The 72,089-nt window shown below is 36.9% G+C and overlaps 2 protein-coding genes across 2 annotated transcripts; both read right to left on the reverse strand.

Moving 5' to 3' along the window:
• Window positions 1-11,632: 11,632 nt before the first annotated feature.
• On the reverse strand, window positions 11,633-18,936 carry LOC110927376 (2-(3-amino-3-carboxypropyl)histidine synthase subunit 2). Its single transcript, XM_022171053.2, has 10 exons — window positions 18,783-18,936; window positions 17,406-17,608; window positions 16,015-16,123; window positions 15,577-15,874; window positions 15,412-15,481; window positions 14,222-14,289; window positions 13,913-14,028; window positions 13,674-13,780; window positions 13,272-13,417; window positions 11,633-12,148 (listed from the first exon to the last, which is right to left on the reverse strand). Exons 1-10 carry the CDS (start codon window positions 18,861-18,863, stop codon window positions 11,901-11,903), a joined length of 1,446 nt encoding a protein of 481 aa, XP_022026745.1. The 5' UTR covers window positions 18,864-18,936; the 3' UTR covers window positions 11,633-11,900.
• Window positions 18,937-21,327: 2,391 nt separating this feature from the next.
• On the reverse strand, window positions 21,328-22,929 carry LOC110927377 (E3 ubiquitin-protein ligase PUB23). The gene has a single exon (XM_022171054.2). The coding sequence runs from the start codon at window positions 22,709-22,711 to the stop codon at window positions 21,431-21,433; it is 1,281 nt and encodes a 426-aa protein (XP_022026746.1). The 5' UTR covers window positions 22,712-22,929; the 3' UTR covers window positions 21,328-21,430.
• Between the last annotated feature and the right edge of the window lie 49,160 nt (window positions 22,930-72,089).

Here is a 72,089-nt window from a genome sequence, read left to right on the forward strand (position 1 = left end):
GACCTCGTATCCTGAAACTCGAGCAATGCCCTATATTAATGTTTAAGGAATTTTATATTAGGTTGTCTTGTATAATTTTCAAGTGAGACGTTAAAGTTCTGCAAAGATTGTCTTACGCTCTAAGGTACGGATTCCGTTTCTTTTACATCATAGTATAATTTTATTTTTCGTTACTCGTTGGTACGGATTCTGTTTGTTCTCGTCGTACTACAATTTCCAATTCCTTCTACGGGTACAAATTGTCAAGTCTGATATCGTAACGTAATTTTATTACTCTTAGTATGGATCCTTATCTTTGTTTTAGAGTCTGATTGTCATGGTTTGATACCGATATTCGTTTGATATGTGATACGTTATCTGAGTCAGTATTGTATCTGTCTACTTTTTGTTAGTGTGTTGTAGCATGCCATACCTCAGACTTGTATCATGGTCGCATATTCCTGTTAATGTTATTTTCAGTTGCCTGTAAATTATTTATAAGGCCTTAGTATTTGTACTCTGTCACCCAAGCATGTCTGGCTTGTCGTTTGGGCGTCAACGACATGGCACTTACCGTGACAGTGCGTAATCAAAGTTCACGGCGTCTTTAGCTTGTGCTTGTGTAGGACCTTGGCCACTAGAGGCGTATAGATCGATCTTAGCTCTGAGTTTGAGTTTGTTTGTCTGGAGATGGAATAATGGGTGAACGCCACACTCACCATCTCATAGGTGCATGGACTAGCTAGCTGTGTACCAGCCTGTTTCTGTTTCTGGCTCTGGGTGCTTCTGTGTTACACGACTTATTTTGTTAATATATAGTTGTCGTGTAACTTAGTATATGTTTCTTTGTGTGAATATGTTAAGTATCTGTTTTGATATGTCTGGTATGTTTGTACGTATCTGGTTATGTTTCCGATTGTGTATTGGGTTAATCATGCTTTTGATTGTGTTCAGTATCCGACTCTGTTATGTATTAGCTATGTTTGATTTGACTCAGTATATGTACCGGTTTGTATCAGATTTGTCTCGATCAGTATCAGTCTCAGTTTGGATTTAGATTCCGGGTTATACGTTTAGTTTGTGTCCGACAATATCTGTATTCGGTATTTGATTCGGTGTCTATCGATATTTTTCGTTGAATCTATATTTGTTCCGTGTCCATTTTTCCGATCGGTATAAGAGATTTCGTAAGGATTAAATTATTCTACATATAAAATCAAGTTATCTAGATTATTTTGGTTATTAAATATAAATCTCCAAAGCTATACAAATAGTAATTTTAAATAAATAATAACTTATGAAATTTGATTAATTAATAGATATGGTTTTGAATCTAAACGTTTATTTTAAATACAATAGCTTCAATAGTCCTTTCTTTTAAAGATTATATTGTTTTTAATGGTATTTAAAATATCTAGGCTTACGTTTTTGGTTTTGTTTCTGTATTGGCTTTCCATGTCAGTTTACGTAACTTTTATAAGTATTTCATTTGAAATCCAGTTTATTATTATATTTCTAAATTATAACTTTTCAAAGTTAGAAAATTAGTTCTTTTTGTCTAATGTTGATTTGCTATAAAATGTGATAAACTATTTTATTTTGATAAAATTCAAATGCTCAATATAAGAAAATACTTTTGCCAAGTATCTTGTTTAAAAAAATAACAACATTATTAAACGTTGTTTAAAATGTTCGATAGTTATTATTTCTTGGATTTGTATAAACATTTCATTTAAAAAGTACAAATGATAGGTTAGAAACTTTTCTGGTTATACGGATACTAGATTATTTAAACGATGTTTTCAATAAGTTTGTTTATACACGATAACATATTTTAGTCATCGTGGTCAACGATGTATCAGTCTTTTCAACGGTTTTGTGTTGGGTTCGGTATCAGTTATGTGTATGGCTGACTTTTGTTCCGTATTAATTTTCATTAAAGTTTCAGATCGGTTCGTGTATCAGTTTTTGTATAAGTCTTTTGTCTGCATCTGTTTTCAGTACTTGTGTCAGTAATCTTGTTTCAGTTAAGTCTTAGTCCTGTTATGTTTTGCTTCCGCTGATATGACTTTACTTGTACTGTTGATTTCTCCGTTACTGAGCAATATTTGGCTCAGCCGTATTTTTCTTTTTGTGTTTTTCCTGTTTATTTTACAGGTAATATGGGATGATCTGGGATTTCAATGAGGAGCATTAGGAGGTTGCTGGCCAAGATTGTTTATTTCAGTAATGTATAAATCTAATTAGGATCTTTTATTTAATGCTATGGATTGGTTTTTAGTTTTGATATCTGTAAGAGTGACACGTCAGCCCTAGGCGGGTTGGGGTGTTACACAAATATTCAAGACAAAGATACTGATGACACTGATATGACATCACGTCACTTTGTTCTTGGTGGATATATGGATGGCATGAAGGGATCAATACATTAGAGCAGGCATTGGTCTTCAACATGTCATCAAACAAGTATATATCCACCCACCATAAAGGATGCCACAAAAAATAAGCATCTTCTAAAGACGCCGTTATGTAGGAAAATAAGGATCTACATAAGACATTCAAAAAACGTGTTCAAAAACGCCAAAAAGATTAAAGTAGAAGAGGCTGATGACAGTGAAGATTTGAATGAGAAACTAAATTATAATTGTTAATTTTTTTTTTCATTTTCTATTGTTTGTTATGTAATTCTTTGTTGTTTATCATCTAATTCTCTGCTATTTAAAAAAAAAATTGAGTATAAAACGCCAAAAACTACAAACACCAAAACGGTTGATAGTTTGAAAACTGTGAGAATGAATGCTAGCAAAGAACAAGGTTGCTATATAAAACGCCAAAAAAACAAACAAAGTATTACTGGAAAAATCAACACTAATTGACAGATAAAAATTGAAAAGAAACAGTAAAATAAAGAGACGGTATCAATTATTACCAAAAACATTATAGTTATATAAATGACACTACATGGAAAATTGAAAATTATTTATCTTTTCAAAACGCCATAATTGTCTTTCACATTATAGGCCTGTATCCTAAATGGCAAAAACACTTGATATAATAAAATCAAGAAACTTACTGATGTTTTTTACATTAAAAGCCTGTCATCCTGATCTAAAAATCAATAAAAACGCCAAAACAATACTTAGACCATGCGTAGTGGTAATGCCCCTACCCTTGGGCGTTTTGCGCCATGTGGCAGCCCAGTCAGCAAGGGGCATTATTGGGCGTTTTTACAAAATGGGTGTAGTGGGGATGTGGGGCATTATGTTAAATGAGATGTAAAATAATTAAATAAAAAAAACCCTCAAAAAATCTTATTGGATAACAAAAAGGGAGATGGAAGATGATTGGAGAAGGAGATTGGGGCAAGGCGTTTTTAAAAGCACGCTGAATCAATTTTTTTCCAAAAAAAAAAGGCTAAAAACGCCCCATGTAATGGGTTACGGGCGTTTTTGGGCGTTATTTTTGATTTTTTTTTTAAAAAACGCCCCACTACACATGGTCTTAAAACGCCAAAATATTTACTATAATTCTGATCTAAAAACCAGTGTTTTAAAAACCGGTAAATATTGGCCGGTTATACCGGTATTACTGGTGCCGGATACAAATCCGGTATGAAACACCCCGGTAAATAAGTGAAACAGCATAAGATTCGTACCGGCGGTAAAATCCGGTATACCGGTTTGAACCGTAATACCGGTACCGGCCCATGGTTATTTTGGTTTGGATTTTTAGTATTCTAGAGTTTCATCAAATACATATACCATCGATCAACATTCAAAACCATCAACACTTACGGTTCATCACTTCATCCACAAGATTTAGCTCCATCTTCATATACGGGTAATACAATGTTATGTGAAAGATTGTATTTTGAAACTTGAAAAAGAAAGAGGGCATTATAATAGTTATATTATAATTTATTATGTAAGTGAAAAAAATTAAAACTGATAAGTTATGTCGATATAATTCATGTACGTATGTATCTCTATGAAATTATAGAGTTAACTAGTTCATTCGGTTGAACCACCCGGTACAACCCGGTTCTACCGGTTGAACCATTTTTAAGGCCATCCCGATATGGTTTAAAAACCGGTTTTTAAAACATTGCTAAAAACAATAAAAACGCCGCGTATTAATAAACACCAAAAAAATGGAAAGATGAAGGGACACGCGTTAATAAAAAACCGTTCTCACACTTTTGAGCGTTTTCTCCTGATCACGATTCTATATATATATATATATATATATATGTAGGGCCAGAATCATTTCAGAACCATAAATATTTACATAACTCGCAGAACTCCTAATAAACAATCTTTTTATTTATACATTTTTATGTTTAGGAGAATTTTATCATTTATTATGTGTATTTTTACGATTACATACATGTTAGAGTAATTTTATCATTTTTTATATGTAATTTTATAATTACACATATGTAAACTAGTTTTTTTACATATATGTAATTAGTTATGACACATATATATAATTTTGGCAATTAAACATATTTAAACTACTTTTAACATGTATGTAATCAAAGAAATACAGATAATAGATGATAAAAGAATCCTAAATACAAAAACTTAAATATAAAATGATTGTTTATTAGGAGTTCTGAAAGTTCTGTAGTTATTTAGAGTTCTGAAATAAACTCAACCCTATATATATATATATATAGTGGAGGGTTCAAATGAGAAGAAAAATTTTGTAAGAATAAAGAGAATAAGTTTTAAACCAATAGAAATGCCCCATTTAAATTCATTTAATATGTTTATTTAATGTTATTAATAAGGGCATATAGGTAAATTTCTAATTGTAATTAATTAGCTAACTAATTAAATTTGTAACTCGCTTTTAAATATACTTTTTCAAGATAAAATAATTTAGGGTGAAGGATAATTTTCGACATGTGTAGGATAAATTTTAGTATGTGTAAGATAAATTCTTAAATGTGTATGATAACTCTAGATATGTGTAGGGTAAATTTCGGTAAATGTAACATATATGTAGGATAAATTTTGAAATGTGTAGGATAAAATGTTTTTTGCTTTATTAATTAGAGATAACATAATTAATGGGAGGAGTTATAAACTATTTAATCTTTTACCATTATACCCTTTCTTCTTTTTCTTCTCACATTAAATTTCTTCTCAAATGAACCTTCCCCTATATATATATATATATATATATATATATATATATATATATATATATATATATATAGGTAAAGAGTAAAATACAAATGCGCTTATCGTACGATACGTACCGATCATCCCAGCCGTTCGATCAGGTGCAGATCTGGTGCGAATTCAATACATATCGCATGTGAAAAAATGGTTAGCATGGGGTAGTGTGAAAAATGGCATGGGGTGTGTAGATGGACAAAATCGCATGTGGAAGATTTGAATATCGCATGTGAAAAAATGGCATGGGGTAATGTGAAAAATGGCATGGGGTGTGTAGAATCGCATGTGGAAGATTGAATATCGCATGTGAAAAAATGGCTAGCATGGGGTAATGTAAAAAATAGCATGGGTTGTGTAGAATCGCATGTGGAAAATTGATATCGCATGTGAAAAAATGGCATGGGGTAATGTGAAAAATGGCATGGGTGTGTAGAATCGCATGTGGAAAATTGAATATCGCATGTGAAAAATGGCATGGGGTAATGTGAAAAATGGCATGGGGTGTGTAGAATCGCATGTGGAAAATTGAATATCGCATGTGAAAAAATGGCTAGCATGGGGTAATGTGAAAAATGGCATGGGGTGTGTAGAATCGCATGTGGAAAATTGAATATCGCATGTGAAAAATCTGTGTGTGTGTTACTGTTCATCTTCTTCGATTTTTGGTCGATCATTGTCAGTCTTCTTCCGTTTGACCCTTACAACTCCCAAATTAGTAGTTCTTATTATCGATATCGCACTAAAAGGAACGAAGGGAGGTTGGGGAAGAAGATTTTCAGGTTTTTGAATTTGATTTAGGGTTTGATTTTGAACTATAATCGGTCAATTACAGAGATTTATGACCTCGCAATGACGTTTAACCTTCCTGGTATGATTTAGATATATTAAGGGGTTGTTTGATAGCCTCTGAATGGTTATTAAGAGACTACCTCTTAATGGAACCATTAAGAATTTTACCAATGAGAAGGTAGAAGAATGTGACATGTGATGATTTACCATTCAGAGGTTACCTCTTAACCATTCAGACTTGAGGTTACCTCTTATTCATTCAGAGGTTTTAAATCATTAAGAGGTATCATCTGAATGGTCATTAAGAAGCTACCAAACAACCCCTAAAATGATTAATTTAATCATTTAAATTAGTTTCGCTCGTGTTTGATCGATTGAAGATCGTACGGCTGAGGGCATCGCGTACATAATGTATGATAAGAGGTATTGTACGTTAACCGGCCTATATATATATATATATATATATATATATATATATATATATATATATATATATATATATATATATATATATATATATATATAGGGAGCCGCTAAAATAGAAACCACCTCCAGTTGTAAGAACCGCGAGAACCACTTTCAACCAATCAGATTTTGCCACTCAAAAGGTTATTTTGGTCTTTTAACACTAAATGACATTTCCCCACCTCTCTCTTCATTTATTATTGTCAGGAGTTTCTCTCTCCACATTTTTAAAACTCCATGTCCTCTCTCTTAAACCACCTACCTTCCTTATCTCTTTCCTCTGTGTTTATTTTCTTATTTTCTTTTGAAACCACAAAGACATCATCTTCTCAAAACCTTACATCCTTTACATACCCACACATACGTAACCCAAACCAAACATACCCTCACACATACAAGTTGCCAGACCAAACTTTCACTCTCTCACTCTCTATGATCCACTTTGGCGACCGGATTTACCGGCAGAGCCGACGGCTGTCGGCGGTTCAGTTCCTCGGGCAAGACACCCCCTCCGACGATACGCCACACACCACCCCGTCCCCTATTTATTAACCGGCGAACACACAACACCGACACCACCTCGGTTCCTTCTTTTCCGGTGACGAAGAACAGAGAGAACAAAATCAAGAGTAGAACCAAGGAGAGACAGAGATAGCGACGGAGTTAGACGGCGGAGCCGCCTTTAGCGGCGACGACGACACGATCTGGTTCGGACCGACGAGTTTCACCGGTAAAATCTTGTTTTTCTGCATCTTTTGTTTTCTGAAAAATTATGTTGTGGTTGTTGATGATGATCGATGATGGTGGTGACGACGGCGGCTGTGTCGCCGCCGTCTGCGGCGGTGGGCGACGGGGACAGTGGAGGTGGTTCAATCATGTCAGACTTCTATCTTTGTTTTTGAACTATTTCTATGAATTACAAAATTTTTTTACAAGAAAAAATCTGATACGTGTTATAGTTCAGATCCGAATAGTCGACAAACAGTAAATCATTCATAAGCTCATAATCAGTACATCATTTTGGTCATACATGTAATTCAGATTTGAATCAGTTTGTTGTTTGATGATATCGAACTGATCCAGTGGTTTTAGTTGTAACTACAGTTTATTCCGGATCATCTCGGAGGTATACAAACTGTTTTTGATTGATTTTCGATCGAGTTCGAAGTGATTCTGTAAAAATTCGTACTTTTTTAGGTGTGATTTCGATGAATTCTGGATTGTTTCGGATCAAGTTTGAACAGTTTGTTGGTTTTAGATCATTTTCCAACTGATTTCGCACTATTTCGATCAAGTTTTGGTGTATCGTCAAACCGAGTCAGATTCAGAGTTGTTCGGGTCAAGCTTCGGCTCGGTCTCGGTTCGAGTCTTGCGGTTCGGTCTCGGTCAAAGCTGGCCAGCCGCGGTTTAGGGTGTGGTTCGACGGGTCAGATTGTGGTTCTTGACAATTTGGGCCAATTAGTCAAACCCGGTCAACTCGGTTCGATGTCGGGGCAAAACCAGACCCGGTCAACTCGGTTCGATGACGGCGATTATGTGGGTTTAGGGTTGTTTTGATAATTGATAATTGTGATTGGTTTATTGTTGTATTTTTGTAACGTAAACTTTTTTAACGCAAAACGTAAATTTAAAACATAAAACGTAAAAATTTTAACATAAAACTATAAAAATTTTACGTAAAACGTAAACTATATGTAAAAACATTTTAACGTAAAACGTAAACTTTTTAATGTAAAACGTAAACTTTTTTAACATAAAACGTAAAACGTAAAGCGTAAACTTTTTAACTTAAAACGTAAAATGTAAACTGTTTAACGCAAAACGTAAAACTTTTTTACGTAAAAACTTTTTAACGTAAAACGTAAATTTTTTTATGTAACCTGCAAAACGTAAACTTCTATGTAAAAACGTAAAAACGGGACATAAAAAGTTTAACGTAACACGTAAAAATTTTAAAAAGTTTAAAACGTAAAACGTAAAAAAAGTAAAACGTAAAACTTAAAACGTAAAAAATTGAGCTAAAAATTTTTTATCCCGTAAATCGTAATTTTTTTTGAAAAAAAAAACGGGCCGTAAAATACGGAACGTAAAAAACGGCGCGAAAAAACGGGGCTAAACGGTGCGTAAAAAGTTTAAAATTTTTAACGTAAAACGTATAAAGTGTACAAAAAGGGCGCATTAAAAAAAGTGAAAAAAACGGCGCGTTAAACCGGCGTGTAAAAAATTTGGCGCGTTAAAAAACCGTAAACCACCACCGTAAACTTGAAAAAAAGGGTGCGTAAAAAAGTTTTTGTAAAAAAAAAAGTTAAACCGTAAACCGTAAACTTTTTAACGTAAAAACGTAAAACATAAAAAGTTTTACGTAAAACGTAAAACGTAAAAAGTTTTACGTAAAACGTAAAAACTTTTACGTAAAACTTAAAACGTAAAAAGGGTGCGTAAAAACGGGACATGAAAACGGGACGTAAAAAAACCCGGTCGCAAAAATGGCGTGAAAAAAACGTGGCGTAAAAAAACGGCGCGTAAAACGGGCCGCATGAACGGCGCGTAAAAACGGGACGATAAAACTGCGTGTTAAAAAAACGGCGTTAAAAACGGCGCGTAAAAAACGGCGTTAAAAAAACGGCGCGTAAAAAATGGCGTTAAAAAAACGGCGCGTTAAAAAAAACGGCGTTAAAAAACGACGCGTAAAAAACGGCGCGTTAAAAAAACGGCGCGTTAAAAACGGCGTTAAAAAACGGCGCGTAAAAAACGGCGTTAAAAAACGGTGCGTAAAAAACGGCGTTAAAAACGGCGCGTAAAAAACGGCGGGTTAAAAAAACGGCGCGTAAAAAACGGCGTTAAAAACGGCGCGTTAAAAAAACGGCGTTAAAAAACGGCGCGTAAAAACGACGGTTGAAAAAACCTGGCGTGCAAAAACCGGCCCGCAAAAAAAATTGTCTTTGTTAAAAAAATTTGAATTTAAAAATGTTTTTACTAAAAAATCTTTTAAAATAATAAAAAGTAATATAATAAAACTAAAAAGTAATATAATAAAACAAAAAAGGAATAAAAAAATAATAAAGGCAAAAAGACAAAAAAGAGTTATTTTACTTAAATACCCTTTTGGATTAAAATAATAAAGACATAATAAGACAAAATCTATTTAATATTAATTTTTGTTACTTTTAATCTCATCCATTCATCTTGTTGATCCAAAGACTAGAAAGTGGTTCCCATTGTTTTTACAACTAGAGGTGGTTTTCATTTTAGCGATCCCCTATATATATATATATATATATATATATATATATATATATATATATATATATATATATATATATATATATATATATATATATATATATATATATATATATATATATATATATATATATATATAATAGAAGCTAATAAATAGTTATTTTAATATTATAATAGTATATATAGTTTTTTTTTAAATTTGTATTATTTTAATTTTAATATTATAATAATAATTATTTTCTTTACTTTTTAACTTAAATACTTTTTCATATTTTTCTTAACATTTTTTTTTATCACGGGTTAGGATAAGCTTGGTGTTAACCTATCGAACCGGTACTGGTATCGAAAATACTTGTACGGTCTTGCTCGGTATCGGTACATGAAGGTAAAACCGGCACCAGTTTGATACAGAAAACGGCAAAAGTCGGTACCAAATTGATATTGAGAATCTTTTAGTTCGATTCGGTACTGCTACACGGTACCATTTGCTCATCTCTGATCACGGGTACCGTACGAACAACGGTATCGTACAACTTTTTTTGTTGATTTTTTTTAACTTTTAATGATTTTTTTTAGCTTCAAGGGTAGGGATGAGCTTGGTGCCAACCGATACCGAATCAGTACTGGTACCGAAAATTACGAAGGTAAAACCAGTAGCGAACCGGTACCAGGAACGCCAAAAGTCGGTACCGAATTGGAACTTAAGATCTTTTGGTTCGAGAAATTCGATACCAATACCCAGTACCATATTTATCTCTGACCACGAGTCTCATACGAACAATATAATTGTTTCTAAAAAAAATACATTCTGGAAGCCGAGATTATTAAAAGAAAACACATCCAAAAACCATGTGTATTATTTCATATTTTAATCTTTAAACAAGATAAATTCTAAAGCTTTGTTTCCGTCAATTTTTCTTTGTCAGTTTAATTTTTTATATATCACGTTGTGAAAGGACCGTTAAATCAAACAAAAATAGATGTAAAAATATTGAACCAAAATTTATATCAAAATGTGAACAAAAAAAGTATTTCCACGCGTTATAGCAAAGATGTTGATGATACCCGAAATCTTATGTAAAAATGTCAAACACGGTGCGACGATACTATTAAATCGAACAAAAATTAGACGTAAATACGTTGAACCACGCACTCATGCGGCATGTTAACTCGTAGCTCCATCGAGTTTGAACAAATAATAATATTTAAATAAATTAATAGAGTATAGAGTTTATTAAAATTAAAAGTAAACCATAAGAGTTATTTGGTAGAGTTAAATGCAGTTTTAGTCCCTGTGGTTTGGCCCATTTTGCCAGTTTAGTTCAAAGGTTCCATTTTTCGCCTGTGGGTCCAAAAAGGTTTCACCGTTGCCATTTTAGTCCACTAGGTTAACTTCATCCATTTTTCTATCAACGAGAAGGTCAATTCGGTTATTTAATATGTAATTCTGTTAACTAGAAGGACAATTCGGCCATATAAAATGACCGAATTGGCCTTCTCGTTAACAGAAAAAATGGATAAAGTTAACCCAGTGGACTAAAATGGCAATGGTGAACTTTTTTGAACCCACGTGCTAAAAATAGAACCTTTGGACTAAACTGGCAAAATAGTCCAAACCACATAGACTAAAATGGCATTTGACTCTATTTGATATTTATACTAGTATTCTAAAGGAAAGATAATTACAGAGAAGAAAACATAAATATTTATATGACTTGTACACATAGCTATAAGACTTATACATAGATATAAAATAATTTAAAAAAATAGTGGATGCCCCATGGTATTCACCCATTGGCCTACAAAATTTGTCAACCAATCAGCAACCTAGTATATATAGAAAATCAAAATTAAAACTACCTTAAAAATAAGAAATATTAATTTGAAATACAAGGCAAAAAGATTTTCTAAATCAGTCAAAATATGAAATTATTTTTGCCTTTTTAAATCCCCCTCTTAAAAGATACCAGTGTTTGAAGTCTTCACTTTCCAAACCAAACACAATGTCATGAATGTTTAACTTCAATTCCAGTTCATACTTTACACACCCATTAGCTCTCTTAAGTTAAACGGGTCGACCACCAGGCTCGTGCTCCGCTCGTTTACAACCCTACTAACATGCTATGCATGAAGATTGAAAAGTGGATTACAACATATAGAGTTTCTTTTGGTTGATTAATATCAATGGCCACAAAGGTAAAAGCTATTAAATTTGGAAGAATTACAAACAACTAGAAGCTAGTGCTCACTTGTTTCATGGTTGTAACCGGACGCCTTACCGGATCTTCCAAGTATGAATGGCTCAGGTGCATTACTATTATTGTTGATGTCAAGACCTTGAAAAGCCCGTGATGCAAAAAAATCCACGCCCGATTTCGTGCTTCCCTTCTTGACCATGGTTTTATGATCCTTACCACGCTCTTGCAGCGCTGTCTGAGTCATTTTCATTAAAGCAAGAGGTCCATCTTCATCTTCTTTGTTGATATCTGGTGAAAAAAAATACATCTTAATACCCTTTTTAGGCTTCAAAATTAAAGTTGAAGACAGCAACGTCTAGTGAAAAGCGCGCTCTGTTGTATGCGCTACTGTTCCCCTCTATTAAAAATTTTAAAACAACACCTCGGGAGCGTTAACCCATTAGCTAACAGTTGGATAAAAATAACCCAAAAGCGACACATTTATAAGTAAATTGACAAACTTCAGAAAAGGTCAGTTACTTAGATCCATCAAAACCCGTCTAGATTAGAAGATCATTCCTTTCAACTAAATGTGTTTGCGGGTCAACGCAAAGCACAGCATGTTTTGACCCATATTAAAAGTGTATCCGTTTTGACCTCTTAGTCAACCTGCCAGACCCAACCATCTAGACACCTCTAGTTGTGACAATCTGTTGGCAGGCTATATGAATATATATTATGTCCCCTCTATATCATGTTTTGTCCCTCAATTTGGATTGCATTTCATCTCCAGTGAGTCAAACATGTAAAAAAATGAAGTTAGCTAAAATGAAAACGGGTCAAACATGTCAAAAAAAAATAAATCAAATGCCAAGCCTTCTAAATTGTTAACAAATCGAGATCACTATTTTACAAATATGGTTTTGCATACTGTGTTCAGACAAAGAGGTGATGACAGGTAGGGCCAACCGGAAACTAGAGCTGTATTAAAAACGACATGTTTTGATCCGTTACCCGAACCACACGTTATGCAACCTCTATGCAAAAGAGAAGTTCAAATGCAAACATTAATTGAGATATGAACACGCGTAAGCATAGTTGTCGATAGCGAATAGCGACAAGGCACCTATAGGCTACATAGCGAATAGCGACGGCTACTAGAAAAGAATCTTGAAAATTTTTATATGTATATTACATCAAAATACCCTTGTATATATGCTATTTTACATGTATATTTAACAAAAACCTACAAATCCAGCTATTTTATAGCTATATCTAATTGCTATTTACATAAAAAAAAACAATCGCTATCATCGCTATTTGTCGCTATGACCCATATAGCGAGACTACGTCGCATGGCTACATAGCGCACTATAGCCGCTATTAACAACTATGCGCGTAAGAAATGAAGATAAAAGATTAAATGAAATACCTTGCAAATCATGATCTTCAATGTATCCACCTTGAAGGAATGAAAATCTTGCTTCTTCTTCTTCTCCGGACTTTTCCACGCCCACAGGAGTTGAAGCAACCAGATCTTGAAATTGCATTACATACTTTCCGGTCCACTCGCTTCCCCTATAAAGATAAAAGGGCGATTGCTACAATAAAACCGATTTTGTTGAAGGTAAAACAAAATTACATACAAATAACACGTCTATGAAGATTTTATCGATTAGTATTGAGTGTGGCACCAATCAAACAAAAGCATTTGCCGGGGACAACAAAATCAGACAGATCGAAACAAATCCATCAGCCGGATTTATTAATCTTCATATTAACAGGTATAAAAAAAATATAAATATGAGTAAACTTTCCAATAGTTTAAGAGTACCTGTTGAATGCAAGAATAGCTTCAAAAGGAGTAATAACAGGAGCCAAGAATTCTTTGCTATCCAAAAGAGCGGTTTGTGAACAAGAGATGTAGATGAAGACATCACACTGCAGAATTAGAAACTAGTTATAAAACATGTGTTCGTGTCAAAGACATCAATCCAAACCTGGAGACTTAAAATCGTGTAGCCAAACATGACCATTTAACACATTTATTTATATAAAGATTGTCAACTTTACCTCCGGAAAATTAGCAAGTTTTGAAGGATTAGGTTTTCCCATCACAAACGTGTAGGCCTTCTTCCCAGCTTTTGTGACCATCTCTTTTATTTGATGGATCATACTTAGATACCCCGCTGTATTTAAAAACCAAACAAAATATCAAAAAATCATCACGTACGTTATTTCGAAGAACATAAAATTTTATAAAAATGACCAGCTTATGTTGTTGGAACATTTTCTGTATTGAAAGAAAGGAAAAAGGAAACACACAACAAAAAAAATATAAAACAAAAATCATAGCAAACGAATGCGCATATTGAACAATACCGACGCCAAGGGTTCCCACCAATATTCCCACAATGCCAGCATCCTTTGCTTTCTCAACTAGATAATATCTGCATAATAAACATTATAAAGATGATGACACATTGCTTGAAGATTAAAAAAAGAGAAAATTTACAAAGTAATTCCTTTGTTGGTGTGTCAAAAACAAATCACTTGTTTAGCCATGAGAAATACAACTAAAAGTCACATATACACAAGGTTTAAAAAGGCGGAAACAGGCCTCGAGGCATCTTCCCTTAGCCTCACTTGGCGTAAGCCTCGAGACAGGAAGGCGTAAGCCTCGAAACATTATTTAAAAAAAATAAAATTATATATCTCTCTCATAAAAACCACAAATTAATATAAAACAAACATCATGAATATTATAAAACCTAATTTAGTAATAAAACAAACATCATAAATAGTTCAACAAGCAAGGTTTAACATAAAACAAACATCATAAAAAAGTTAACAACCAAAATTAGTAGTGTTATGACATTTACATATCACAGAACCCGTTTTCCTCCGCATCATCATCATCACTGTTTTCATCAAGCATATTTAGATCGGCATAGTCATCCCCACTCGGGTTGGCTATTCTGTGTACTGTGTTAGCGATTAGGTTTGAAAAGATAACCTAATCGATGTTTTTTAAGTCCACCATTGGGTTGGCCCAATAAACACTAAACGAGTCTAAAAGTAAGTTCAGAAAACGTTTTTTTATTTTCAATTTTCACAAGGTCTAGTGAGGCTTAAGCCTCACCGCCTCCTACAGCCTCGGACGGCTGAGGCCTAGGTTTCAATTAACCCCCATGAGGCTAAGCCTTTTAGGTAATTTTTCATAGCCTCAGCCAAGGCGTAAGCCTCAAGGCGAGCCTCGGAAAGCCTTTTAAACCATACATATATACTTTTACTCGTGTATGTATTGTTATTGTTTGCATATAGATTCGAGTATGTATTATTATTCATGTAGATACGCGGCCAAATAGTTATTGTTTGCATATAGATTCGAGTATGTATTATTATTCACGTAGATACGCGACCAAATATTCGGGTATCTCGTATTCTCGTGGCTACGTGTGTGAGATTGTTTTGGCCATTAAACACACTCAGAAAAACTAGGTTTTCTCTACAAAATGACACAAGCACAAACCATTTATTGGAATATAAGATAAGATTTAGAAATAAAGTACCTACGCTTGAGAATTCTTCGTTGCTGAGAAGTGTCACTTAACAATACATTTTCCGTCGCATCATATCTAACTGAGACAATTACACGAAGAAGAAAAAAAGAAAAAAAATGAGTAACTTAAAACATTTCTATTATATTTTTTACATAAAAACAATGCAGTAAGTACCTATTTCACAGTCATTGAAGGTAAGTACAACATTTGCAAAAGCTGAATTGTCGGGCCCGATCCAAAACAATGAGTAGTCTTCCATACTGAGACCCTGTTCTAGACTCCAGCGCAAGCCCCCGATGCTATACGTTTTTTGTGATGCGTCATCACAATCTCCATTAACATCAGAAGTTTTTGTTGGTTTCATAGATTGGCTCATAACATCTGCAAAATGTAATTTATCGTGTGTTGTTTCAATAGTTGATGCTTCTATAATATCATGTATCGCATGCCCGTATTCCAATCCAAAGAGAACCTTCATTTATACAAAGAAAAGCGTATTAACAGATGTAAAGAGGTGTGTACAGACAAATCAGACACAATCATTTTCAACATAAATGGTAAGTTAAAATTGCATAAAAAATTAAAAAGAAAAAGTGGAATTACACAGCTTACCAATACAGGCTTCTTGCTGGACAATGCATAATTACAAAGGTGTTTGGCGCAGTTAGATGCGTTTATTGGAGCCTTCCCAAAAACAAAAAATGCAGGAAGTTTTGATGTCCTAAAATAAGAAAGAAAACATATTGAAATATGAAGAAATACGATTAACTCGATATAAGAGCAGATATTCCAAACATAGTCGTTACTAGTGAATAGCGAACGATAGTGACAAGATACCCATACGCTATGTAGCGATAGCCGATAGCAATGAAATAGTGGGGCCATTTTATGTTTAGCGATACACTAGAAGAAAACTTCAGAAATATTTTATATGTATATTTATCAAAATACGTTGTTTTTATATGTATTGCTATATTATAGTATATTATATCGCTATTTATATTGAAACAAAAAAAACCTATAATCCCGCTATGGAGGCACCAAAATCAGATTGCAATCTATTGCCGCATCACCACACTAAACGCTATAGCGGGCACCATGCTCACTATCAACAGCAGTGATTCTAAGACACTAGAGACAAATGGACAGGTCAAACAGATCATTTAACGAATCAGAACATACAGGACATTTACAATTGACATGAAACACTGTTGGTAGGCTAGAACCTTCAATGAACCATTCGGTGGGAAGTCTATTTATTTAATAAACGAATGAACATGAACAAAAATTTGTGTACAATTAACTACACGAACGAGCATGAACACACATCATGTTCATTTATGTTCATTCATTAAGTTCGTTAATGTTAGTTCATTAAACTTTATTAATGTTAATTCATTAAGTTCGTTAATGTTAGTTCATTTAACTTTATTAATGTTAATTCACTAAGGTTCGATCAAAGTTGAGTTAACCTCATGTTGAAACCATCAGCCTAATTCCAACCCATTTTAAAACCATCGGCCGAGTCTAACCCATACTCTTGTTTACTTTTAAAATGTCAAATATTGTTGAATTAACCGATGATAATCCGATGATATTTAGACTTTTATGGGGATATTGTTGTTTACTTATATTTGGTGTTCGTATATGGTTTATGTTCATTTAGAGTATTAATGAATGAACATAAACAAACAAGAACATGTTCATCAACCATTTTCTTAATGACCGAACACGAACAAGAAAATCTATATGTTTTAGTGTTCAAATATTATTTCAATAACCTCACTATAATAATAGAACGAATTAAGAGGTTTCGCATTAATTTTGTTCTTTGCATGAAGTTTAAACAGTTAACTTTGTAACTAATTTTTTGATTTTACCCGTTTTTACCTATGGAGATAATAAGAAACCCGAATCGACCCATTCATTCAATTCATAGATAAACGAGCCGGAATTGCCACATCTAACATATATCGTGTCCAAAACAAGAGTAAAAGACTTACGGGCTGAGACATGTATGTCCATAATGAATAACGCAGTCGGCATTGATGTGCAACGCACCAACCTCATCAACACAACAGCTACCGTATGTAGTATCAGCCATTACATACAACGCAATATTATTACCGCTTTCACCACATGATTGTAGCTCCTTACGTAGGGCCCACACGACCCCGATTGACTCCTTTAGTAGCTCATCCGGGAACTAAGTATTATAACATATAATACAGATGACATTAGCTTCTTCAAAAAGATTAGCTTTAATTTCGATGATCACATGACCAAAACATATATGACCAGACTGCTAAGACAAAACATAGAATCCAAACCATGCTTAGTTATAATCAACGATAACGCTGTCGCAGCATTGCAGCAAGAAATTTAGAGCTGCTAAACGGGTTGTGTTTTTGGGTTGGTGGGTCGAACCTGACACGACATGAACCTACAAACCATCATACACATGAATCTAAACACGACACAGTATTCGTGGCTCGTGGGATGTCACCAACACAACCCGTTTAACCCGAAAAAAAAATTGTTCTTTTGTTCGTATTAGAACTTTGAAATTTTAAATTTAGATAATAAGTTTAATTTTTTTAAACAATTATGTTTAAACATACCAATTTGTTTTTAAACACATAGTTATCAAAGGCGCATAAGCCTTGCCTGGGGCCTAGGCGCAAAAAAGCGAAGGCATAAGGAAAAATGAACATCAATGAAAAAAGATAAAAACAAAAATATATATTATATATTAGAATATTAGAATAATACTACTCTTCAAATATATTTTATAACGTTTAATATCATCTATTTAGTACCAAAAGTTCTAAAATAGTGAAGTTTAAATGTAATTCCAAAACTTGAAAGTTCTAACTTGGATCAAAAATCTGGATGAAAGCTTTTATTGTGGAGAAGATCAATAATTTTGCGTTAAATATATATAAAAAAAAAAAAAACAGAATAAATCGGTACCAAGTGCGGGCTTTCCATAACTATGATCAAACTAATAAATTTTGGCATAAAAAAATACTTTGATCGTTCAAGTTATTACATAAAACACACTGATGAGCAACCTACGAACACGTCTGGTTGACCCGAATACACCCCATTAGGCTAGGTTCGACCTGAAGCTGGCCCAAACCATCTAGACTGCACCCAAACCTGCAAATATTGACCCCCACCCCCCCACCCCAAAAAAAAAAAATGATAAAAAACAGCATTATCACTGAATTCAGCTCCATGCTAACATCATACGAAATATGTAACGAAATTTAACCTTATAAACAACATCAATAGCAGAGACACGAAAAGCTTCTTAATTTTGCCTGATTTTTAGGGTTACTTCAAAAGAGAAAACTGAACAGAACATAGATGTGTACCTGTAAAGCGACCCTTTTGAAGCCATGGGTGCGAATGAAGGTGACAACGCGCAAAACCTCGTATTTGGACTCGAATTCCATTGGAGACGAAGAAAGAACAGCAAAGGTGAACACAGGGTTTAACCCTCCCTGAGGTTCAGGATATGAGGCTAATTAATGGGCCAGGTTGAAGTTTTGTAATATTGGTCACAACTCCGGCCCAATTATAACATGTACCTTTTTATGAGTTCAATCCCATATGAGGCTAATTAATCATATCACAAGTCATAGGCCGTGTTTGGTAGCCTTTAATTAGAGTTTACTAATCAGTCGAAGGTAAAATGTGTTTGATTCACTTAAAAGACACATTTTAGTAGTTGGAGCCTCTAATGGGTAAGTTTTAAAAGGCAGTGAGGCATAAAGTGACCAAATAGCCCCTTAGTTATCAAGATGTTTAAAGCATGAGAGTTAATGACTATCATCAAGATATTAGGTTTAGTAGTTGGGATGTTTGATTCGATAATCTAAAGTTAATAGTTATTTTCCAACATTAAGTCGAAAATTGCATCTGAAATAACGATATTCAGAATTTTGATTACGCTTTTGGGATATCAAAGTCTACTATCTGATAATTTAAATATCTGACTTTTTGCACCCTAAGTATACTACGCAAGTAAACTAATGATATTCAAAATTTTGAATACGCTTCTGGGATATCAAAGTCTACTATCTGATAATTTTGATATCTGACTTTTTGCACCCTTAGTATACTACGCAAGTAAGCTAACGAGCCATTAACATAAATATTTTTTTCCGTAAAAACCATAATAAATCTCATTTAGTTTGGGAATTTGGTTTCATAAGTGTACTTAACTTTGTTAGTTTTATTAAAAGTATTATAAAACTAAATGTGTTTTGACTCTCATGGAGATCATGTATAAAGTTTTGATTATTATAAAGAAAGGGGTTTTTGGATGCTGAATCGAATAGGATTCTCTCATGTACAGAAAAAGAAATCAGATAATTAAGAGATCTTGCATGGGCGAGCCTTGCAAGATGATCTAATGTTCAAATCACCATACATGATGAAAAGATAATGGTTTTGTAATACCCTTTTTAGAGACGGTGAGTGTATTCTTAAATAGAGATCTCTCGTCTTTTAGAAGGCAATGATGTTTATTACCTATGCCGATGAGAGAAGGAGAACGTGTTTCCAAGGGCGAGGGCCGGGCTTAGTCGCCTTTTTTAGAGGGTGTTACCAAGGGTGGGGCTACAACACTGAGTGACTCTAGTATAATATTTTACTATTGGGTGGAGTTTTTCTTATTTTAATTGTGTTTATAGCGCAAAACATACATGTAATCAGTCAATTATCAATAAAATACAACCATTGCATTACAAATCAGAGGGCATTTACTAACGCAATCAGTGAAGATATCAATCGTTGATAATTTTTAAAGATATTAATTAAATTCAAGCGTGAGCAAAGGTTCACCGACGAATCAACGATGGATATTACCAATGGATCACATACACCATTTCAATGACGAATCAAAACCAAAATACTAACCAACAAAGTTTTCAATCCATCGGTAAAGTTTTTTGTCGATAAAAGTGTGTTTTCTCATAACATTAAAAAAATTGTGTCTCAAAAGCTATTGAATCATCTGTTCGGAATAATTGTTATCTCACCTACACAGCCCCCATATGTAAGCCTAGACAAGCATGTGGAAATTTAATGACAAGACAACCAAGAATTGTAACCATCCTCACAACCTCTAAGCTACTAATAACCTTTTTTTTTTTAAATTAAACTTTATTAAAACAAACCTCCGACCCAAACGGGCAAAAGGTCAACAAACAGACGTCCCTGATCCAAACGGACAAAAGACCAAATTACAACATATACAAGGGATATACACACTAGCCCTTCCAATTTAGGCTAAGCTACTAATAACTAACCCAAAGATTTCACTTTGGGGGAAGATAGTTTTGAACTTAATAAAGTCCACGCTTACTTTTCAAAGTCAACTATAATGACTCATGTATGCATCCAACATTCGTACCCGAGTGGTAAACATCACTAATCATTAAAGGAATTACTTTTGCTATAAGCCTATAATCTTGTAATGGCATCCAACTAGGCAAATCGGTAAAAAATCTGATCATTAATCTTAGAAAGAGATGTAACCCATTAACAAATAGCTTCGGTGTTTCAGTTATACGTGTATGTGTTCGGCTCATTCATATGGCCTTATTGGTAGGTTTTCAGTTTTGGACCCGATAAAATTGGCCCAAAATAATAAATTGGAGATAGAAACTTTCTTTTGGCTAATTAAAGCCTAAAGGCATTTGTTAACCACCTATTAATGAACAATAAATCTAATAACAAACACTTTGTGTGGATTGGTTTGGTTTGAAACTAGGCATAACCAAAACCAAGCCGTAATAATGTAAAAAACAAAATCAAACCATCAGTTATTAATTTGGGTCGGTTATTTAGGTGCGGTCATTCAGTCGATTTTTCTAACCCTTGAACACAAATTACAATGTGGGGCTAACTCGCTTGGTAAAGGAGTGAGTAACATTTTGCCATTAAAAAATAAATAAATAAAAATAAAAACAATATAATTTGTTAAAATATCAATAAGCAAACCTTTAATTACAAGTCATAATGAAGGATATGGTGAAAGCAAATGAGCAGGAACACAAGAAGCATCCTTCCAAACCCTAGAATGCAATGTCAAAATCTGCTTCACTCTCTCCTTTGTTCTCTCACTATAATCAATCTGAATCATCAAACAAAGCTTTGAAACAACACCCACTTCCACCATCTCTTGAAGAACACCATAACTTGCACAAAACCTACAAACCAAACACAATATCCTCACTGCCCTATCACTTGCCACATGAGAAACCCTCAAGATCTTCTTCGACACTGTCGCCAGCCCGGCCGCGTGCTCCACGAGCTTCGCCCGCCCCTCTGCGCACCGGCAAATCTGCTCCAACGCCACCAGCATCAGCTCACATCCCCGCCGGTCTGAGCTTTCGATTAGAAGGTCAATAAGTACCAAAACCATCCCTGATTCAGCCGCCTTTATTCGGTTTCTCCCCCATCGAATGATCTCCACGACAAGCTCCAATGCAGCTTTGATCGTTTGTTGCGAAACATTTTCTTTCAAGATTCGTACGGTTTGGTTGAAAAGTTCTGGTGTAATACTGGAGATTTGTGCAGGATCCGTCATCTTGATGACGGATCTTAACAGCGTTATTGCATGTGAACGAGATTGGACGTTTCCAAATCTCATTACATGCAGTAACGCATTTAAAAGGGCAAACCCTGAGGACGCCACACATGCGGGGTCCGCAGAGGTACTCTCAGGCCTACTTGGGCCTGATGCGCGCAACAAAGCGTTGGATAACACTGAATCCATACAATGAAGATGATGAAGCACAAATAGGGCTTCATCACACGCTTCAGTGACGGATCCAGTGTTATGTTCGCTTAATATCACCGTCGTCAAGAACTCGAATAGTTTCAAATCCTCCATGCACGTGTTACTCCAATCGCTCGCTTGTGCAATCGATCTCAATCTTCTCAAGCACTTGATCTGGTTTTGGGGGTGTCGTTTCGCATCGTTTACAAGCTTTATGATCTCGAACTTGTCCACCGGCTTCCTCGGTGTCGCCGGGATGAGATCAAACCCGTAATGCGAGTTAATCTTGCACCATGACTGGATTAACCGACGAAGGGTGTGGTTAGGGATGAGATCGGTACCGGATACGGGTTGTTTTGTAACCGGACAACTTGTTCTTTTGCATGTAAACAACCATCTTTGTATGCTTTCTCTGTCATATGTGATGCCAGTTGATATTGTGACTGGATCTTTCATTGGTTGCATTGAAATTGGGCATAGAAAATGTGATGGAACTTCAATTTCAACATCCATTTTTTGAAACCCTTTTCTGAGTTTAAATTATCTCAACTTTTGACACTTGATGGACAATGCAATTTGGCAACTTGGTTTTTATATTGAGAGAGAAAGGTGTGAGGCTGGATGAAAAGGAAAGTCAACACTGTTGTAATTAAGAGGAGAGAAGTCATAAGGGATAATTGCTATGAGGTCCTTGAACTTTACAACCAATTCAAGTTACAACCTAAATGTAATCATCCAAAATATACTTTTTTATATTTTCCTCAATAAAAAATAATCCACTTGTATGAGGCTTATATTAATAAATTACATTTTCGCGCAATTATTATAATAGCTTGAGATGATTTTTTAACATGTTCTTAAAAATTGGCAAATTAGTAGGGTGTTATTTTCAAAACCAATAATATATTGAAAAGTATAAAATCTGGCTAGGGTTTTGTGATATGTTTTACATAAATTGGCTAACTATGCATTTAAACTTCAGTATGTTTATTATTTAAGTTTTGAAACTATGGTATTTGTACTATTTTTTTCTAAATGCATCTATGAGGATGTTTGGGGTTACAATTTGAACTGATTATTTGATTATTACGTTTGTAAAACATAAATAATCTAAAAAAGTGTTTGGATAAAAAGTGATTATCTGCTTTCAAAACGCAGTTTTGGAAAAGCATGTACCTACATGCTTCCATGTACCTACATGCTTTTTCAAACCGCAGTTTTGAAAAGGCAAAATCTATTTTATAAACACACAAAATCTATTTTGAAAACGCAACACCAAACACCCCCTAAAACGGTGCAACTTGATCTTCAATTAGATAAAATGTCAACTCGATGGTAAGTTAAAATGTCAAATTTTATATAAACTTAAAGTCTGTTTAAATTTGAAGGACCTACAATGCAATTAGCATATAATGTGAATAAAGATAAAGAGGCATGGTCGCCCCATCCAAAGGTCGGTGTTGGAAAAAAAAAGTTTTACATAAATGGTCGGTCAACTTATCATTGAGTTGTAATTTAGTCCTTCTACAAAAGACAATTTCATTCCTGTCCATCAACTAAGAATGGGGACTCGTCAGTAGATCTGTAACTTGTCGGCGGATCAACGACGAGAACTCACTAACGGATTGACATCTAATCGTCTCCGATGAACCGTTGATGGATTTTCAGTCGATGATAGCTGTATTAACAAAGATGACTAAAAAATGTCATTGATGTTCTATGAAAAAATAACATATTCTAAAAAATATAACTATGAAAAATAATAACATATTTAAAATATACACAATATGTTTATACAATAAGAAACTAAGTATACGGAGGGGAATGTTTCATGTCTCGTTCATGATCCCACTACATCATCACAAGTTTTCTTATAAGAAAGTATTCTATAAACATAAGATCTCTTAGTGTTGCAACTGTCGGGATCACCAATTGTGACAAAGTAGCGATCGTGAGAGGTCCCAAAGACAAAGAGATTGCCCTTCATAAGGCCTTTAGCGTTCTACTCCCACGTATTTTTCAGCTAGCATATTTTGAGCACATAAGTGGAACCATTTTGGGGCACTCATAGACCCATGTATTAGTGCATTTGAAGTGTTCAACAAAACAATAGAGTTTAGGCGGTGTTTATATTAAAATTACAGTGCTAAGGTATCAATCAAATAACACGAAGCTTTGGAGAGTACTATAAATACAATTTTTCGACATATTAGGCGGTGGGTTCATTAGTTGCCCATTTCAACCCACAACAGCCGTAAAGCGTGGCAAGAAATCAAATTGAAAACCTTATCTTCAAAATATTTTGCTAATTACCCAATGTCTAATCCGCTAGAAATACGAACTCAATAATATGCCTGAATAGCATGACATGATATCTGACCTGAAATATAATATTTAGAAACCGTCGGTGAGGATCCGCATATTACCGACTAGTTAATTTTTTTTTAAATCTCTTAATGTATTACTGCATACGTCAGAGACCCATCAATAATCGCCTTTACGGTTTTAATTCATAAAAAGTGGGTAATTCATAAAAAGTGGGTACTTTAGCTAAATTACTTTAGTTGTTCATTTTAAACATTGATTAAAAAAACGTGAAAGATTGTTAAATCTTTTGTGTATCATTTTAGAATGAACTTTACCCAAGAAAAACTTTTAGGAGTAACAGAACAATAATAAAAAGACAAAAAATGGATGTTTAAAGAGAGTACAAGTACCATTTATGTAACTAAAAGTGAAGTACGACTTTGGTATATTAAAGAGGTGTGTGTGTTCATTAATGGATACACGAAGTTAAGTGATGGATACGACGAAGTATTGGATTTCGTGGGTGTCTCCAGTCGTCTCTGACTTTCTCGTTGTTCGAAGAAGATGGCCCAATCAATTGTGTCCATTATCATTCTATTTTAATACGCAATTTGGTGTTTGATGATTTAAATAATAATATTAAAATTGATTATAGCTCAAACGAGCGTTGCAAAGGCACTTTCGCGCAAAAAAGTAGGGATAACTTGGTATCCTATCGGTGACGAAAGTATCGATTATGTAAATTGTAAAAAATTTAGTATAGTATCGGTATCAAAAACCGATACCGTACCAAACTGAAAGTATCAATCCGACGATCTCCAAAAACAAAAAAAAAGTGGGTATCAAATTGGTACCGAAAATGGCAGGGGCGTAACTAATGTGTTAGCTGTTGGGGAATTTTCAGAAAACCGGATAATCAGAGAGACGTGTAATCACTCTCAGATCAAATTATTTCGGTGGTTCACCCGAATAATTTAATTGAATACAACTCTGATTTTCGAGAAATTGAACCAGGTTATGTTCGTGCGAAATTGTGTCTGAACCAGGAAAATATGATCAAAAACTGTCTACGAATTTTTGGGATTGGTGATGATTAACTGCCTAATGACAGTTATCTCAAATTTAAGACACAACTACTACTAAAACTGCCATTTTTTAATGTTTTGAAATTAATGGCATTTTCCAGAAAATAAATTTTCTGATACAATTTTAGTAAAGCAATTTAATTAAAATAATTTTTTTCCAGCTTGACACCAGCCAGGGGTTCTGCCCCTTGGACCCCCGCCAAGGGGGTGTTGCCCCCTTGGAACCCCGATAGAGTACGGGCTCCGTCCGTAACCTTCAAATTATAATAACTCACGATCACTACGGGTGTTTCCTAGGTGCTCCAGCTATTCGAGTACATTCTTGGTGTAAACCTGGAAGCTAAGAAGGAGGACGTGATCCATGTTATCGCCATTATGACGATCTGGAAGATCTGGCTTAGAAGAAACAAGAAGGTCTTTGGAAGGAGGAATCTGTCGGTCACCATGGTAGCGGAAGACATCTAGGAAACGACTTATTGGTGGGGCAAGAATAGGTGAACCATTGTAACTAGTTATTTTCATTCCGCGCGTTGCGGCGGGACTCAATGACTACAAAAGGCGTGTCAGCAACGGCAAACAGATACTGAATATCAAAACATAAATAAAATTACGTGGTAAGGTTAGTCACTCCGTCATAAAAAAAACGATTTTAAATAACCTAATATATAATAATAGGGCCCACACGTCCTACACGTTGGAAATTTGGTTGTTTTCAGTTCAGTTATTACGTTGCTAACACGTTAAAATATGGATGAGCTCGGTACCGGTAACGGCATCGAAAGTACCGATCCGGAAAATCATCGAAATTAGGTACCGGCACCGAAAATGCCCGGTACAATACGGTATGGTATTTGAAGGTAAAAATTAATAAATACAGGTATGGTGCTAGACTGGTGTCGAACCGAAAGTAACGATTCTGAAAACGCCAAAAGGTGGGTACCAAATTGGTACCGAAAATGATTTGGTATAGTAAATTTGATACTGATACGATACCGGTTCGTTTACAGGATTTGATACGATTTGCTCATCAATATTCTAAATATCCAAGTTAATTTACATGCTACAATTCATTCATTACAGAAAAAAACAAAAAAGAAAGCAAAATAAGTTGTTGTGTATATAAAACCTCATTCAAACAAAATACAATTTACTTACTGTGTGTATGAAAAGTAATCTAAACGGTGCAATTACTTGCATTGTTGTGTTGCTACAGGATTTGATGAGCTCGTTACCAACCGGTACCGAAAATACCATTACCGAAATCCCCAAAAGTGGTACCGGTACCGAATATACCTAGTATGGTACGGTTCGGTACTGGTCGGTACAGGTACGGCACCGGTATTTGAGGGTAAAAACCGGTGAATACCTGTGCAGAACCGGTACCGAAAGTACACTGGTTTATTACATTTGAGACCGATACCTATGTCCGATACCATTTGCTCATCTCTTAATGATGTTCTTCTAATTTTAAATAATTCTAATCTAATTCTAATTCTAATTTAATAATATTAAATCACTGTTCATTCAACTTCTTTTTTATTCGGTACTGGTCGGTACAGGTACGGCACCGGTATTTGAGGGTAAAACCCGGTGAATACCTGTGCAGAACCGGTACCGAAAGTACACCGGTTTATTAAATTTGAGACCGATACCTATGTCTGATACCATTTGCTCATCTCTTAATGATGTTATTCTAATTTTAAATAATTCTAATCTAATTCTAATTCTAAGGTCGTGCATGGGTGTTGCTAAGTTGCTTTTTGGGCTACGGACTTGTCAACCCCATTTGATGGAGGATGCGGTATCTCGGTTCGATGATGGCCTTAGAAAGGCTATAGAAGACATAGTAGTGGGTGGTGGCCCCTTCTTTGGTGACCTCCAGTGGCGTCTAGCATCTTTGCCAATGCGTCTAGGTGGTTTGGGGCTCTTCTCAGCCCGAGATGTTGGGGCTTATGCCTTTGTGGCGTCTAGAGCTCAGTCTTGGGAACTACAGGATCATATCCTTCGAAACGGTGGGGTCGTCGGGCTTGACCCAGACTATCAACAAGCGCTCGAACGCTTAAATGTCTCTCTCCCAGACTTGGATATTGGCGGTTTCTCTAACAAGGACACCGCCCCCTCGAAGCCGCAAAAAACTTTGGCGAATGCACTTTTTAGCAAAATCGCTCAAAGCCTGGGAGAAGCTTTTGATTTGTCACCCCGCCAGAAGGCGGTGTTTGAGTGTCTGAAGGGTCCCCATGCTCAGGAATTTTTGACCGTTATCCCGATTGAGGGGTTAGGACAATGCATGTCGGCAATAGAATATAGAACCATTCTCAAATACCGGCTAATGATCCCTATGTACCCAGAAGATGAAACCTGCCCGATATGTCGTAAAGCTTGCATGGATAAATATGGGGAGCACGCAGTTCACTATAAAGAGCTCCCTGGGTTTAAATATCGGCATGACTGGGTGCGAGATGTTTTGGAGGATATCTTAAGAAGAGCTGGGATTTCTGCTAAGAAAGAGGCCCCTGTGAATTTCCTCACGGACCCTATGGAAGGGAGATCTACTCTGCGACCAGCGGATCTGCTCGTCTTTGGCTGGGCTGGGGGGAAACATGCTTGTGTAGACCTCACGGGGGTTTCCCCTTTAGTTGGTTTAAGGGAAAACGGGTTTGTAGCTGGACTAGCAGCAAGAAAGGCAGAATCAAAGAAAGTGGATAAGCACGCTAAAGCTTGCGCAGAGAACCAACATGTCTTTATCCCTTTTGCCTTTGATACTTTTGGCTCCCTAGCGCCAGAAGCCATCAACTTCTTGACGAGGGTTCAACGGGTTATCCACAGCAATTGTTCGACCCCAAGGGGGCAGGGGTTTGTGTTTGTGTTCGGGAGGTTGGGGTTTGCAATTCAGAAAGGGTTGGCGGCGCAGCTTGTTGCCCGTCTACCTTCTGTTTTAATGTAACTTAACAAGTTTTCTGGTTATATTAAAAAAGTATTGGAGACAAAAAAAAAATTCTCTATTAAAAAAAAAAATCTAATTTAATAATATTAAATCACTGTTCATTCAACTTTTTTTATTATATATAGCACTGTTCATTCAACTTCTTTTTTATTATATATATATATATATATATATATATAGGACAAAGATCCGTTAGGAACCACCCCTTATTGCGAGAACCGCGAGAACCAGTGTGAACACAAACAGTAATTCCTAAAAAAATCTAAAAAACACCCAAAAAATTTTTTTTTATTTTTTTACTATTTTTTTTTGAAAAAATCGCTATATTTTGTTAATAAAAAAAATAAAAAAAAAATTCAAAAAAAAAAAAAAAAATTTCGAGTAACAGTTATCCATGCACATGTGCATATGTGTCGTTTCTTTGTCAAATTCCGTAATTCATTACAAATAATAGTCAATTGCACTTTCATTTACACTACTACGTGTAATACACTATCTTTTACATTACCAATGTTAGAAATGCACATGTGCATCTATATGTATCAACAGGAAATAAGGTGTTTTGGTACACTACTTTCTCTTTCATCTATCATTCCATCCATAATACACAAGCATGCACATGTGCATTTCTGTCATTTCTTTGACAAATTCCGTAATTCATTACATATATTAGACAATTGCACTTTCATTTACACTACCATATGTAATACACTACTTTTTACATTACCAATATTAGAAATGCACATGTGCATTATATGTATCAACATGAAATAAGGTGTTTTGGTACACCACTTTGAATACACTTTCCCTTTCATCTATCATACCATCCATAATACACTACCATTACCTCCTACCATCCATAATACAATACTATTACCTCCTACCATCCATAATACAATACCATTAACAATATTTTCACTTTATTACATGTATGTAAACACCATTTATACCATCCAATCAACATATTACATAAAAAATTGACAACTATAACCAAACCATCAACCACTAGATATAACTAACCAAAAAACATGTATATGGGTCTACTTCTCCATTCAAAATCACAAACTTTTTGTACCAAAACACGTTATATCATGGTTATACCTAATTATGCACATGTGCATTTTGAATATTGGTAATGTAAAAAGTAGTGTATTACTAATGGTATTGTAAATTAAAGTGCAATTGTCTATTCCTGATAATGTATTACCGAATTTGTTGAAGTAATGATACATATGCACATGTGCATGGATAACTGTTACTCGAAAAAAAAAAGTTTTTTTTTTTTTTTTTTTATGGAACGAAATATAGCGATTTTTGGTTAAAAAATATTAAAAAAAATAAAAAAAAATTTTGAGTGCTTTTTTGATTTTTTTTAGATTTTATTTTGTGTTCACATTGGTTCTCGCGGTTCTCGCAATAAGGGTGGTTCTCGCATGAACCTTACCCTATATATATATATATATATAGATTCCTAATGAAGATAACTAGAACAGATGATCATGTAATAGTGTATTTTTCTTGTTGTATATCCCTTTTAGCTGCTTGCTAAGGAGGGAGCTTTCTTATTTTAGTGAATCATTTCTTTGGCTGGCAAAAAAATTGTTTTAAAATTTGAAAATATTATCAGTATATAAAATGTTTATAAATGTTTGGATAAAGAGTGGTATGTATTTCTATAGTTAGTTAATCTTAATTCATTATTTGTATATAAAATGTTTATAAATGTTTGAATAAAGAATGATAAGTATGTGAAAGATAAATCGAGAATCCACTTGAGTTAAGAAAACCCAAAAAACACCCTATGTAATATTTTCATTTTTTTCTAAAAAAAAAAATAGGGAATGTAACATAAATGTACTTGAACATTTTTATGAAAAAAAAATAAAAAAAAATGCCTACTATTTTTTTTAAATGTTCAAAATTTGTATTTTACATTTTTTTGGACATATATATTATGTAACATGAAAGTTTTAGCATTTTTTTTAAAAAGTAAAAAGGATTTTATTTCCGCCACCGACCTTGACCCCTGTTATTTTGAGGTCATATCGAGTATTCAGAGTTTGCCTCGATTTGGTACCGGATTATTTCCGATGTAATCATAAAAGGCTAATTTTTCAGGAATTTTAGACCAAATGTTTTGAAAACAAAATTTCTTATATCAAATTCAAAGTGCCATGCTATTATTACTTACTACTCGGTGTTTTTTTGTTTTTCTTTTATAAAAATGTTCAAATATATGTATATTAAATTTCCTATTTTTTTAGAAATAAAAAGTAAAAATGTTATATGAGTTTTTACAAAGGTTTCTTGACTTTACACAACTTAAATGGATTTTCGTTTAGCCTTCCCCATGATAAGTATTTCCATGGTTAGTTAATCTTAATTGATACTTTACCACGTACACTTTTGTTATGGAAATATAAATATACAATATTTGAATTCGTAAATAATAAGTTATATCAAAAGACCACTTTGTCTATTTGACTGTGATATCTTCTTTTTATATTTAAGAATAAGAAAACCCATGAAGTTTAACCTTGGCATTTGTGATTGACCAAGTTCTTGTAAGTCGAAAAAATAATATAGTTATTTAAGAATTGAAGGGGTAAGGTCCCAAAAACCTCATAAAAGAGAGATAGGACCATACCACCAACCGGTCTTTCAACCCTTCTGTAACGCCCCAAAACTCGAGTCTAAATATTTTATTTTGACATTTTATTAGGTTGGCATGAGTAAGTAGGATTTATTGTTCAAGTGGGTTATTTCACTAACAACCAAGTTATCTAACTTGGTTTGATAGTGTTGGCTATAGATTGAGAGTGGAAAAACAATGGGGCCAACTATGTTTAATTTACAATCATAAGAGACTAATGTGGGTTAAAAGGGAAGTTGGGATATTATAAGAAAATATCAACACACACAAACACACATTCGTGTGTGTTCTACGTCGATCAGAAGCTCCCAAAGGAGCCAAACCCTAGCTCAAGCTTATTTGCTCAAATTGAAAGGGGAATTCAACCCAAATCTAATGCATGTACCCGAATTCTTAGTCATCTAGCCCTAAAGATCACTTGGTAAGTTGTAATTTTTGATTTGGTGATTTTGATATGAAGTGGGTTTTGATCAACCCGCGAATTTGTATGAAATTGAGCATGAGAATGTATTAATATCATGATATAAAGCATAGATTACACGTGGTTTAGGTTAATTATATGATTAGAGATGAAAACCCACTTGTGGTAGTGAAGATGATGTTATGGATAATCATGTATGCTTAATTGTTGTGTAAAGTTTATGTATGATATTGTATGTAATGAGTAATTGTTAGTTAATTTGGGTATATTATGAGAATTATATGATTCAAGTGGAATTTGATGATGTTGATATGAACTAGTAAGAATATGCAATGAATGCTTGTACATAATGTTTTGTTAGTAGTACACCCGCCAAGTGTTCGATGAAATGCCTAAGAGAGCAAAATTGTGAAATTATATGAAAGTTGTGGGTAAGTATGTATAGAAGGTGCTTATGGTGTAGCCGTTAGCAAAATAATAAGTTAAGTGTGCTTAAGGTGGAGTCCATATGAGAATTCGGATTTGAATGTATGGTTTGGTAAAATTATGCATTAAGAACTTGTACCTTATGCTTCAATGGTGTGATGCTCGCCATGTAATTGATGCGCTTGATTTATGGTGACTAAGAGTGAATGTGTACGAATGTGAAATGAATAGTTTATTGATAAGTGATAATGTTGGAGTTATGTCGTGTACGTATGTAAGATGATAATTTTGATTAAGTGAATGTTGAACAATGCGGTTGTCGAATGTAGAGTTATGAAAACATAAGTATGTGTATATTGTGTAAGTGACTAGGTGATCATGTAGTTGTATGTGTTATACAACATTATGTATGAAATTAATATGATGTCATTAATATGGTCTATTATATCAACATAAATGCGTGTTCGAAATTGGAAGTTATATGCTAGAAGGTTGACTTTCTGAAAGTCAACAGAGAATCTATAGCATGGTTAGGCATTTTGACACAAATATAAGAATCGAGAGATCATGGAATATGTGTTAGATCAATTATGTGTCATGTGTGATAACGAATTTAGATTTCAAGGATATTGAAACTATGTGGTTGACCAATCATGTCGTATGCGTGTTAGTGAAAGTCAATGTAGATAAGAGTTGGAAAATGTGTGTTAATATGAATGAGCATGAATACTAACATTATTATGGCATGACGGCATGAAAGAATAGGAACCACACTAGCATGGACCAAGCATGGAAGGCTAACGGGTCAAGATGAGGCAAGCAAGCGGGTATGAACACGGATGCACAAGGTAAGTGATTTCCGTAATCACTTCTTAGTTTGTTTAAGTAATATAATGTTTTAATTAATTAAACATGATGTTGAGATCAAATATGTGATGAAGTCCTTCGTCGTAAATGATGGGAATAAAGTTGACCAAAACGCCCTTGATGGGTATATTGGGCAAACGATCTTAAAAGTAGTTTAGAAACAAGCTAATCGATTGGTGTAATGTTTTGGTCAAGTATGAAAGTGAGGAGTATAGGGTTTTGTATGTCGAAGACCTTTTTATGCACGAATACCCATAACGCGTAACACCCCAAAGATAAATGACACAATAAATAATAATAAACTAAATGTGGGATCCTAAAGAATATGTAGTAATATGGTACCTAAATGTGGGATCCTAAAGAATATGTAGTAATATGGTGCCTAAATGTGGGATCCTAAAGAATATGTAGTAATATGGTACCTAAATGTGGGATCCTAAAGAATATGTAGTAATATGGTACCTAAATGTGGGATCCTAAAGAATATGTAGTAATATGGTACCTAAATGTGGGATCCTAAAGAATATGTAGTAATATGGTACCTAAATGTGGGATCCTAAAGAATATGTAGTAATATGGTGCCTAAATGTGGGATCCTAAAGAATATGTAGTAATATGGTACCTAAATGTGGGATTCTAAGTTAAGAATTTCCTTAATCCAGAGGTAGAATTTTAAGTTAATATGATAGAATGTGAATTTACAAGCATGTAGGAAGAAACGAGAGGTTAAACGGATAAACGGTTCAAAAGTTATGCGCGTTTTAGCGCGTACGAACGACAAAACAACATCAGTTTTGCCAGACGCCTTATTTAGCTGTTTACGGGTGTTTCTGGCTACGGGTAAAGGCAAGGCCCGTCGCCGACGGCCTCCCCAAGTCTCAAAAGCTGAAATCTTGTTATTTAAGTTGATTTATGTATCGTAGGCTTCGGTTTGTTACCCGTGGACTACGACGGGTTTTCTAAACATGATTTGATCGATCCTTAGATGTTTATGGGCTATAAATCAAAGTCTAAGTCCCATGTAAATATTGTATGATTATGTAAAGATGTAGGAAAGGTATGTACGTATGTAGTTGTGTATGTATGTATGTGTAAAGACATATATAAGGGTATGCACGTAAGTAAAGTTGTAGGAAAGGCATGTGTGTATGTAGATGTGTATGTATGTTTGTATGTAAGTACGTATGCATGCATGAATTGATATGTTCGAATTTTAACGTTACTAATTATGCGTTTGAGGTCGGTATGTAATGCAGGAATGAGTACATCGGATTCTTATGAAATTTAAGCCGAACCCAGAATAAGAGAATGAGAAGGGTTATTCGAATGGATCAAGTTGCATTATTGAACGTTATTCAATCTTTAGTTATTTAAGATTAATGTTACATGATGTTGTCATCGACTAATGGCTAAGTTGTATGTGATGCCCACAGGTACTATACGGACTTCTTCTGTTGCTAAGGTAGTGAGGCGGACGTAGATCGAGTCAAGAGCAAGGATTGTACGGATAGATCGGTCACATAGTTGAAGTATATAATGTCTAGAAATCTAAATTTTAGTATGAATGTTGTGAATTCTTTTAAAGAACGTTTAACATTTTTGGAATTTGGAACCTTCGTGAAAGTAATGTCGTTAATAAGGAAAGAAATTTTAAAGCTCTTTTTCCGCTGCGTCATATTTAAGGTTAAACGTGTTAGGGCGTAACACCTTCTAACCTTGCGCGGCCGCGCATTGGTCTTACAGAAGGAAGAAAGAAACTAACAAGCGATAGTCACGCGCCCAAAGGAAACCTGAACCTTTGCGCCACCTTCCATTTAACAAGGGATCGAAACCCGGAGATCAATATGTCCGTCCAAATATCCAGACCGGGATATTATTTACCCAGACTTAGGATCTATCCAACTGTGTGCACACTGTAAGGTGTCACACCAGATTACAGCAGTAATCTTCTAGAAGAAATACCATCGTGCACCACCCAGACGGTTATAACCGTCTGGACACGTGTCACCATCACAAACATTCCTGAAATCACAACGATAGCATGTGATTGAAGAATGATCTCCACTTAGATCACTTTCCACGTGGCAATCCCCTAGCCATAGGATCAAGTCACGAGCCGTGTGCACCCACGTCAGATCAAAGCAACTTAACGAAGAGTAAAGAGACTTAACGGAAGGAAAGATAACCGCTACGGTGTTAGCATCTTCCGTTATCTTTTCAATAACAGATTTTCCCTCCCAAACTCTCGGTTATAAATAGGAGAATACTTCAGGTAAAAATTCAGATCCAATTTCACTACCTAAACACCTTTATCTTCTCCATACAAATACTTATTCTCACACTGGAGTCGGGTCAAGGAGAGAACCCTCTTCTCCCCTTGACGAGGCTAACGTGCTCTGTTTTGCAGAATCACCGGAGAAGGAGCTCGATTACCACTGAACCAATTGAGAGAGAACTAACCCTTTATGCGGATTCAAACCCCCTAGATATCTCGGTTCCGACCATTTATCTAGTGTTTCTTCATTGGCGCCCACCGTTTTTCTCAGTTTTTCTAGTTTCTATCTCGTTTCGGTTCAGTTCATTTCATTTTTCTGTTTTTTGCATATGGCAGAAAATTCATCTTCTCACCGACAGCCTGGTCCTCGACCAAATGTCGGAAACAATTTACCAGTCGAAGGGATGGTTGAAGAGGCCTCAGACGATAATGAGGTCCAATCTAATGGAGCAAATAACCCTGTTACTCTAGGGATATTTCCCGCAAATCCCGCCCAATCAATTCTACCACCGGGGGAAACTCCGATATCATGGTATGTCCGGTCACAAGGAGCATTAAATGCAGTATATACACAATTATGTGCTCAAACCGCTCCCGTAACACAATCGCGAAGGCCGGGATCTAGAGCTCATGCTTCCCAACGAGAAGAATCAACGTATGATGGAACAAACAGCTATCAGAGACAACACCATGAGTCACAGCCTCGTCAAAGGCAATCAGTTCATGATAGGTTGGGTTCCCATTGGGATGCTCACACCGATGAATCCGACCAAACGTATCGTTTGAGCGCAAACACCAGCGTATTCAACAGGCTGCACCCAAACTCTAACAAATCCAGGCCTCGAGCGGTTTACAACCCTGAGGCAGAGCATAATTACGACTTAGTTTACCGCCCTGCAGAAGCAGCGAAGAACTCGAAGTTTATACTGGAGATAGCTCTGGCTCCGTTAGAAAGGGCAAAATTACCATCTAACGTCGGCAAATTCAATGGGTTAACTGATCCTGACGATCATCTGAGAGTTTTCACCAGCGCAGGTTTGGTCGGCGGTTGGACTCTTCCGCTTTGGTGTCATTTGTTTGTTCAAACATTAACGGGGCCAGCGCGAATCTGGTTTGATAATCTACCAACGGGGCAAATCGAGTCATGGAAAGACCTGCGCCAAAAATTCTTAACACACTTCAGCCAGCAAAGGCGCTCCATGCGGGATACGTCCGATGTCATGAACATATGGCGTCGAGATGATGAAAATCTGGAAGATTTTATAACCAGATATAATAAGGAAGTATTGGAGATCGGTGGTGTCCACGAACAGCTAATCCGTGCTCAGTTTAAGTACGCGGTTAGATGTGACGACATGGTCAAAGTGCTATCCGGAACAGAAGGCCTCCCCAAGAGTTGGGGAAAGATAATGGCGGCGGCCAAGGTTTACGCACAAACGGAGAAAAACCTTACTACAAACAGACCACCACCACCACACAGCAGGCCCACAGACTTAAGTACAACGGGCGAGCGAAGATTCAAGAAATCATGGCGCGAGTCATCTGGAAGTCGCTCCTCTGAAGACGCTCGCGCAACGATTAACAAACTCTCTACTCAGAGAGATAACAAGCATGAAAACAGGGAAAGGCAGTGGACTCCACTGACAAAGACCCTGGCGGAAGTCCTGAGTACCGAGGATTATCAGTTTAAACCGCCAATCCCGATGAAGAGTAAACGTGGTCAGGACCTGGCGCAGTACTGCGAATATCATAAGGATACTGGACACACCAGAAACAATTGCATTTCCTTGCGCACCGAGATAGAGAAAGCCCTAAAAAATGGGGAGTTTACGCATCTACTCCAGAATATGCGCAAGGAGATAAAGCAAATCACCCGGGGAGAAGAAACCTCCAACAAACGGGCCAAGACTTAAAGGACTCTGCAGATTTCCCCGCAGGAAAAAACGTCAAAAATGGCAAAACTACCAGGGAGTAAGTTAAGTTCCATCTAATTATTAAGACTTTGTAATGCCTCTGCGCTTTATCCATGAATAAAAATTACAAAGTTTCTATCATCTGTATTTACAAAATGCATGCAATTTCTTTTTAGTAAGCACGAAAACATTATGGTAGTATAAAATAAGCTCCATTCGCGGTCGGTGATTACTTCACAAACGACCATAAACTCCACGCACGAGCTTCATACCAACTTCATTCGCCTTACTTAAAGTAAAAGCAATTGTACTCATGCAAAATATTGTAAAGGCATTCAAACAAATAGAAACATATTACTTTCAGCGTACAAATACGCCCTGACAAGATTCAAACACGGCAGTGTTTCGAGTTTTTACGAACAACGCAACAAAACAAGGATATACATCCTACAAAAAGAAAAAGGGGAAAACACAAATTGTTCAGAAACAAATTTCACCCTACTCTAAATCTTCTTCCTCATCAGGGAAGACTTCTTTAAGCTGTGTTACCGGATCGTCCGACTGCAGCGCTACATTTATCAACTCCATAACTGGGAGTTGTAAATTATTAAACTCCGCCTTCATAGAAGCAAGCGCAGCCGCAGTATCTACACCAAAGGTAGCAGACTTGCTATCATCCCAAGCAACTTTCAGCGCACTTGTTACATGTTGGGAGCATTCTGCATAACCTTGCGCATAACCATCCCGCCGCGCAGCAACCACTAAATCCGCAACAGTCTTATCCAGCTCTTTAGAGTTTAATACAGATTCAGCAACCTATGAAACCAATCAACAGCGGATTAAAACAAAGAAAAGAGAGAAAGAGCCAACGCAAGCGCATATATAAGGTAGGAACTTACACAGGCAATCCCACGGTCCTTCAGCCAGGTTAAGTCATTCCTTAAAGGCTCCAGCTCACTCTCTGCCGAAACCCGCGCCATCTCTGAATTTTCCAATTTCTCTTCGGTCACAGTCAAGCGGCGAGAGGACTCAGCATGTTCAGAACGCGCAAGCTCCAGGTCCTTTTTCAGTTGTTCCTGGTCAAAAACCAAAGCAGTAAGTTCCTCTAGTTCCTTATCCCTAATGACAAGAGTGCTTAAAGCTTGTACCTCCCGTTGCTCGCTACGTTCCCTATGAGAACGCGCTTCTGCCAACAAAGCCTCCAAATCAGTTTTCTCTTTCTTCAATCTCTCAACCTCCGCATCTTGATTCTTTAGCTTTTCAACATCAGCTTTGAGGTTATTTATAATAATACGAAGATTTGCCTTCTCCGCATTATCCTTTTCACAAATCTTCCTCCAGTTTTTTCGTTCTTCAGAAAGAAGAGCAGCTTCAGCCTCGACCTTTCTTTTCCAACCAGCAACAGACCATTCCTCAGTCTTCCGCTCAGCCTCAAACTTGGCTTGATCATCTTTTAGTTTCGCCATCAATTGGGCCAGACGTTTCTCATCATTGGAGAGTTTCTTCTGAGCCGCCACGAAAGATTTCTGCTCCTTATGCATATTATACCACTCCCGAACAATACGGTGGTGGTAGAAACATGAGAGGCGGTCTCAGCAACGTAAGACTGATAGGCCTGATCACAAGATCGGCTTTCCTGAAACTTGACCTCCCCAGGCGGAAATATCCCCTGCAGCCAATCTTGGCACACATGCCAGTCCGCAAAATTATCTCCCTTCTTCAAATTCCAGACAGGAGCGTGAAGGTCAGCAGCATCTTTCTCCGAATAGCTCCGATAGTAATAATCTCCCAAAGTCTCCTCTGGACGGATGGGAGATTGCTTACTAACACCAGCTGATGAGTCTTGTTCTTCAACTGTTGTCCTCTCAACATGCTCCGGCGTAGTATCTGAAGGAGCATGAGTAGGAAATTTTTCGGTTGACCCTCTCCCTTGATCTTGAGTAACCACCTCAGGAGCCGAAGGATTATCCGTATCATCCACCTTACCTAGGCCAGCATCAGCAGGCCTCTCGATTTCAACAGGCTTCTCCGCATCGTCATCAGCGCCTGCTGCAGCGTTCGATTGAACAGTTGCAGAAGCGTGCGGATGAGTAGGAGGAAGTTCTTCATGCACCACAGCTTGAACGTCTGTGGGAGTTGGAGCAGCAGGAGTTACTGTAAAAGTAAAAATCCATAAAAATCTAACGTGTAAAAAGAAAAAAAGATGCTGCTTACCAGGAACAGATTCCGTAACAAAAGCGTCAAGATTCCCCCTTCGAGTAATCTTCTTTCTTTGAATCTTCTTAGGAGGCTGATCCTCCGCGTTAGTATCAGTTTGTTTTCTCTTGCTCGCTCCTCTTTGCACCAAATGCTCAGGACTAGATTCCAAGTCAATTGGATCATCTGGGTTGGAGGGAGGAATATCAGCAGAATCTTTCGGTTCTGGTTTCGGTCGCCGAATAGTAACTGCAGGCGTAAGACCCTCCAAAGTATCAGAAACCACCACATAATCACACTTGTCAGAAGAATGGTGCATACCTTTCTTCTCAACATTTTTAACTTTGAAAGATTGAGTCTTTCCTGCATCACCTTTCTTGGGCGCAACATTACTAACCGTAGCGCGCCTTTTCCTCTCAGGGCCTACGCCCAAGTTTGACAACTCACCTATAAAGCGCAAAGAACAATTAAGGCGCGAGTAAAAAATTAAGACGGACAGTGTGCACAATCTTACCTGCGCCAGCAGCAGGAGGATCAGACAAATCCGCGTCCCGCGGAAGAGAAAAATTCCTTGCAATATGATCATACCAAAATTCTTCATCAGGATTTTTCTTAATGGTGCCCATTCTCCCCCCTTCTCTTTTGTAGGCAACAACATACAATGAAACAACTGCAAGAGAAAGAAGACAGGCTCAAAAAAAAAAAAAAGAGAGAGAAGAAGAAGAAAAGAGAAACTTAAACCATACCATGGCCCCCCTCTGTGTATACAGGCTTGTCATCCCGATCCCTCTTCCAGTTTAAACTCATCCCAGCCCCAACAAGGGCTTTCTCCGGCAAAGCAATATTAGGTACATCCTTCAGATCCTGGTACCAAGTTTCCTCAGAAGGGGTCCGGAGTGTTTCAATAGGAACATCTTCTTTTCCCCTCAACACCATCCTCACCGGAATCACTCCGGCCTTGATAAAGAAGAATTTCTGTTTCCAATCATGGAAAGATTTCGGAGGATTGAGCAAAACCTTCTTTGCAGTAGCTCTCTGAACAAAAGAGTAAAACCCCTGGGTACAGTGCATTTGATGAAATACCCTAAATCGAGGAACGGTCGGCTCAATATTCATAGTCCGACACACGTACTCAAAGTGTCGAACCCTGACCATACCAATAGGATGCAGTTGAGAAAGATGAATATTATAAAATGTAAGGATGTCAAAAAGAAACGTCGTTGCAGGCAAACGAAAGTTGCCATCACAGAAAAAATCCCAAAAGAGGGTAATATACCCAGACGGAGCATCTGCCGCCGTCTGCCCTTCTTCAGGGTACAGAGCACCCCAACTTTCCGGAAACTTAAGATTCTGAATCAAACCGTCAAAAGACCCCCTCGGCCACTTCAATGGTGGAAGTTCAGTAGACATCTCTTCAGCAAGACCCTCTTGATGTTCTCCGATCGACATAAACAGAGGAAGGACGGATTTTTTTCAAAAGAAAAAAAAAAAGAAAGGTAGGGGAAAAGTTTCAACGAAACAATGATGGCAATAGGAGGTTACCCAAACGTTATATACTCATCGCAATAAATAGCATCGGGAACCATCACAGCAATTTTTCCGGATATCACAGTCCCTCAGAAGAGCAGAAAAAATACACACGCGTCTACACACGCGCGTGAAAGGCACGGATGACAGCATGTACCTGACAGTGTCAGCCTGACCTACAGCCCTAGCTGTACCATCCTATAAAGACAAAGGATTTTCAAAATCCTCAAAATAAAATGGAGCCTTCTCATAGAAGATTTCTCACCCAAAAACATCTCTCTCTCCTAAGTCCAGTGCTCCACTTATTTGCACAAGTACAACACTCGACTGGGGGGACTTGAAGGGGTAAGGTCCCAAAAACCTCACAAAAGAGAGATAGGACCATACCACCAACCGGTCTTTCAACCCTTCTAACCTTGCGCGGCCGCGCATTGGTCTTACAGAAGGAAGAAAGAAACTAACAAGCGATAGTCACGCGCCCAAAGGGAAACCTGAACCTTTGCGCCACCTTCCATTTAACAAGGGATCAAAACCCGGAGATCAATATGTCCGTCCAAATATCCAGACCGGGATATTATTTACCCAGACTTAGGATCTATCCAACTGTGTGCACACTGTAAGGTGTCACACCAGATTACAGCAGTAATCTTCTAGAAGAAATACCATCGTGCACCACCCAGACGGTTATAACCGTCTGGACACGTGTCACCATCACAAACATTCCTGAAATCACAACGATAGCATGTGATTGAAGAATGATCTCCACTTAGATCACTTTCCACGTGGCAATCCCCTAGCCATAGGATCAAGTCACGAGCCGTGTGCACCCACGTCAGATCAAAGCAACTTAACGAAGAGTAAAGAGACTTAACGGAAGGAAAGATAACCGCTACGGTGTTAGCATCTTCCGTTATCTTTTCAATAACAGATTTTCCCTCCCAAACTCTCGGTTATAAATAGGAGAATACTTCAGGTAAAAATTCAGATCCAATTTCACTACCTAAACACCTTTATCTTCTCCATACAAATACTTATTCTCACACCGGAGTCGGGTCAAGGAGAGAACCCTCTTCTCCCCTTGACGAGGCTAACGGTGCTCTGTTTTGCAGAATCACCGGAGAAGGAGCTCGATTACCACTGAACCAACTGAGAGAGAACTAACCCTTTATGCGGATTCAAACCCCCTAGATATCTCGGTTCCGACCATTTATCTAGTGTTTCTTCAAGAATGTAACTAATAAATCTCGTTTAATTAAATCATCTAAGAAAATGTGTAGTGGGGCGTTATGCACCCACATAAAGCCCTTATAAAGCCCCAAACACCATTACGAAGGGCTTTATGAGACACAAAATTAGTGGGGCGTGATATATATAGCGCTAGTATGTGGGGAGGTTTTCAAACTTTAACCAATCAAATTTATGCAAGGTTTTTTATAATTAATTAATAAAATTGAAAACTAATAATTAGGTATTGATGGGTAGGGGCTTTATGACTACGGACTCTAGTGATATAACGCCCCATAAAGCCCCTGTGTGACGTGCCATGACACGTGTCGCATAACACCCCACAAAGGGCTTTATGACTACGGATGGCCTAAGTCGAAAAAATATTATAGTTATTTAAGAATGTAACTAATAAATCTCGTTTAATTAAATCATCTAATTTCTTTAGCCTTTTAGGTCATGTGATATACTTTCACGTCCCTTAACTACACGTAGGCGTCATATCACTCACTTGACCCTTTTTTCACTTCACTTCACACCAAGAAAATGGTTTACCCCCATTAGCGCCTTTAAATTAATTAAAATACATATATATAGAATGTTGTGAGTGTGCAAATTTCTCAATTCTTGATTCCTCTCTCTCTCTCTCTATATATATATATATATATATATATATCCTAGTTAACTTATTAACACATGAAACTTTTAATGCCCCCGAACACCCTCCAGGATCGGTATGACAGGTGTTAACGGATGTCAACTAGAATTAACACCTATAGGTGTTAGAGTATATCAGCCGACCTTATATGTCGAGTTTACTTTTAGAGTAAATTGCCAAAATCGTCCCTAAGGTTTGGGTGTGTTTGTCAGTTTCATCCAAAACAACTTTTTTGTACCATATTGTCCGACACTTTTGTGATATTTTGCCATTTCATCCAAACGTCAAACTTTTTTGCCAAAATCGTCCATGAGATTTGGGATTTTTTGCCATCTGCATCCAAATATTTGACAAGAAATATAAAGCAAATTAGATATTTGGATGAAAATGGCTAAAAATCTCAAAAGTAAAAGACTATATTGTACAAAAAATATTATTTTGAATGAAACTGATAAATATACCTAAAACTCAGGGACGATTTTGACAATTTACTCTTTCTTTTAACAGAAAGTCTAGGTGATTTAACTGTTTTTAAATCTTGGAAACTAATAGTAGTAAATTATTACGGGTTTTTAATACTTGGAAATTAATACTAGTAAATTATTACGGTAAAATCAGGAAAATAGCCATTTTAGTAAAAAATATCTAATTAATCATTTGATTATTTATTTAAAACATAATCGTTTTAACATTTAAATCCTTACGCCTCAGCTTAAATAATATATATATATATATATATATATATATATATATAGGTTGAGGATCATTATAGAACACTAATTATTGCGAGAACAACTCTAAATCACTAAATTTTGGGATTTAAGATTCATATTTTTTAAATTTTATGTATCTTATATTCATATGTGTATTATGTATACATACAAAACCATATATTTTTAGCTACACATAACCTACACATATATGTAGATAATTTAACCTACATGTATGTAGGTTATATAGAAACTGAAAATTTTCCATATTTTGTATTGAATTCTAGTGTGAGAAACAATAAATTTTACATTTGTAACATTTCCATTTACTTGTTAGGCTTTTAGGATTGAAAAAATGGGTGATTCATTGTGTTCTGCGTGTTCTCGCAATATTTAATGTTCTGCATAGAATATATATATATATATATATAGGGGATGGATCATGAGAAAACTAGTTTAAATGAGAAAACCAAAAAACTAACTAAAAAAACCTAAAAAAATACCAAATTTTTTTTTTTTACAATTTTTTAATAAAAAATCGCTACTTTATATGTATGGAAAAAAATTTTCAAAAAAAAAAAAAAAAATTTTGTTGTACTGCACATGTGCACTAATACGGAAAGCCTAAACCACTTAACCCACCCCCCACCGACACCCCCCAAAAACCTAAACCCCCCACACCCCCAAAACCTAAATTCACCCTCCCACCAAAAGCCTAACCCCCCCCCCACCCCACCCCCCAAAAACCTAAACCCCCCACCCCCCACCCCCCAAAAACCTAAAACTAAACCCTAAACATAAACCCGAAAAAAACCTAAACCCCCCACCCCCAAAAAAAAACCTAAACCCCCCCACCCCCACCCCCCAAAAACCTAAACCCCCCCACCCCCACCCCCCAAAAACCTAAAACTAAACCCTAAACATAAACCCAAAAAAAACCTAAACCCCCCACCCCCCCCCCCCCAAAAAAAAAAAAAAAAAAAAACCTAAACCCCCTCCCCCCACACCCAAAAACCTAATCCTAATCCTAAACCTCCAAAAAAAACTAACCTTAAAAGCTAAACTAGACTCAAAAAGCTAATTTTAAGCATGTAATGCAATTGTAGTACATGTTACATTGCACATGTGCACTACTATAATAATAGTGTTGAAAACAAGACGACACCATAAATCTTTTTTTATGTCATAAAAAATATGCTCGAATATACTTGAATGAAAGATAAGAAAATTTGTGATCTTATGGTGCCATTTTTGTTTTAAAATGATAACGTATGGAGAAATGGGAAATGTTTGAAAAGTTATATATTTTTTGTTCCAATTTTACCCCTCCTTCATTAAAAGTCCCCCCTCCTTCATTAAAATTCTCCCTCCCCCTCCTTTTTAGTGGATTTTAGTTAGTTTTCTAGTTTTCTCATTTATATCTAGTTTTCTCATGATCCTCTCCCTATATATATATATATATATATATATATATATATATATATATATATATAGAGAGAGAGAGAGAGAGAGAGAGGAAGTGTAGAATACAAATCCCCTAATCATACATTACGTACACAATGATAAATGCCCTACACTTGTCCCTGATTCATTTTTCCTATGCATACGTGATTAGTGTCCGAGTTTGTGAGTCCGAGTTTATCACCATGCGATTTTGGAGATATAACATGCGAACAACCATTTTTGTGAGTCAGAGTTTGTGAGTCCATGCGATTTATGAAAATGTCAGGGTTTGTGAAGCCATGCGATTTTGGACATAACATGCGAACAACCATTTTTGTGAGTCAGAGTTTGTGAGTCCATGCGATTTATGAAAATGTCAGGGTTTGTGAAGCCATGCGATTTTGGACATAACATGCGAACAACCATTTTTGTGAGTCAGAGTTTGTGAGTCCCATGCGACTTTATGAAAATGTCAGGGTTTGTGAAGCCATGCGATTTTGGACATAACAGGCGAAACAACCATTTTTGTGAGTCAGAGTTTGTGAGTCCCATGCGACTTTATGAACATGTCCGGGTTTATGAAGTCCGGGTTTGATATACAGAAGATCTAACGGCTGGGGTCATCGTGTACAATTTGTAGGATAAGGGGTATTGTACAATAACCGGCCTCTCTCTCTCTCTCTCTCTCTCTATATATATATATATATATATATATATATATATATATATATATATATAGGTGAAGTATAGGAAGAAAACTCACTTGAGTTGAAAAAGCTCAAGAAAAACCCTATGTAACATTTTTAATTTTTTCTAAAAAAAACAGAGAATGTAACATTCGGTAAAAATCTTAGGGTCTAAAGTTTTTTTTTTTTTTTGAAAAAAACCCTATGTAACATTTTTATTTTTTGAGTAAACTGCCATTTTGGTCCCTGAGGTTTGGTCACTTTTGCCACTTTAGTTCAAATCTTAAACTTTTTGCATCTGGGTCCTTGTGGTTTCAGTTTTATTGCCATTTTGATCCAAAAATGAAATCAGATCAGATTTCTTAAAATAACCCTGGTTTTTGTCCTTTTCCTCAGGGGTAAATTGGTCATTTTAAGCATTTTATTATATCTCATTATTAATTAAAAGAGTAAATTGGTCTTTTGTCTCTCCTCTCACTCATCCTCTCTCCTCTCTGTTAGTTCTCTCTCTCTCTCCCCCTCTCTAAGCAACATTCAAACACCACATTCAAATACTACTGCAGGATCGATTAGGGTTTCGGTGGAGTGGCAGTTGAAGGGTTTTAGTTGACGGTGATGTTAGGTACAATGGTGGGTGTAACACCCCAAAAACGGGTTTGGTAATCAAACCACGTTAATACTAAAGGACGGGTAAAGTACCGTTAGTGGTAAAAGTAACCTGATAAATATTAGGATTTAAATAAATAAACTTAATATTAAATAAAAGTTGAACGAAAACTTTTGAGGAAATAAAAGTTTATAAACAGCCCGAGATAATGGGACTTAAAATAAACCGAGTCGTACCCGAAAATATAAACCCTTATCTTATAAGTTTAATGTCGGATATAAATGAGATGGAAATAACTAGGAATAAATAACCTAGTTAATCACAAGTCTTGTAGTAATGAGGAAACTTGACTAAAACACCCTAAATAAAACTTGGGAAAAAGTGAAAGGGGCCAAAGTGGGACAAGTGCAAACTAATTTTAATAAAACAAAAAATTAAAACACCGTGTGTGTTTTGGTCGACTTCTTCCACAGGAGCCAAGGAGAACTCCTTGTTCAAACCCTAACAAGTCTAAATCCAAGAAATAGTAAGGCCAAATCAGTCCCAAATCGAAATCCAAGCTTATATTAGTGATCACCTAAGTAAAGGGATCACAAGGTATGTCAAATCTCATCTTTTGGTTATGTCTTGAATTTTGATGTAAACATGAAATCAAAAATTAAGCTTGCATGACCAATGTTTGAATTAAATTGGGGATGAAATCATGTCTAGGAGTAAACCCTAGTCAATAGCTAATTAAATTGGTGTTCAAAATATAAATTTCATGATTATCCATTTATATGTTAAATGAGTTTTATAGAAATAAGATGAACCCTAGAATTTTGACTATCAAAATGGTGTTAACTGATTTACATAAGATGAATCTGAGAATAGTATGCATGCTAGACATAATGGAATCAAAATTTATGTTTATATTTGGTAGAAATAACTAGTTATGAACTAGTTTGTAAATGTGTAAAAATTATGCCCATTAGGTGTTTGATAAAATGCCTAAGTGAAATCGCGCGTCTACTCGGTTGTATGTAGAATTTGACTTGATTGGGTATCCGTAGGAACGCCTAATAACATGATAAAAAGGGGTTTCATTTATAGATGAAAACCTGTAGATGTTGTCTAATGAATAACGTGTCTTTGATAATAGATGGGTTTGCCTAAATGAGTTATTGAACGCAAATTTGTATTTTAGTATGATTAAGGGTAAATGACTTTTATAAGTCGTATCAACCAATGATGAAGACGAATAGTAGATTCGACATAGAATTCGGAAGATGGAATAGTCGTATGTGATAATGACTAATCTAACCGTCTTATGAATTATGATGATAGTTTGACCCTTGATAAGCTAGGTGGAGGCTTGGAAAGGAAGCGGGTCAAACGAATCAAGTGTGAAGGAAAAGCATGTTTTGGATGCAAGGTAAGTAAAGCTTACACTCTCTTTTTTATAGAATGTTTAATCATTATAAGGATTACGAATATGTTAAGCTAATGGTTAAAATGTGGTGTTCCGACGTAATTGATACGGCTCGGAATAAGTAAAAATGATGGAAAACCATAATGGGTGGTAAAAATAGGTAAATGGTAGTATAGTCATGGAATGACAAACATACAATGAGTTTTGAAATGTTGCCCTATGGGATAACTCATAATAATGATGGGGATAAAATGGTAATTAGTTGCGTGTCGACAAATGTAAAATAAAGTTAAAAGATACCCTACGGCGTAAGCCGAAATGAGTTAAATAACGAAGTGGTAAATATACATACCATTCAAATACAAATGCAAAACGTTTGGTCGTTTAGACCAAATGGGTTAAATGGTGATTTTTAGCGCCATTTGACAAATAGCGACTAATGAGTATTGTCAAGTCTAGTGCTCACAGGATAAAAACGGCTTATCATAGCTATAAATTAGCAAAATCATTAATGCAAGGTATTAAAACGGCTCAATACTTGACCCGAGCCAGGTGCGCATATTTTGTATTGTAGTTATAAGTGAATTTTGGTCAAATATTAGTGAATGCCCTTTGTCGTAAAAATGAAGGAATAGAATTTACCAGAAAGCCCTTAATAGGTAAATTGGGCAAACGACTCATATGGGTTATTTAGGAACTCGTATGGTAATTATGGAATATAGATAGATACGTTATATGTGGAAATGTAAAGTGCGAAAAAAGAAGAGTGAGATTAATGCATAAATGCATAAGACCTTCTAAACGGGTCAAAACGGGTTACGCACATAACTTAGATATTGGCCGCGTAGCTCACAAATGTTATGAATTCGGGATAAAGAATTTGAGTTAGTTACATGGGCGTATGCCCCATGACTATTTTGAAATAAGTTCGCGATTTTGAATACAAACGGGTCAAAATGTTGAATTTGAATAATAAGCCGAATGTTTAAAAAATTAGAATTTTAATAGTTCGAATGTTTAATTTTAACTCCACAAGATGGAGAATTAAATTATGAACGCGTAGGAAAAAGAATCGTGCAAAACGGACAAGTAGATAAAAAGTTATGACACATTTAAGTTGGAATTTGGTTAAAAACTTGAGCTGGGCAGAAAATGCAGACCCAGAACCAGACCTGCTGGAAAATTGACTCCCCCGCGGCACGCGACGGGGAGCACTGAACCTGGCACGACACGCGGGACCGCTCACGGCCCGCGAAAGTTCAAAGGAAGTCTGTCGCGTGCCGTGACAGACTAAATTCCGAAATTTTATTTTGTTTTCATTTGTTTGATGTCGGAACTTGAATATACATGTTCATACGTTATCAAAACAAACATTTAAGTTGGTTTTGATGCTAGGTGATGTTGGGAATACCCCGGATGGTGATCAAGCATAAAGTCAAGAACCGAACACAACACTTTTGAAGCTTCCGTGATTGATATCTTTTGTTTTAACTTAAATGCGATCAAGTAACCCTTGATGCCACTTATTGTACATTTTAAACTAGTAGCGATGTTAATCCTAAATACTCTAATCATGTATGAATATCAAACTTAACAAAGTTTTTGTTAACCTATATTTTACGCAAACTAATTGCGTATTTAGTGGTAAAACCATATTAAATTAGGTCAGGTGTTACAAGTTGGTAATCAGAGCTCAAGGTTGTTAACAAAGCATGTTCGGTTCGAGGCTTGATCGCCAAATCCGGTAAGTATATTACATTAATGGTGTAGCATGATTTAAGTGTTGTGAACAACATAAGGGGTTATCGGGTATGTAAGACCCAGCTTAATATTACTAAATTTAACGATAATAAACTTGCATTTACTACAAATCTGTAGAGTTTACAAAAACTTTGATGATTTTAAAACCATACCTAAACATAACATTCACGTTATAATCCTACTAAACAATACACAAGACAGAACAACAACAAGAGTTTGCAAATTTTTAATACAAAATAGATCAAGTGCGGAAGCGATGAGTTGTGTGTTCGGTTCAGATGCATTTGCTTGACCATCATCCACTTACTTGCGATACCTAGAAACTGAAAAAATTTGGGGCAAACATTAGTATTAAATTCCTTGGGAATTGACTTAATCGAATCTACGTTCGAAAACAATTTCGATAAATCAAAAATATAAAATTTCAGCATATATAACTGGGCGCTACCGTAACTTACGGTAGCCGCCGTAAGTTACGGTGGGCCCTGGGTAACAAAGGTCTGCCATAACTCAGGAGGAAATCACCGTAACAATTCACTGGCTACCGTAAGTTACGGTAGCCACCGTAACTTACGGTAGCTGCTGAATGTTCATTCTTGTCTTTGCAGCTTTGCCAATTCATTTCCTACATCTCAGTAATTTAATTTCGAACACGTTTTTCACATGATCATAGCTAATTACTCATGTTTAGATTTTTCCGACTATCACGTTTCGCTCCCCTCCCGAGGGATTGCACACGCACTAACTTACTTGCTTGTTTCCAAGGATTCGAGATTGCCTTTTTATGCTACTTGACATGCTTAAACTTTGAACTTTAACTCCTGTATCAGGAGTTAAATTTCTCAACTAGTTTAGCGTGTCCGCTACCCGGCTTACGCTTTGTTTATAACCAATCATTAAGTGATGGTAATCAACATCAAAGTTTACTTCTTCAACTTGTTTTAACCCGTTTGGATGCTGAAATTTATGCACCATTCGGGATATTTCAAGAATCCATTTCTATCAATTGTTTTGACCCGTTCTACTTGTTTAAGGCATATATTCACTTTCGTGACCTATTGGTTTATCTTGTTTACCATGTTTCAACATAACAACATAAGAATAACAAATAAACATGATGTAACGAAACGGTAAATTTTGTACCTTTAGGGCACACCCTTCCCACGCGTGTTTCCTCCCGCTTGTCCGCTTGATGATCCGGACTCCTTGCCTAGAGAGTTCAATTCATAATTGATTTAGAACTCCTTTATGATCATTAACGCATCATTACCAAAATAATCAAATCTGTGTTTTCATCCAATTTTTAACATTTTAATCTCTACTTAGGCATTTTATCAAACACCTAGCGGGTCAAATTTTTATACGAGCCAAACCAAGTTCATGACTTGAAATTAGCATCTAATTTAACTTCAATTAGACAATTCTACACATGTCTTAACATCAATATTTCTGAAATTACTTCGCCAATTCAGATTGCGCTAGAACAAGAGTCATAATTCTAGTATTTATCAAGTTTCTTCAAGCTCATTAATCCCCTACCATGTAAACCCCAAACCTTACAAACATGATGCAAGGTTTTCACAAGAAATCACCTAGGGTTTAACTCTAGACATATTACTTCAAGATTCATTCATGCATGACATATTTAGGCTCAATTTCAGTTTTTTTTCACAATTAACCTAGAATTCATGATGGATCAAAATACCAAAATTTTACATACCTTTTGATCCCTACAACGAGGTAATCATTAATTTGTGTTTAGAACTTGATTTGGAGCAGATTTGCAGCTTCAATTTGTGAATTTTATGAAAATTTTAGGGTTTGGAATAAACCCCTGGTCGCCCTCCTTCTGTTCGATCGACACACACCCACCAGTGTGTGGTTTGTGTGTTTTGTTTTCTATTTCAGCATTTAACTTTCAGTTTTGACTAGTTTAGTCCCTCCACTTATCATCTAGCTTTAAGTTTTAGTGTTTTAACCTTAGTGTAAGTTATCTCAAGACTTGTAATTAACTAGGTTAAAATTCCTAGTTGGTTAATTCTTGTTTATTTATACTTTATAATTCTAATATAAAGGTTTATATTTTCGGGGTGTTACAAGTCCACCCCCCTTAAAAAGGGTTTCGTCCCCGAAACCGAATTACGTACCAAATAAAGTAGGGTAGAGCCGTTGCACTTCTTCGGATTCCCATGTGGTATCCGCACCCTTCCGGTGTTCCCATTTAACCTTTACTTGATTGATCTCTTTGTTTCTCAAACTCTTCGCCTTACGATCTAAAATTGCAATTGGCTTTACTGCATAGTTGAGACTGTTATCCACCTCGATATCATCGTAGTGGACATGGGCAGTTTCGTCTGCTAAACATTTTCGGAGATGTGACACGTGGAATGTGCTATGTATTCCACTCAATTCCTCAGGCAGTTCGAGACGATATGCTACCTTACCAACCCGCTCGGTGATTCTGAATGTTCCAATAAATCTTGGGCTCAATTTTCCCCTTTTTCTGAATCGGATTATCCCTTTCCACGGCGATACCTTCAACATTACATTATCGCCCACTTGAAATTCAATTGGCCTTCTTCGTTTATCCGCGTACGACTTTTGTCGGTCCTGAGCCGTTTTTAAGTGAGTTCGGACCAAGTCGATTTTCTCATTCGTAGTTCGGATTATATCTATAGGTGCTAGTTCACGTGGACCCACTTCTCCCCAACATACCGGGGTTCGGCATTTTCTTCCATATAACATTTCATACGGGGCCATTCAAATGCTCGCGTGATAGCTGTTGTTATATGAAAATTCGACTAAGGGTAGATGGACATCCCAACTACCCCCGAAATCGATAATGCAAGCACGCAACATGTCTTCTAACATTTGTATTGTTCTTTCACTTTGCCCATCCGTTTGAGGATGGTAAGCAGTGCTAAGGAATAGCTTAGTTCCCATTTACTCTTGGAATTCACGCCAAAAGTCCGAAGTAAACCGGGTATCTCTGTCAGACACGATGGATATCGGTACTCCGTGGCATGCCACGATTTCATTTGTGTACACCTCTGACATCTTTTCAGATGTATAAGTCTCACGAATCGGGATGAAGTGAGCACTTTTAGTCAATCTATCCACAACTACCCATATGGCATCAAAACCACGGCTCGTTTTGGGCAGTTTGGTCAATAGGTCCATTATAATTTGTTCCCATTTCCAAACCGGGATTTCTAACGGTTGGAGTTTACCGTATGGCTTTTGGTGCTCCGCCTTGACTTGTAGACATGTCAAACACTTTTCCACGTATTTCACGACATCTCTTTTCATTCCGGGCCACCAATAGTTTTGTTTTAAGTCGTTATACATCTTGGTCGCTCCCGGATGAATGGAATAACGAGACTTGTGAGCTTCATCAAGTAGAAGCTTTTTAACTCCACATGTGTTAGGAATCCAAATTCTATTGAAACGTGTCTTCAAACCATGACTGCCTACCTCGAGATCTTTAACTTGGCCAATAATCCTTTCCTTTTTCCAGTTTTCCGTCTTTACTGCTTCATCTTGTGCTCCTTGGATTTGTTCTAGCAAGCCCGAGGTCACAATGAGCTGCAATGATTGTACCCGTATTGGGGTATAATCTGCTTTTCTGCTCAACGCATCAACCACTACATTGGCTTTCCCGGGATGGTAGTGTATTTCACAGTCGAAATCCTTGACCGTTTCCAACCACCGCCTTTGTCTAATGTTTAATTCCTTCTGATCGAAGAAATATTTCAAACTTTTATGGTCGGTAAAGATTGTACATTTTACCCCATATAAGTAATGTCTCCATATTTTTAAAGCAAACACTACTGCCGCCAGTTCCAAGTCGTGAGTTGGGTATTTCTTTTCATGAATCTTCAATTGCCTCGAGGCATAGGCGATGACCTTGCCTCGTTGCATTAAAACACATCCGAGCCCCGAATGCGACGCATCCGAGTAAACCACCATGTCGTCAACCCCTTCCGGTAATGTTAACACCGGAGCGTGAATCAACTTTTCTTTGAGCGTTTGGAAGGCTTCCTCTTGCTTGATGCCCCATACAAACTTCTCCTCCTTGCAAGTTAATTTGGTCAATGGTAAAGCAATTCTGGAGAAATCTTGTATGAATCTCCCCGATAATATCCCGCGAGCCCTAAAAAGCTTCTGATTTCTGAGGGATTTCTTGGAGGGTTCCATTTTGACACAGCTTCTACTTTTGACGGATCCACTAGTACTCCACTGGCACTAATGATATGCCCAAGAAACTGCACCTCACGTAACCAGAAGGCACACTTTGAGAATTTTGCAAATAGCCTTTCTCGTCTGAGTGTCTCTAACACTTCTTGCAAATGATGTACATGCTCAGTTTCGTTCTTCGAATACACTAAAATGTCATCGATAAATACAATTACCGACTTATCCAACATAGGTATGCAAACCCGGTTCATGAGGTCCATGAAAGCCGCGGGTGCATTAGTCAACCCAAAGGGCATTACAAGGAACTCATAATGCTCGTACCGTGTACGAAAGGCCGTCTTCGATACGTCCTCCTCTTTGACTTTCAATTGGTGATAACCAGATCTTAGATCAATCTTGGAGAACCAACTTGCCCCCTGTAGCTGGTCAAACAAATCGTCAATTCTTGGGAGTGGGTATCGATTCTTCACCGTGAGTTTGTTTAACTCTCGGTAATCGATACACATACGCATACTACCGTCCTTCTTTTTCACAAATAGGACTGGTGTGCCCCATGGGGACACACTCGGTCGGATAAACCCTTTGTCGAGCAATTCTTGGATTTGAGACATCAATTCTTGTAGTTCTGACGGCGCGAGTCGATATGGCGCCTTCGCCACGGGTTTGGCGCCCGGAATCAATTCGATCCCGAACTCCACTTCCTGTTCTGGTGGTATTCCTGGTAATTCTTCCGGGAACACATCTTCATAATCTCGTACCACCGACACGTCTCCAATTTTGAGGGACTCTTTCTCCGATTCGCTTGCGTATACCATGAAGCCCTTGCATCCGTGCTTCATAAGTTTGTGGGCTTCTAGTATCGAGCACACCACCGGGTTACCTCCTTTTTCACCATATATCGTAACGTGTTTTCCGCTAGGAGACGTTAGTTTTATTTCCTTTCAGAAACAAACTACTTTTGTGTGGAATCGGGACAACCAATCCATCCCTACAATGACTTGGAATTCTCCCATCGACATCGGGATCAAATCTACCGTGTATTCTCGTCATCAATGCTCAATTTACAGTTTTCACATACATCACAAACAATAAAGCTCTTGTTATTACCTATCTCTACTTCTAAAGGCATAGGCAATTTTGTTAGAACAAATGAAGGATGCCGAATAAATCCATATGAAATAAAGGATTTATTCGCATCCCTATCAAATAACACACGTGCGGGAATCGAGTTTACAGTAAATATACCTGAGACCACTTCAGGTTCGACCTTTGTTTCTGCAGCGGTCAATTGGAAAGATCTTGCTTTTGCTTTCGGGGTTTCACCTTTCGAGTCTTGCCCATCTTTCTTTCCAACCAGTTCCGGGCATTCCGATCTTTTGTGACCCGGTTGGTAACAATTGTAACAAACAGTCACTTTCTTCGAGCATGATATAGCCATATGTCCCGTTTTTCGGCATATGGGACAAGGCTTATCCTTGAAGCGACATTCGCCTTTATGACCCTTCCCGCAAATTTTGCAACTTGGCGACCCACCTTTTGCATCCGATTTCTTCGTTGTTTCATTTGTTCGTGCTTTCTTAGTAGGGCTTGGATTTACATCTTGTGCCCTTCGTTCACCCTGTTCAATGCTCTTTTTCAGTTCGATCTCCCTTTCCCGAGCAGCATTTATGATCTCGGTAAGGGTCTCATATTTTGAAGGGGTGATAAACTCCCTATACTCAGCACTCAACATGTTATGGTAGTAGTATATCTTTTGTTCTTCGTTTGTCACCAAGTCGTTGGAAAATTTCATCTTATCCATAAATGTTGCCGTGATCTTGTCTATGCTCTCACCTTTGTGCCTGAGTTGCATGAACTCTTCTTTGATTCGATTAACGACCTCCTTAGGGCTGTGGTGTTTAAGGAATGGCGTCTTGAACTCTTCCCATGTCATGACCTTCGCAGCTTCACTACCAATCTCTCTCTTTTTGTTATCCCACCAATCTTTCGCTTGACTCCTTAGTTGACCCGTACCAAAGGCTACGTAGTCATCTTCGTCATAATGGGTCCTCTCGAATACCCCTTCGATATCACTTAGCCATCGTTGGCACACTATTGGATCAACTTCCCCATTATATATTGGTGGTTTACATGCCATGAATTCCTTGTATGAACAAGGCTTTCGTCCTCCTGTCTTTTCCTTTGCTAAATTCGAATCATCTTCCAATTTCTTGATTCTCTCGTCTACTATTGATAAAACTGTGTTTTGAATTTTATCAATAAAGCCCAACAAACTGTTTTCGATTGCCTTTCCAACCTCTTCAGCAATCACTTCCCTCATTTGTTCGGTGACTTTTGGCACCGCATCATCATTACCTCCATCCGCCATCTTTATTACTGAAATGTTTACATATATTGTTAAACATTCCATTTATAACACATGCTTTACTTGTTTTGATTCAATCAAGTTCATAACTTGATTCAATCGTTCTTGTTTCATGCATTTCTTGTGTTTGAGTGAGCTTACACACTCTTTTTCATGCATATTTGTTCATGATTTATTTCTATATTCTCTAAATTTACTTAAACGATTAACTCTTACCGGATGCTTGATCAAGCTTGAACCGAACACTTATTGACAACCTTGAGCTCTGATTACCAACTTGTAAGACCCAGCTTAATATTACTAAATTTAACGATAATAAACTTGCATTTACTACAAATCTGTAGAGTTTACAAAAACTTTGATGATTTTAAAACCATACCTAAACATAACATTCACGTTATAATCCTACTAAACAATACACAAGACAGAACAACAACAAGAGTTTGCAAATTTTTAATACAAAATAGATCAAGTGCGGAAGCGATGAGTTGTGTGTTCGGTTCGGATGCATTTGCTTGATCATCATCCACTTACTTGCGATACCTAGAAACTGAAAATTTGGGGCAAACATTAGTATTAAATTCCTTGGGAATTGACTTAATCGAATCTACGTTCGAAAACAATTTCGAGAAATCAAAAAATATAAAATTTTAGCATATATAACTGGGCGCTACCGTAACTTACGGTAGCCGCCGTAAGTTACGGTGGGCCCTGGGTAACAAAGGTCTGCCGTAACTCAGGAGGAAATCACCGTAACAATTCACCGGCTACCGTAAGTTACGGCACCGTAACTTACGGTAGCTGCTGAATGTTCATTCTTGTCTTTGCAGCTTTGCCAATTCATTTCCTACATCTCAGTAATTTAATTTCGAACACGTTTTTCACATGACCATGGCTAATTACTCATGTTTAGATTTTTCCGACTATCACGTTTCGCTCCCCTCCCGAGGGATTGCACACGCACTAACTTACTTGCTTGTTTCCAAGGATTCGAGCTTGCCTTTTTATGCTACTTGACATGCTTAAACTTTGAACTTTAACTCCTGTATCAGGAGTTAAATTTCTCAACTAGTTTAGCGTGTCCGCTACCCGGCTTACGCTTTGTTTATAACCAATCATCAAGTGATGGTAATCAACATCAAAGTTTACTTCTTCAACTTGTTTTAACCCGTTTGGATGCTGAAATTTATGCACCATTCCGGATATTTCAAGAATCCATTTCTATCAATTGTTTTGACCCGTTCTACTTGTTTAAGGCATATATTCACTTTCGTGACCTATTGGTTTATCTTGTTTACCATGTTTCAACATAACAACATAAGAATAACAAATAAACATGATGTAACAAAACGGTAATGACGAGGTATGGTACTGGACCCGACCCGAGTGGTCGGACTTTCCTGCTATTTATCACTTTTATGTTAAATATTATTATTATTATTATTATTATTATTATTATTATTATTATTATTATTATTATTATTATTATTATTATTATTATTATGTACTAACCTGCAAAGCCCAGCGCATTGTAGTTTACATACTACACTAGGCTGTGGGCTTGTAGAGACAACCCCTAACTGGGCCTGGCCCATTGAGGTTAGGGTTTCCCATATCTCCTATATAAGGAGGTCTCCACCTCCTTATTAGGGCATCCAATGTGGGGCAAACACTTTTGTAGCTGGAAATAGGGGATTTCTTCCTCTACCGGCCGTCTCTACGCAACCCACGTTTATCTTTTCTTGTTTACAGGTCTAGGATGAAGCGTAGAAGAAGAGGTGTGGCCAGGTTCGTATCCATCATCGTAGAAGTACCGACCCGCTCGGGACATGCTTCTTCATTGGCGCCATCCGTGGGACCGATGGATCACAACTCGTTTGCTTCTCTACTTCATCTTTCAGATCTGTCTTTCCTGAGTTTTACAAACGGTTCTCGATCAAAAAAAAAAAAAAAAACTTCAAGTTTGAGTTTTCTTGTTAGTATTACGATGATTTTCTTATACACTTGATATGTGCTCATCCAAAGCTTTAAACAAGAACTTTAATAGAAATCCTCCAGATTTTATCACATTAAAATTCTTTTTTCGTCAAGATTCCTAGATTTGATACTTCTACGGGTTAAGAACCACATCTTATGGTTCTTTTATTCCCAAAGTTCTAGATCTATGTTCTCGAGAAATCCGCACTCGAAATTTGTTTCAGATGTGAAACTTTTGATTTGTGGCAAAAAAAAAAATAAATAAAAAAAAGGAAAGATGGTAAAATTTGGATCTGAAACTCGAAGTTTCTGTTTTGCGATAAAACTCAGATCCCATGGGATGATGTTTCTTTTCTTGTTTATTATAAAACTTGAGATCTATGTCCATCCTATCATTAATGTTAAATCATACTTTACATTATCTCCCTCATATGGTAAAAGTGAGTGTGCAGGTGGTAATGCAAGATGTACAGGTAGGTGTTGCACAACCCCCTTTTTATTACTTGCCTCTGACCACTAAATCGTGCATGATGTCAAATTACAATTATACACGGTACAATTTATGATGCATGGTGTACCCGTAAGCTAAATGCGAAGTGTATGTGATTAATGTCGCTGGCTCAAAAACGAGAAACCAAGATCCACGGTTTGTTTAATTTTTGCGGGTTTGAACACGCCGGAACGCGGCTTACCTGTAGGCAACTCACACGCGATGGTTTACTGTACCAGCGGACAACTTATATGCGGAGATAGACATGAACTATCCACAAGCTTCTTCATTGACGGATAACCATTCGTCATACGCCACTGCGCGCATCATCATGCGCCACTTTTGGCGGACAACCACTTAATGGCAACAAGTATGCTTCAAACAAGGTACAACATTTTCTTTCGTCTCTATTATGTCTTAAACAAAGTACAACCTCCACGGCGCCAGTGCGGACAAGTTCCGCACGCGCTGGACACGCGCCCGCTGCTCAACCAAGTTCGGCATGCGCGGATACGCCGTTGCGCGAATGAGTTCGGCATGCCCGCCGTCGCGCGAATGCACCCTGTCTGGCGGACACAACCCGCTGCCGCGCGAATGCACCAATGTTTATATTTGAACCCCTAATGGCAACATATTTGCTACTGATAGCTTCACTACTCCTACTATATCTCCAGCCATTGTCTCTTTGGCTGCTCGTCGGCTTCATTTAAATGGTACCTTTTTGTTAAATATATATATACATATATATATAAGTACAACGACTAGAATCTGTTTCATAAGCAACCCACAAGTTTTAAAATACGTACGTTTCACGACTGTGCCTGAATCATTAAATTTTGTCGACAAAGGAACAACTACTTCACCAAGGTCGTGCCCTTGTTCAAGCCAAGCGCGCTCTATACTTGTTATACCAAGTTGTATTTGTATAATTTCAAAGGAAGTTGTACTTATTGAATTACCTTTCTGCGGAATAAGTAGCCCTGTTGGGTCAACACCATCAAGGACATCCACTTCATTTTGAAACAAAATTCTCTTTCAAACTCCACTAGCCTTAACTATCCTGTGAACCTTGCCCGCCGGACACAACCCGCCGCCGCGTGAGTGCACCTCCGATTGTCGAACACACTCCGCCGCCGCGCGAGGGCATCCCGATTGTCGAACACACTCCGCCGCCGCGCGAGTGCATCCCGCTTGTCGAGCACACTCCGCCACCCGCGCACTTCAAGCTAGCCGGCTACTACGTGTAACGGGGTAAATTCTACCACGCATTCACCGAAAAAGCTCAGCGCACGAGTAAACTTGGCTTGTGCCAGTCAGACTCCTCTACGCAGAGAGGCTTCATCCACCATTTTTTATTTACTTATTTATTCTTTATAAATATAATATTTTAAACAACCCCAATATTTTGCCTCGACAAATAGGTGGGCATATAAACTTTCGGACTATTAACATAAGTTAATAGTCATGAGCTGAGACTTTAATCTCACTTTGTATATCAGTGAGGTAAAACTCATGTTCGACTATAAATGACAATTAAAACTCATGAGGTTTGACAATAGTAACATGTTCATTACCATGATGTCATTGCCTAACATTTTCATGGCTTATATTTATAATATATATATATATATATATATAAGTAAATAAATAATAAACAAATACATAAATCCAATGGTTATGTTGATTAAAAAGTTGCTTGCAAGCATGCATTATGTAACATGTATGTATATTTTCATTTAAGCAATCAATAACATACAGGTTACATGTAGTATATTTATATAAACGAGCATACGCTCGTCGCTTATCTACATGACACTCGAAACACCTTACTATATGGCACGCCCCAGCGCGATTCGTTGTTTAACCAGCGCACTCTTAGACGTCGTACCGGTTGGGTTGCGTGGTAGTTCTTGCCCGCGCCGCTAACGGCGGAAGCTTTTATTCACCCCGGAACGTTTCCAACAGTCGTTTTTATCCACATGCGTCGTTTCCGAGCGATTACTTATCCACTCCGCCTATGGCGGATGCTTCAGTTCACCACATTGCCCCCGACGAACATTTTTATCCACTCGCCTCCTTGGCGAATACTTTTATCCACCCCGCAACTCAGGCGGTCGCTTTTCATCCACCCATGCCTCTGGCGGACTTTTTCGTTCACTCCCACTATCTCCGACGAATATCCTCCTTGCTCGCGCCATCTCCGGTGAGCACGTCCTAGGTCACGCCTTTGGTCACGCTTGTAAATTTATTTTACAAAACACGAGAGTACCTGTTGGAAATTCTCAGTTGTCATGCATAAAGCTATACCTTCCAACCTTCTTGCCTATTATCACAATTGGGGTTGTGGCCCATTCAGTCACGCCACAGCTGCAGGCCATACCCCACCACTCCTCCACCTGTGTATGTCACACATATAGCGGCGTGTCGCTTTAATTTGCGCTACCAGAGCTTTTAAACGGAACCAGATCACTTATAACGGTCCAACGTTTCCTTCTTTATACTTCACCACATTTTACATGTGCTGATGCTTATAGCACGAGATCGTACAACCGTTGTGGCACTACTTTTAAACATATATCAGCATATAACTAAGACTATGGGGTGTCACGTAACCTCCCCAGCATCCACATCATCTTCCACATCGTGGACATGCATTTATATTAACTAACATGAGATCCTTTACAACCGTAAAGCCGGTACTTGAAGTTTCGTGGCATGGATCATCTCTACCATTACAAAGAGCATACGTAAATCATTTTCTTCAAAATGATCGAAACTACACAAACACTATCGTCGCAGTATAATACCGCCATGGGCAAGATATGTTAAAAAACAACCACGCTCGATCATTTCGAGTTGTACATAAAATAGTCCTTGTCTAATTAGGACGTGTTTTGGCAAACCTTATGTATACATACAAATAATGCAATTTTCTACTTTGTTATTTCAATGCCACTAATGTTTATTTAAGCAGCAATAGACTGGGAGACTAGCATGGCGGGCTAACCACTCACGCCCCAGCTACAATTAAGTCTTGAAAGTTGATCGGTAGGAATTGAGATCCTCAAGCTGGACAATCTTACTGATAACGTCCTCGCTGTCTCCAACGTGACACATAGAGCACATGATTCTCGTAAGTGGGACAGGAACAGTGTAACACTACAAACACTACAGAACATAGTTACCAAAACCAAAGGGTGGCTCTTGGCCGTTTATGCCTTCACCAAGCTATACTTTGGTAAGGATAGACCTAAGCTGGAGTTCATTATGTTGAGCTACACATTTAAGAACGTAATTCCAGGTACAATTCTTCTCTTTTATTGCTTTATTTAGTTGCGCGATACACTTTTATTTGTTCAAACGCGCTTAGCATCTCATTGCACGCCTTTGGTTCACTTGGCTATATATATATATATATATATATATATAGAACTTGACATGGCGATGCTACCTCAAAATTACAAAATTTTAAACGCATGAACGGCGGATTTCATTGCCCACACGTGCATAGGGCCACGCTTGATTGGCCATCTGACATGTCGCATGCGCCTATATAATTCCTTTTAATACTTAAGTCCTAACATGCTTAATATCGTTGAAATGGGTAATCCACTTGGGACAACACAACTATAAGCGGACAGGGTCAAAGTATTCACACACGCTAAACTATACATCGAATAGTCCTTATTCGAACACGCGGGCCTAGCTAGGCATCTACGCACAAGGCTCACGGGTGACAGGTTCCTAATCTTACCTTAAATATGATGCTCTCACATAACTCGATAGCTTGACAAAATACTCCATAAGTCATATATTAAAAGAGTGCCTATTAGAATCGCCCACTAAACAAAAAGTGTCGATAAAGGTTTCACCTCTATTTTATGCACACTTATCTACACTACAGTTAAATCGATTAACAAGCATGTCAGAGTTTTCTTAGCATGGTATACTTCATGTTTACTTGTCGATTTCTTTTTTATTACCTATCAAGTTCAAAGCTACTAACATACTTTAGCAGCACTGAACTGGGGGACTAGCAGGGTACAGCGCCATTACGCCTTAAAAGTGACCATTTTCTCTCAGGTTGCCCATTAAGGTGATATCCACTACATATTATCCTGCATCGGCTCTTATATAATGTGGATATTTTGATGCACCAGACGATATTTATACTTCTCACATCATTTGGCATACGACTATACCACTTGATACGACATATGCAATTTGGTAGTCAAGACAAACGTACGACAAAACTAGTATACTTGATTATTCGAATAAGTATTCCACACGCTATGCGATAGGAAAAATACTTATTCGGATATGTATTCTCCACACCAGTATGCGACATGGATAAAAGAAAACCCTCACGCCACAGTCGGCGAGGTAAACAGACATGCCACCTACTATAAGCATTCCACACGCCAGTGCGCGTCTAGGAAAAGCACGTAGTAGCTTACATAAAGTGCTCATTCACGCCTAACGCGTATAAAGCATTTTCTTATCTCAATGAGTGTTCACTCACGCCAAGCGCGTAGAAAGCACTTTGTTGTTCAAGTGTTCATTAACGCCGCGCGGGTTATAAAGCACTTTCTGATATCTACAAGTGTTCGTATAAACATTTGTAAACACAACATACCACCGCATTTGAACTGCATATCACGGTAAGAAACAACTCTGACACGAAATGTTTTTCATAATAACAAAGTCAGATGATCAAATTATACAGCGCTAAGAGTGGGCATCTTGGTAATAGATGTATTCAACCACTACTATTCCAGTGGGTATCTTGGTAATAGATGCACAACCACTGATGAAAAACCAAGTACTTGTCCCACAATTATAAAAACATTGTGGGGAACATAAATAACGCTCTAAGCACCCTTCCGAGGCCACTGAGCATAGCAAGCACCTCTGAATGGGTGCATTGTATAACATTCTTCCCGACTGCAACGATGATTGCTATAGTCGGATCGTCAATAACGACGGCTGGAACAACGGCCAGCAGCTCTACATTCGCCTAAGGTGGCATAACATCTGCATGTGCATCTATGACCACCAATGGCTGCACATTACGAAAACGGAGATCCCGATGACACGGACGCGTGGTAGGGACCATCGTTACATCAACATCAATTCTTTCAATGAGTTGAACGCCGTTAGCGCACCATATGTTAACCAACAAAAGCCACACCACAGGGCGGATATTCTACAGTAGCCCACACGACTGTGTGTGCACCGCTAAGGCAGGGCCACACCAGCAAAAGTCATCCAAGGGCGAGACGCTGAACTACCAAAACTTAGCTTGTTCCAAGGCTCATACGCGGGACCTAACTGCGTACGCACAACCTTAAGAAGATCATGGTAATTCAAATGACAATTGTCTATAACCAACCAGCGCGCGTCAGGTTTACCCAACCAATTTCCATGATGAGTAATCGTGTGATATTCACTGCTCCATTATTTCCATTCACAGCTAACGACAACCACAACAAATGTGACAAACGATTTTCTCACACCCGGACGACATGTAAGCGTAGAATTAGTTATCTTCACTCCCGAGCTCCTAATAAGTCTAAGTGCTCTTCCCACGCTTGCACGCGGGAGCAACACTAGACTGGGGGACATGACGAGGTATGGTACTGGACCCGACCCGAGTGGTCGGACTTTCCTGCTATTTATCACTTTTATGTTAAATATTATTATTATTATTATTATTATTATTATTATTATTATTATTGTTATGTACTAACCTGCGAAGCCCAGCGCATTGTAGTTTACATACTACACTAGGCTGTGGGCTTGTAGATACAACCCCTAACTGTGCCTGGCCCATTGAGGTTAGGGTTTCCCATATCTCCTATATAAGGAGGTCTCCACCTCCTTATTAGGGCATCCAATGTGGGGCAAACACTTTTGTAGCTGGAAATAGGGGATTTCTTCCTCTACCGGCCGTCTCTACGCAACCCACGTTTATCTTTTCTTGTTTACAGGTCTAGGATGAAGCATAGAAGAAGAGGTGTGGCCAGGTTCGTATCCATCATCGTAGAAGTACCGACCCGCTCGGGACATGCTTCTTCAGGTAAATTTCGTACCTTTAGGGCACACCCTTCCCACGCGTATTTCCTCCGGCTTGTCCGCTTGATGATCCGGACTCCTTGCCTAGAGAGTTCAATTCACAATTGATTTAGAACTCCTTTATGATCATTAACGCATCATTACCAAAATAATCAAATCTGCGTTTTCATCCAATTTTTAACATTTTAATCTCTACTTAGGCATTTTATCAAACACCTAGCGGGTCAAATTTTTATATAAGCCAAACCAAGTTCATGACTTGAAATTAGCATCTAATTTAACTTTAATTAGACAATTCTACACATGTCTTAACATCAATATTTCTGAAATTACTTCGCCAATTCAGATTGCGCTAGAACAAGAGTCATAATTCTAGTATTTATCAAGTTTCTTCAAGCTCATTAATCCCCTACCATGTAAACCCCAAACCTTACAAACTTGATGCAAGGTTTTCACAAGAAATCACCTAGGGTTTAACTCTAGACATCATATTACTTCAAGATTCATTCATGCATGACATATTTAGGCTCAATTTCAGTTTTTTTTTCACAATTAACCTAGAATTCATGATGGATCAAAATACCAAAATTTTACATACCTTTTGATCCCTACAACGAGGTGATCATTAATTTGTGTTTAGAACTTGATTTGGAGCAGATTTGCAGCTTCAGTTTGTGAATTTTATGAAAATTTTAGGGTTTGGAATAAACCCCTGGTCGCCCTCCTTCTGTTCGATCGACACCCACCCACCAGTGTGTGGTTTGTGTGTTTTGTTTTCTATTTCAGCATTTAACTTTCAGTTTTGACTAGTTTAGTCCCTCCACTTATCATCTAGCTTTAAGTTTTAGTGTTTTAACCTTAGTGTAAGTTATCTCAAGACTTGTAATTAACTAGGTTAAAATTCCTAGTTGGTTAATTCTTGTTTATTTATACTTTATAATTCTAATATAAAGGTTTATACTTTCGGGGTGTTACAGGGTAATACACGTTACCCCAATTAAATCAATAAAGGATCAAGATAGATGGCGAAATTACGTGCGTTGGCACATATAGTAGAAAAGCCTCGTTTTATAATACGGGCGTTCATTAAAGTTGAAATTACTAACTTTTATAAATATTTTAGTTGAAGGACATTCGCATCCGAAGATTGCGGGAGTTTAACAGATTGCGGATCTGACAAAGGAACGTTCCAAGGTATGACGAGCAGAGTATGCTCAACAAGAACCTAAGCCACGTGACGATCGCAAACAAGGTTAATGGCATGGAAAGCCCGTTAGGGCAAGCATTACCAGGTGCACACTTTTAAATTTAATCGCACAAGTAGTAATATGCAACAAACACGTAAGGAATGACGGTTGCGTATATATGATAGAACTTGGGAAAAACCTGAATAGGATATCCATTCGGAATGATATTTCCAAGAGAAATTTAATAGAAAATGTGTTATTCACGATGATGAATAACAAAGAAATAATAGGATTAGTTCATATGGAAACTTGGACGGGGGTAATTATCCAAGTGGAAAACTCTCAATTTAATGCTATTGAGAAAAGTAGCGATCACATTAACGAATATGATTATATAATAGTTCGATAGAAAAGAAAACATTTTATATGTTCAAGTAAAACTAATGATTGTTGTTTTGCAATTAAATAAAGTTTTACTAAATGAAATCAGAAATATGAAATAAATAGAGGCGTTACTTACATAGGGCGTGATGTGAAAACTATAAAAAGGTCATGTGTGTCATGTGTTAATCGCTTACTCTGGCCAAGTAAGTAGTGGCATATGATACCATGAACTTCTTGTAGTGGACACATTTACGTCCAATTTAGTAAGGACGGGGTGGATGGATAAACTAAAAAGGTACCCAAATGAATCAAATAAGCATGATGTTTGATAGTAGACGTAAACGCAAGCCGGATGATGGAAGCGTATTACGTTAAAAGATGAGCCCGGAGGAAGAGACAAGAAACAAGGTAAATAAAAATACAGACCGACTAATAGGAATGCTAAGGTATAGAGATAAAAATTTGACTGTCACAAGTGAGGAAATTCACCCGCACAAGTCAAATGAATTAAATAAATAAAAAAAGACTTGACTGAATAAAAGCGACGAATTTCGCTAAGATGACCAAATAAATTAAAATGACGTCTAAAACATATAAGAATGGTTATTTGATGATGACTTCGGTAAAGATACCCGATGGATGGGTAGAATTGTGTGTGAACGCATAAACCAAGAGACGGGAACGCGGATTGAAAGTCAAAAGACTCGGAATGAGAGTTATGACTAAAAGATGACAAGATTTTTGCAAAACATAAATTTTGATAATTACGTTCAACTACTTCAAAGTGGGACGGGTCGAATAAAGAACGAAGTTTGACACTCTTAAGTGATGAAAGTTCACCTAAAATGAGTCAAATGAGTTAATTAAGGAATAACGCTTGATATAGTAAGGAAAACGCAAACCGGTGAAACCGGAAAGCTAAAAACATAAAAGAACCCGGGTAAAGGGGTGTAAAGAAGTATAAGTATGGACCGAGAAACGGTAAGTGTAAGAACAAACCGACACGTAAACGACGTAAGGAGTCATAAAGTCGGAAGATTAGTCCGAAATTAAACGAATGTAGCCTTAGACTACGGCCAATAATTCTGAATATATATAAAGGAGTGCCTTGACACCATATATGTACATATATATACATTTGAATAAAGACACAAATAAAAGATGATCTACAAGATCATCATAACCTACGGGATTAAAAGTAGTGTCAAGGTCTACGGGACCAAAAAGACCCTTGGGTCACATATAGAAAGAAACAAACTTTTGGGGACTCACCTTAAAAAGGTAGAGATATAATAAAATAGCCTACGAGGCTAAATGAAGGAACCTACGGGTCGATAATGTAAAGCGTGGGAACTAGTTGAGATTCCCCGCGTAAAATAATAACGAAATGAATAAATCTTGGGTCGTCATCTCCCCGATAAGAGTAATCGACATAAGTTAAAGAGAAAAACGTTAAACTAAAAGTCTGTTTTAGTCAAAAGCAAACTTGAAAACAAATGTAAGTAGTATGAGGTGGTTTACAAAATCGTAAACACACATAAGGCCAGAGATGGCAAAATAGTATACCCGGGTGACGGGGTATGAAGTGACGGCGACAAATTAGTCTAGCCGGAAAAACTATGCAAAGTTAAGATGGTGTCATGACCACTGAAAAGCGCTTGTCAAAATAAGACAAGCAAGGAGTAAACGTGTTAACGGACTAATGCGACAAAGTGGTCAAGTGACAACTCGGTCAAATAGGCGACAAAGATAAGAAAAATAAGATGAAAGTTATGGTTCATGAGGACATACACATAAAAGACACTAAAGAATGAATATCACAAAAACGAAACTAAATTCTTTTAGTCAAAAATTAATGAACTACGTAAATAAGGTTTCGGGGACGAAACCTTTTTAAGGGGGGTAGACTTGTAACACCCCAAAAACGGGTTTGGTAATCAAACCACGTTAATACTAAAGGACGGGTAAAGTACCGTTAGTGGCAAAAGTAACCCGATAAATATTTGGATTTAAATAAATAAACTTAATATTAAATAAAAGTTGAACGAAAACTTTTGAGGAAATAAAAGTTTATAAACAGCCCGAGATAACGGGACTTAGAATAAACTGAGTCGTACCTGAAAATATAAACCCTTATATTATAAGTTTAATGTCGGATATAAATGAGATGGACATAACTAGGAATAAATAACCTAGTTAATCACAAGTCTTGTAGTAATGAGGAAACTTGACTAAAACACCCTAAATAAAACTTGGGAAAAAGTTAAGGGGCCAAAGTGGGACAAGTGCAAACTAATTTTAATAAAACAAAAAATTAAAACACCGTGTGTGTTCTGGTCGACTTCTTCCACAGGAGCCAAGGAGAATTCCTTGTTCAAACCCTAACAAGTCTAAATCCAAGAAATTGAAAGGCCAAATCAGTCCCAAATCGAAATCCAAGCTTATATTAGTGATCACCTAAGTGAAGGGATCACAAGGTATGTCAAATCTCATCTTTTGGTTATCTCTTGAATTTTGGTGAAAAAATGAAATCGAAAATTAAGCTTGCATGACCAATGTTTGAATGAAATTGGGGATGAAATCATGTCTAGGAGTAAACCCTAGTCCATAGCTTGTTAAATAGGTGTTCAAAATATGAATTTCATGAATATCCATTTATGTGTTAAATGGGTTTTATAGAAATAAGATGAACCCTAGAATTTTGACTAACAAAATGGTGTTAACTGATTTACATAAGATGAATCTGAGAATAGTATGCATGCTAGACATAATGGAATCAAAATTTATGTTTATATTTGGTAGAAATAACTAGTTATGAACTAGCTTGTAAATGTGTAAAAATTATGCCCACTAGGTGTTTGATAAAATGCGTAAGTGAAATCACGCGTCTACTCGGTTGTTTGTAGAATTTGACTTGATTGGGTATTCGTAGGAACGCCTAATAACATGACAAAAAGGGGTTTCATTTATAGATGAAAACCCGTATATGTTGTCTAATGAATAATGTGTCTTTGATAATAGATGGGTTTGCCTAAATGAGTTATTGAACGCAAATTTGTATTTTAGTATGATTAAGGGTAAATGACTTTTATAAGTCGTATGAACCAATGATGAAGTCGAATAGTAGATTTGACATAGAATTCGTAAGATGGAATAGTCGTATGTAATAATGACTAATCTAACCGTCTTACGGATTATGATGATAGTTTGACGCTTGATAAGCTAGGTGGAGGCTTGGAAAGGAAGCGGGTCAAATGAATCAAGTGTGAAGGAAAAGCGTGTTTTGGATGCATGGTAAGTAAAGCTTACACTCTCTTTTTATAGAATGTTTAATCATTATAAGGGTTACGAATATGTTAAGCTAATTGTCACACCCCGAATTTCCACGTGTCACCGGTGGGCCCGGTGGGGAGTATCGTGACGTAGTTGATAACATCATAGTCAAACAACACAATTTATAAATGCACAGCGGAAGCAAAAGATAATATTTTACAATCCGAATATAAAGTAATATCAAGTATTACAACGGATAGTAGAGGATCCACAGGCGGATCTTAAAATATTATCTTTTGCTTCCGCTGTGCATTTATAAATTGTGTTGTTTGACTATGATGTTATCAACTACGTCACGATACTCCCCACCGGGCCCACCGGTGACACATGGAAATTCGGGGTGTGACAGGTTGGTATCAGAGCCAACATTGAGTGAATTAAACACTAGCTTTTTGTGTTTAATCTCAATGACACAATAGCACATTCCTTAACCTTCTGAGTCTAGACTTAACATAGGAATACCCTCATCTCTATTCGGAGAATTTTTGTTTTCAATTCTATATATTCTTGATATGTCGTCAAGCAAAGAAGCTATAATGGAAATTTTCCCCATTAGAAGCCTAGGGAAGGCTGAGCTTCGTACCGCGACCAGGATTAACGTACGACCAAGGAGAGGACATGCAGGACAAAAATGAAGAGGAGACTCCTTTTATTGAAGATCGTTTCCTTAAAAGTCTTTATAACGATATTTATCTTTTGGTCCCTCTGAGGACAACATTATCTCTTTTAAGTCCCTTTTTGGGCAATTCTATACCTCTTTTAAAAATCATTGGGATGTTTTATCTAGATTTCATTTATATCATTATGTATGAATATAATATATGAAGTAAATTAAAATAACAATTTTGTTATAAGATCTACCATTATATTAAGATGGCAAAATCTAAAAAGGGACAAGACCTAGCTCAGGTGTCATTTAGGACAGAGCCAAGATGGTATCTCCATAATTAGATTCAGATCCATAATTAACGTCTCAACTTAGGATTGATCTGCGTTATGTTAAAAAGAGAATCTTAGGGGTGAGACCTAGCCACGTGTCGTCACAGACATGGCCAAGATGGTAGAGCCTGTCAAAAAGATTCCAAATTTATGTTAACATCTGAAAGTATATGAACATGCTAGGCAAATTGTGATGCAGTATAAATCACACAGGCCAAATTTGAAAATTTGGAATTTATTTAAAAATTCCCTGCAAGTAAAATAGCCATCCATTAAGGATGAAGTGCCTACGGGTAATAAATTTGAAAATTGGGATTTATTTAAAATTCCCTGTAAGTAAAATAATCATCCCTTAAGGGTGAAGTGCCACGAGCTATAATACACTGTCCAATTGCGACATTGACAGTTGTGATCTTTTGAGATTCCCCGTCCTAAGGGGGTGAGCTATGCTCAAGACCCTCTAGACGATAATCAGGTCGTCATGTCATTATTATGACCGCTGAATGACATTTGATTTAAATTAAGTACTAATCCTGTCGTTATGTCATTATTATGACCGCTGAATGACAGTTGATTTAAATTAAGTGCTAATCCTGCCGTCATGTCATCATTATGACCACTGAACGACAGTTGATTAAATAAATGACACTGATCATGGCGTCATGTCATTACTGTGACCGCTGAACGTATCATCAGTACAATGACTATATGTCTTAACATCTTACGAGATGTCAATTGATAGGCCCACGGGCCAGAAATTTTAATAAAGACAGTCGTAACCTATGACTCCCTGTCAGAAAAAGGTAATGAACTAGGTTCAAACCTCAAGGCTTCGATTCTCTGAAATCCTAGCTTATAATTTATAAATGTCCTTGGGACTAGGCCTTGGTACCACCTCAATATCCGTAATGTTTTATAACTAGGATAAATTGTAATGCCTCGATTCTCAGGAATCATGGCTTATAAATTAAACTTGTCTACTCGACTAGGCCATTTGTGCCATTACTATCTTATAAATTAGGATTCATGATAAAAATCCTGAATAAAATAAACATTATTCCTTTTCTGTTAAGTGTATGTATTAAAGGAGAATCTTAAAAGGTTTGACCTAGCTTGAATGTCATTGAAGACCTTGCTAAGATGGTAAAACCTGTTTAGAAGAGATTCAGATCCTGATTAACACTTGAAAACGTGTTAACACTCCCGACAACAGTGATGCGATAAAATCGCGATTGTCACCTTTATATTAGGAACTTCCAAACCCCTTAATTAGCCTATATGATCGATAGGAATCATGGCTAATAAACGTCGAACATGATATACACATCTAAACATCCACCTGGGATGTATACCTACGGGCAAAGATGCATACATGAAAACGATAGTTTTATTTCATAACTTCTTGTCAAGACAATGAATTATGAAATTTTTCGATCCAGAGGAATCATTGATTATGTATTAAAAATTTCCCTAGTGACAAGGCATCTGTGCCATCGAAAAGTCCTATGGAACAAGCCGTTGTGCTATATAAGATGTCGCTATGACATTGACAGTCGTGACTTATGTCCCCTGTCTAGTAAGTATAAAGGATTTATTCCATTTAAACGCCAAAGATGGTTTATTTAAAAATCTAGGCAAAACATAATCAAATAAACTAAATACTATCTATTGGCCTATTTGGTTTGTTTGCACCATGGCTATTTAAATTATCAAGTTCGACAATTCCCTATAATTAAGTAAGCTATTACTTCATGGTTAGTTGGCCTTCAAAGCTTCACCATGGCTGACTCCTCTGGGGCTCACAATCATCCAGTTAGTCAGAATGATGTA

The sequence above is a fragment of the Helianthus annuus genome, chromosome 14 (assembly GCF_002127325.2).
Source record: "Helianthus annuus cultivar XRQ/B chromosome 14, HanXRQr2.0-SUNRISE, whole genome shotgun sequence".
Classification (NCBI taxonomy): domain Eukaryota; kingdom Viridiplantae; phylum Streptophyta; class Magnoliopsida; order Asterales; family Asteraceae; genus Helianthus; species Helianthus annuus.

What these genes read in the sequence shown, in the direction of transcription:
- LOC110927376 (XM_022171053.2), bottom strand. Translation starts at nt 18,863, where the DNA reads ATGGAATTCGAGTCCAAATACGAGGTTTTGCGCGTTGTCACCTTCATT. An exon ending in CTTCAATGACTGTGAAATAG is followed by an intron (nt 15,482 to 15,576) that starts GTACTTACTGCA and finishes TAATTGTCTCAG; the next exon opens with TTAGATATGATGCGACGGAA. An exon ending in AACTTGCTAATTTTCCGGAG is followed by an intron (nt 13,781 to 13,912) that starts GTAAAGTTGACA and finishes CTAATTCTGCAG; the next exon opens with TGTGATGTCTTCATCTACAT.
- LOC110927377 (XM_022171054.2), bottom strand. Translation starts at nt 22,711, where the DNA reads ATGGATGTTGAAATTGAAGTTCCATCACATTTTCTATGCCCAATTTCA.